The 51,036-nt window shown below is 38.5% G+C and overlaps 1 protein-coding gene across 5 annotated transcripts; it reads right to left on the bottom strand.

The window, feature by feature from the left end:
• Nucleotides 1–6,445: 6,445 nt before the first annotated feature.
• On the bottom strand, nt 6,446–50,774 carry PLEKHA1 (pleckstrin homology domain containing A1). Of its 5 annotated transcripts, none has more exons than XM_063132763.1 (13): nt 50,573–50,660; nt 40,770–40,930; nt 37,784–37,840; nt 34,026–34,071; nt 31,662–31,759; nt 27,832–27,963; nt 24,930–25,070; nt 23,297–23,365; nt 17,423–17,487; nt 16,268–16,331; nt 14,606–14,695; nt 13,414–13,484; nt 10,567–10,879 (listed from the first exon to the last, which is right to left on the bottom strand). In XM_063132763.1, exons 2-13 carry the CDS (start codon nt 40,908–40,910, stop codon nt 10,663–10,665), a joined length of 1,191 nt encoding a protein of 396 aa, XP_062988833.1. In that variant the 5' UTR covers nt 40,911–40,930; nt 50,573–50,660; the 3' UTR covers nt 10,567–10,662. The 5 variants fall into 5 exon arrangements, with proteins under 5 accessions (XP_062988832.1, XP_062988831.1, XP_062988834.1 ...); XM_063132765.1 differs by having other exon boundaries at nt 13,444–13,484; XM_063132762.1 differs by lacking the exons at nt 13,414–13,484; nt 50,573–50,660 and adding an exon at nt 50,749–50,774 and having other exon boundaries at nt 6,446–10,879.
• Between the last annotated feature and the right edge of the window lie 262 nt (nt 50,775–51,036).

The following is a 51,036-nucleotide window of genomic DNA, read 5'->3' as shown; positions in this document are numbered from 1 at the left end:
AATTAAGAGGGCAGCAGCTGAATTATTTTTGTTCATTTTAAAACTAATTCTATTTTTAAAAGTGTGTAACAATCTATTTGGCCCTATACCACTGCCTTCTGCCCATGAGATTTTTGGGCTGGGGCAACTGAAAGCAAGCAGCAAAGTAAATTCTGTGTGGAGAATGTGGAAGGACAATGACCTGGTTTACACAATCACTGCAGCTTAAACAAGCCACAGTGGCTTGTTTAAGCTGTGAAGTTTGCTGACATGTGCCGGTTGCCATTTATCAGGTGCTATGGCCTGTTGTTGGATTGTTTAAGAGTTCTTTCTCCTTCCCAATAAACCATGCTACCCAGGTTTGGATGACACAACAACCAGAACCCAGGCAGGTAATAAGGCAAACAGTGCCCATCACATGCCACAGCTTAAAACAAGCCACCGTGTTTTAAGGTGTGATGATCGTACAAACTGGGCCTTTGAGAGTCCCAAATGAATTGGGGTGAAGCACAGGGGGACAACCCCCTTCTGTTACCAGCTGAAGAACATGGAGACAGCAGGCCACTTAGATTCAAAACACAGATCATTACTTCTGGATACGAATAATACCACCCCCTACACACACACACACACACTATAACTCACATTTCTGAACAATATTATGGTAGAGATGTGAGTGTTTCCAAAATGTAGACTTGATGTGGCTGTTCGTGGATCCTTGTCATTTTTACAAGCAGATGATCCAGATGATTCTAAACCAGGGATGGGGAACATGTGGCCCTCCTGAGGTTGAGCTGCAACTCCCAGCATCCCTCAGCATTAGCTCTGGTGGCTAAGGCTGATGGGAATTACCCTGGCCATGTGTTCCCCCCCAGATCTAAACATATATTAAATCCGTGCCTACAGAATTCACCAAAAGTCTTGAAGCATGACACTGCTGTGGCATTAGAAAAAATGCAGATCCAAAGGATGGATTTCAGGAATCCTCATAAATTTTACAGCCAGATCACAAAAGTCCACAACACAGTTCACACCTGTTTATGACTAAAAAATAATAGACGGAACTGTTTCTGACACTGTGTCCCAGACACATTGATCTAAAGACCTACAGTGTTTCACATGTATCTGAAAAATGGTGCTCAACACTGCCGCTTGTATTTTGAAGGAAAGCAGTTTCTTGCCTCTCTTCACCCAACCAAATAGCCATCTCTCTTCCTTTCCCTGCCTCCTCACATCAGAGGCTACAGGCTAGGGAGGCCTCCAGGGCTCCATCCCCTCTGAGCATTGTCACTTCTGGGGACAGGCAGGGTCAGGAAGTATGTATGCAAAAGAAGGCAAAGGGTCCTCCTACTGCATCTCTTAATAGCCCACTCTGGGCATCGTAACAGGGAGGATTGGGCCCACAATGCTGTATATTGAGGGAGCACCCCTTGCCTGTCTGCTCATCTGCGTAGTACAACATAGTGGGTGGTCACTGAAAGAGAGGCAACATATACCACATACTTGCAGTGTCCTTCTGAGTGGCTTGGGATTGGGCCCAACAAGCCCAATCATTCAACACCACCCAGTAAGAGAGAGTGAGAAGCAGGCAGTGGCTGCTCTTCTTCAATTATTAGTTGACAAGCATGTACTTTTTCCAGCTAACAACAATTTCAGTTCTTCTGTGAGTGATATCACCTACAGGCTCAGGCCTTGCTTTAACCATCAGCCAATGAGTCATGTTGCTGAACTGTAAAATATCACTGAGAATGAAAGGTACATTGAATAAAAAGTTGTTTTAAGTCTCTTGATCGTTTGTCTCTTAATAGGCTATTCGGTGAAACCTATATTGTGCATGTGTATAACTATCTGGGTCCTTTTCTTATCAACTAAGATAGACAGTAGCCCAGTGTCCTTGAGCTATGTGCTCTCTGCCAAAACTATTTCAGAATGCATTTAAAGACACAGGCTTAAAACAGAGGCCTATCCCTAATGCTTATAATAAACCAGGCTTTTGGCCTTGCTTTCCCAAACTAAAACTTCTGGATAGTATAAAGTTGTATTTGAGACACTGTACTGGCAGTGAAGTCAGGATATTCTGTCCTAAGCACTGGCTTTTTGGCAAGTCTCACATTTCTGGGAGTAGGAAAAGCAATCTCTTTGTCCTAAAAAATACTTTCCTGTGCTACTCTTGATACATTTGCCATCAGTGTATTATTAACTGAACAAGAGATGGGTAGGAACAAGAGGAGTTTAGGAACTCATCCAGCTTGCTTTTAACAAACAGTAGGTTAGACAATTACTGACACCCAAGCCTGCCTTTTCAAATGGCAAGTAGAGACATATGTTTTCTTGCAAAGGGATTTGCTCCCAGAGAAATGGGCTTCCTAAACAAGCAAGCTTATCTGGGCAATTTCTCCATGTTATCTGTCCAAACAGAGTGGAAAATCACTGCTTTCTTAAAATGAGGCTCTGATACGTCCCTGGTATAAAACTGAGAAATTAAACCCGAATCAGGGACTCCTCCCAGAATGAGATGCAGACTGCATCAGCATTTCGTATATCCCAGGGATGGGGAACGTGCACTTGCAGATGTTGTGGGCCTGCAACTCCCACCATCCCTGACTGTAAGCAAGGGCTGATGGGAGCTGTAATCTCATCAGGAGTGTCACACACCTGGAGGGTCACACGTTTCTTACCATTGATATCAGCTGGATGTGGTCATACCTTTAGCATTCAAAGTGAGGACCCTCAATAAGAGTGTGTATTTCAACAAAATATGATAGTGTATCCCCAACAGGAAGACTCCTGTCCAGGACTCCAGCCAGCCTAGAATAAGGCCATAGCTAGACCTAAGGTTTATCCCTGGATCATCCAGGGGTCAAACCTGTTCATCTAGGTGACACACAGGGGATCCAGTGCTCAGGCAGGGGTGAACCCTGGATGATCCCAGGATAAACCTTAGGTCTAGCTGTGGCCTAAGAACATTATAGTGCTGTTTGGGGATCAAAGTAAAGGGGAAGGCAGCTTACTTCCCACATCAAACCTTTCCTTGCTGTATTATATAGCACTAAATGCCCCCGATTCAAGGAGGCTTTATTGCTGTATATATGCGGACAGGTGATTGGGAGAACAGGAAAAACATTTTTTTCATCTTCCCCTGCCCTCCAAAACCTCCCTATATAGTGCAGGGTGGATTTTAATCTCATGGTGCACATACTCTCACCTTGATACTATAAGAAGTACCAGTAAACAAATTGCTACAACCCCCCACCCCAATCCCCTTCAGTATGCTATGGCTCCTGGAGACCACTGAGCATGCTCAATCCGGGAACTATTGTTGACAGGGTCATGGTGGTGTCTTTTCATTTAATTTGACAAGTTAATGTATTTCTGAATACCCGGGGAGCTTCCCCACTCGTTTGCAGAAACTATTACCTTTTCTGTGGTGGTCCTGTTTTACTGTCAATCTGATAGACATGGGATCATCAGAAGAATTAAGTGGAACTTGAAACAAAATATTGCAGTATATCCTCTAAGAGGAGTGTTCTTTTTCATGACAGCCTAGAACAGGAGTGCTGCAATGCCATACAGGCATTTTGGATGGGTGTGTCCGCAGATTTCAGGATTGGGATGGCTATTCCACCCCCTGCACTATGCTATAGAGCCTGAGAGGGCTGTGTCTCAAACGCAAGTACATAGCAGCATGGGGAGGGAGGGTAGATAATGCAGTTCTGGAGATGAAAAATGCATTCCCCACCTCCCAATTCCCCTCCCTCAGGATATTTAGTATAAGCTGCTGGCCCTGAGCAGGTCAATTTCTTCTTCTTCTGTCCTCCATTTTCCTGTGTTTTTTTCAATTGCAATATGAACATTCAGTGTCTCAAATTGTTCTCAGCCACCAGTTTGAGTGGACTCCTGTCGTCTGCCCTATGTCCTTACTTTCTGTAAGCTTTCTGTCATTCTCAGGTAATTTTCTTTTTAATCTCATCCTTTTGCATAACTAGGGCCTCTCCCAAGACAGTAGAAACCACTACCTTATTTCGAGATGGCCCTGTTTCACTTCCAAAGTGATAAACACTTGACCATCTACATTCACTATTAGAGGGAATTATGACAACTGCTTAGAATATTCAATTACTTTGCTAAAACAATGTTTAGGTTGACCTATTATAGGCTTCTAATGCTGAATGTCTGAAACAAATATAACCATAGATATACACGTAATAGCACATTTTTAGAGAGACACTTAATAGTATTAACATGTATCATTAGATTCTGCTTTTCTGGGAATGGAAGCCTGTATCTGAAAAAGAGTCTTCCTGCTTTAGAAAGGCAAAAGGAGAAGACCATGCCATGACTGAATGATAGGTAAAGCATGTTGAAGGCTGAGACTATGTACGTGACACAAGGTTATCACCCATATACCATATCGATTGTCTCCAATTTAATCCCTGACTTCTTGTATTCCTCCCTTGATATCACATAGCTAAACTATTGTATTTATGTCCTGCTTGCGGGCTTCCCATTGGCTTATCTGGTTGGCCATTGTGGGAACAGAATATTGGACTAGATAGACCTTTATGTTCTTATGCTTGCGAAATTGTAAATCATGCCATAGTGGTAGAATCAGGTAAATCCTTTCAGCAATAGGTTAATTTTTACCTTCTTGCTTAAGCCAGAGGGTAAATATTACTGCTCTAAAATGAAAGATTACTGGCCTAACACATTTTAAACCTTTTAGCAGCCCAATCTTAAATTTCAATGAACCATCAGAGACAAGATTTGTCATTGTTTGAATATTAATGATTAAACTCGGGTCTGGGGCATAAAAAGTGGCTCCAGTAACTAGGCCTCTTTGATCTAAGAAAGACATTTCCCATAAGAGAAATCTTGGGGAAACCCCACCCCCCACCCCTTCTTTCTGTTGCTTAAAGGAGCTACATTATCTATGGTACTTCAAACAGAAGCTCCACGGACAAACATTGCAGATTCTATAAACTCATTTACTATCCTCTTCTTGGCAAGTCCATCAGGTCACAAGCCCCCCCCCCTTCTTTCATGCCCATTTCTACAGGAAACCCTTTCAGTTTTCCTGGCTAATTTTCTATTTTTTAAAACGATGTTTTGGCTTCCAGGGGGAAAAATGGCTTGCTGACCACCTCCCATTCATTACCTTTTAGGAGGTGCTTGCATTTGCAGAAATTAAGCAAGCTAGGTATTTTAGAGTGACCCCTCTTCTGCTTCTTCAAGAAAGATGTATGGAGCAATTCTTTGAGTTCTAACATCTTACATACCTTTCCTTTTTCGTTGGTTCTAACAACAACAACAACAACAACAATAAAATATATAAATGCACTTACCTAAAAGGGACATTTAACTGTTCAAAAATCTAAAGCTCTCCATTAAAAGCTCTAGCTAGATCCCTGCATCTTCAACTCCTTTATTCTGACCCACTGTACCACCTATCCTCCACAATACTCCTCTCCCCTTTCCCCAAAAGTTCTTCCCTTCCCATCCCAACCCTGAAATATTGCTCTGATTCTTGCTACCTATATTCTCTGCAGTGCTCACAAATTTTCTTAATTGGATCAAAACTTTGCCTTTTTCACTGATACACTCTCCTTTCCCACCACTAGACCATACAATTTCCCCTTCTCAATTCTGAAGCATTATCTCAGGGGTCTTCCCTCTCAACAGTTCCCGCATTCTGAGCACCCAAACCCCACATTTGCAAGAATCCTCCTCCCTTTTCTCTTACTTGGACAATACAGCTAACTGTCTTCTTCCTTCTCAGTCTCATGCCCCTCATCTTACCACCAATCTTTTTCAATTCAAAGCTGTTCTTCTTGCCCACGAATTCTTATTCCCACCATGATCTCTGATCACAGGGTACCCCCAAAATCTAGCTTCAGCATTCCCTGGACTCTTTAGCTTTCTGCATTTGCAAATGTTCCTCCTCCCCCTTTTGCAACTTTGGACCTCCTTCATGTCCATACCAGTCTCTCTCTCTCTCTCTCTCTCTCTCTCTCTCTTTGCCACCAGACCTTCACCCACAACACACAAGAACCAGTTAAACTACACCATTGGTACAATGTTTTAAACCCTAGTCATTAGCTACATTAATGAATTTTAACGTGTCTTTTATTAAAGCTTTTGAATATGTCTTAATTTGACCTTTTGAATGTATGTCTTAATTCTTAATCAATTAATCCTAAATTGTTTAATAAAATTGCTTAATATATTAAACATTATCCCTTAAAGGTTTCAATTTTCAGGAGCACTCAACTCAGTGCTCAAAGTTAGAAGACCTGAACACTTGTCAGGGTTGCATATATGCACGTAAACCTGCATATTTCATAACACTGTACTAGCAATTGCCCATTCCAAAAGAATCTTCAGCATAACATTTCATTTGTGGGACCATGGTCTATTTAAAGGTCTGATGATACCAATATTGTACTAGAGACAGCAAAATTTTACAGGTCTACTTTTGTTTGTTTATTTTAACTTCACTTAGGTTTCTGTGATTTCAACAGTAAAGAACAAGACTTAATATGCAAAAATAGTTTCATTCATTATTAACAATTTACTTTTTGAAGTGCACTAAATGCAGTAGTCTGATAGCTTTGTTATATTTTGTTACTGAAGTCAATTTATTAACAAATGTGACATTTACAGAAAACACCACAGGTTCTAAAATAATTTAACAATCGTCATCAATTTTATATAAAAAAGTACTGATAAATAAGAGATCCTAACAATTTATCAACCACAAATATTTTCCCACGTTACTGAACAATTTAAGCAGTTTGATTTTAAAAGAAGTCCATAAGAGCGCTGCTTCGCTTCCAATTCATTATTGAAAATTGGCAATACCAAAACAGAATAAAAATGAACATGCAGTGTTAAAACTGTACCAGAACCAGGAAATCTAACACTATATCAAAGTATGGCAACACAAACATTCCAATTCAGTTTCTCCCACAAAGTACATATTTGTGAAAAATAAGGTTTCAAATACCTATTGGTTAAATTTGTTACAAGTTAAAATGTATGCTACTAATCTAGATTTCTTATTATAACATTCAACTTATTAGTTCACATGTAAATGAGAAGGCAAATCAACATAATTTACAAACACTGCTTGTAAATGTTTAGCTTATGGTTAACAAATGTAAAGGTGCTGCTATATTGAATCAACTTGAAACAAGTCAACTGGAGTTTGGCATTGCTACAACTCGATCATTAAACTTTGTCCATACTAACATTCTTTTCAATTTTTAGTCTCAGCCGACCAAGGTAAGCATTACAAGTTTCTGTACGCAGGTGCTTTCCCCTCAAGACTGCAAGCTTGAGATTTTATTTTATTAACATGTTGAATTCACACATTTGCACCCATGTACCGTTCAATAAATATAACCAGTACGTTGATACGTGGAGAGGCTTCTAACCTTGAAAGAAAGTCTAAAGTGGCAGATTTCACAATCACAGTTGTCAGATGCTAAGTTTCATTTTTTTAACCTGCTGGCAGACAAAATTAGTAGGTGCAATGGTGGAAATCTACACAAAAAAGTCTAACAAACAAAAGAGAGAGAGGAGACAACGGGATCAGGAGAATACAAGATTGAGTCTGCACCAATGATTAAAATGCTTGTATCTCTTGATTGCACACAATCCAAAAATGGAGGACAAAGATGTTTGAGTGCAGAATAAGCCCCCTCATGTAAATTACAAAAGATCACAAGGAAGTGGTTTAGACATAGCCATAGACAAAGTGTTTTGTGGGGAACACTTATCTAGGATAAATTAATTTGGATAGAGATCATTTAGCTACAGGCAATTAGATAAACCATTTACCAGAAACCAGATATCAGGATGGACTAAGCGAGTTGCAAGTTTCATGCTTCAAGATGCAAACCAATACAGCTCATTACTGAGAGTCCCTTGGGCAAGCTGAAATTAGGGCTTACATGCGAATGCACATGTCGCTGGAATACACCTAGCGCTCTCTCTCTCTCTCTCTCTCTGGCACTCAGAAAGCAGGTAATTGCTGGTCATTATAGTATTGAGAAAAAATCTCCCTGGAACTTTTAAATGGCATGGAATAAAAGAGGTTACCTTGCCATGGTGATGACTCCTGGATATTTTTTATCTCTCAAGTTTTGATAGAGTTTAAGCAATTAAGAGGGCAGCAGCTGAATTATTTTTGTTCATTTTAAAACTAATTCTATTTTTAAAAGTGTGTAACAATCTATTTGGCCCTATACCACTGCCTTCGGCCCATGAGATTTTTGGGCTAGGGCAACTGAAAGCAAGCAGCAAAGTAAATTCTGTGTGGAGAATGTGGAAGGACAATGACCTGGTTTACACAATCACTGCAGCTTAAACAAGCCACAGTGGCTTGTTTAAGCTGTGAAGTTTGCTGACATGTGCCGGTTGCCATTTATCAGGTGCTATGGCCTGTTGTTGGATTGTTTAAGAGTTCTTTCCCCTTCCCAATAAACCATGCTACCCAGGTTTGGATGACACAACAACCAGAACCCAGGCAGGTAATAAGGCAAACAGTGCCCATCACATGTCACAGTTTAAAACAAGCCACCATGGCTTGTTTTAAGGTGTGATGACAGTATGAACTGGGCCTTTGAGAGTCCCAAATGAATTGGGGTGAAGCACAGGGGGACAACCCCCTTCTGTTACCAGCTGAAGAATGTGAAGGAGACAGCAGGCCACAGGTATGTAGGCTAAAGTAAGTTTTCTCACAACTTTACCTCTAAACGATTAATTTCATAAAGGTTGGAATCTGTACCACCAGGACATAACTTAATTGTATGACTACTTCACTGAAGTAGTGGACACTTCATTCAAATATATCTGCATTGTTACTTTTTTTGCATTCTTTGTCAAGCATTACACACAGTTTTAAATCGATAAGAGTACTGCAGACTGGAAAATCTGAATTGCATAAATCATGTGAAACTTTGGAGGGGAGTTGTTGATTAAAGCAAACATTTCCACAACTTAACAACAAAATAGTGCATGCTTATTCTGATCAAATACCCAGCAACAACTTCTTAAACCCTTTATTTTTTTACCACTGAAACTCCTGAACATATATCCAGTTTAAAAAACATAGTGCACAGCTGAAAGATACCAGTATGCTGGCTACCCCAGAATATCATCTCATACATGTGCTGAACTACACTACACAAAGTAATTTCACCTCAAGGTTCAATACCACAAAAGCAAAATCCAGTATCTATCTAATCCCAGAACGTTTAACATACCATGAAAGAAGAACCCACAGGCACTTTCAATTAATTTAGTGCACCAAAAGTTACAGGCCACAATTGCATGATTGAACAATTCAGTACCAGTTAACAGCATGAAACAAAGTTTTTAAAATCTTTTACTGATCCAAATATAAAATGGTAACCTTTTATAACACACTGGAAAAAGGATCACACGAGAGAGAAAAAAATCTTAGACAAGTTTTAAACATTTAATTTCTTTAAAGCCTAATATAAAATACTTTTAGTTAAACCTTTAAAAGATTTAGTAGTCCAGTTTCCCTTCTCCCTACTTAAAAAAATCCATATAACACTCTTATTTATTGGTGGTCCATTAATATCCAAATGTGCAAAAGTTACAGTTCACCTTTAGGAGTGCATCAAAAATAGGCTTAATATTCAAAATAGCTGTATTACTCTTATGTTAAGTTTCACAGCACCAAATACCTGGAATTCTAAGGGAATTGGATCCTATAGAAGGAGGGCAGTGATTTACAGAGCAATTCCAATTAAACAGATTTATGTCAGTCTAAGTGATCTAAGGTCCTCCCCTTTACGGATGCTTTTCTCAAACATAGAGACACACATTTCATGTAACTTAACACATGTAAAATGTAATATCTGAAATGCAGCACAAGTGATTTTCGTCCTATGAGTACACAGGTCATGCAATAGCTGCCAAATCTGTGCACTCATCGTAGGGAAAACACGCCTCTTTTCAGACACTGCAGCATGAGCAGTATGTGGGGTTGGGATGGGATTACTTTGCATAGGAAAAGTGCATTAGGTCACCACCAGACACAATAAAGTTCCGCAATCTTGATTCTGTAAGAACAGACTCTGTATACATATATTCAGATGTCTGAATGGCCATGCCAGTATTTTCAGAAAATAAATCAACTTGCTTGTCAATAATCTGAACTACAGTATAATTAAGTTACATGTTGACATTTCTTTTATTATACCACTAAGATGCTATTCAGTTTTGCCAAACTGATGATGAAGAGCAGTTGGTACCTTACTTATTGACAACAGTAATGTTTAAATCATGTATTTTGGCCCCTTCCTATTAAAAAGATTCATCATCAGGCTTCTGAAACAGCAAAAGGCCCACTCTGATAATCAGTACAAGGCAGCATATGACTAGTTAAGCATACATGAATTTGAATGTATGCACACACATACAGATCTATATAAGCAACATTCCATTCTTTGTTCTTTCATCCCATAGTCATCTTTGGCTAAAAGTCTGAGCAAGAAAATTCATGGACCAAAAACAAATGTATCATTCTGCAATTTCTTCCCCATTATTACACATCACTGACTGGAAGGCTTGCATCATCCAGGTCCACTGGGCCAGGATCCTGTTCCTGAGTGCCATTTTTATTTTGAGGTTCCAATAGGCCCTGTAGAGTCACTTTGGAAGTTGGGTCTCTTGAAGGGATAGCCTGGATCTTGAAGCTCCCTGGCTTGGCCTTGGTAAAAGATTCGTGAAATCTTCGCTTCTCCAAGACAAGGGACTTGCTGTTAAGGGTTTGGACCAAAGTGGGGTTGTGAGTGGTTGTGGAATGTGAGGTGGCTGCTGCTGTTTTTGCAGGACAGCTGGATTCTGAAGAACAGTTGGAATGCTCCTGCAAAAGAGGAGTGCTTTTCAGATTCAGTGGGTCATTAATTGAAAGTTAGTAACACATTTCATACTTGTATCACTGAAAAATAAAAACAAAACAAAAAATTAAAGGGAATAACAAAGCAAAGCATAAGAGCAGAAAGCAGATGCTTCTCCAAAGCAGCACAATGTTAAGACTGTGAGCTTACAGCAATATATGATAGCAAGCTGAAACAGCCAAGTCAGGCCCCTAAAGTATAGCATGGTATCATTTTACGTTTACTAGCACAAAATCACTTTTGACATTTTAACTACATTACTTTAAAGAAACAGAACTATTATTAAAGAGATACTTTGAGAATTTGAAAATGTATGAAGAAAAGTTTCCTGACGTCTAATCCCTAAAACAGTTCCAAGAAATTAGTCCCAGAAGTGCCTGGAAAGTGTATTCACATTCAAAAAAGAAGCATAGTGAAATATTTCAATACCTTACTGAAAATAATTTCTAGTCAGTGTACTTTACATTTTTGTTGACTAGTCACTTGTTCCTTACTCTTTTACTATTCTGTCCTAATAATTTATTCCTATTTTATGTATAATCTAATTCCACTGGACAATATTCCTAAAAGATGTAATTTAGGTTTTTCTACCTTTTAAAGGGATTTTGAGTTTAAATATGAATTACTTCCCATCCTTTAAATTAGTACAGCCAGCTATTCTAGAGATAAAATGCTGACACAATCTTTTCCAGAAAGGCAACTGTTACCTCAAATATTATTTATTTTTATTTATTTGAAGCATTTTTATAGCGCCGCCTCACCATTTCTGGCATCGAGGCGCTTTACAATAACATATAAAACAATTCCATTAAAACCTTCAACCCACATTAAACTATATATTGTATACAATATTACTCACAACTATTCAATATGGACATGTCACTGCTGAATCCAGTGTTTCAACAGCATGTTTTAAGTAAGAGATCCGCCAAAGAATATTTTGCATTTCTATTGTGAATTTGCAACCAGTTTAGGAGTGTATCCTCAAGACTTAAATTTGCTAGGCATCAACTAATTTTTATACAATTTAAGAGTTTTGAAAGGTCTTTTCTAGTGCTGGATATAGAAAAGAAGGATCAAGTTATCAGAATGCGCAGAAGGCTGGCAACAACTGTAACTGAACCTTCATCATGGGAGTCTAGCATTAATCCTAGACTGTCCGGTGTACATTCCATGACACTAGTGCATCACATTGTAGCAGCATGGAAGGGAGCTTTCTGATGAAAGAAGACATGTCACATTATCATATTCTCCTATTCTAGTTTGTTATTCCAGGAATGTTATTCTGTTTCTCCCAGTATACCGGAACAACTCATCCAGAATATTATCTCAACAATACAATCTGATATTGAAGGTGTTGGTGTCTTTTAAGCTACAATGCCTGCACAGGGACCAATGCGAAGCAACCGTTCAAGAAATCATTGCAGAATGTATCTTTCAAATGTCTGTGGGAATAACAATTTCATTACTTCCACTCCCACCTGCATTGTGGGGTTAAATAATGGCTATCGCAATACTATTAAACTAGTGATTGAAGGTCTATAAAAGGTGATGCTAAGGGATGGCCATTTCTACACAAATGATTACCTTGAAAGTGCTGTTCCAAGCATGTTATCAGAAATAGCTTTTTGCACAAGATCCTACAAAGATCAACAGCATATTTGGAGTAGTGGAACAAACTATGAACACCATTAACACAAGAATCATTCACATGAATGAGTTCCAAATGCAAAAGCTGAAACTACAATTAAGTTTCTTTTCTCAAGTGAATACTACGTAAACATTTCTATAACATTTTTAACTGAGCTGAAGCAGGACAAGCACTGGGATAGTAGTCTGAATACTGTAATCCACACTTATGTGACAAAATACACATTTTGCTATGCCTAGTGATCGTAAAGTAAAATACTTTATATATTCATTGCATTATTTTGATTAACATACAGTTTGCAAGCTATAACAGCCCCTACATCTTGACTAATGATCCCATGCATATCTATTGTAAAAGCCATGCAAATCAGTCCTGGACATTTTCTTTAATGTGCACACTTCATGTGCACACACATTTGGCTATTAGGTTCTGAGTGTCTTTTAGTTAGCTGTCTTTCAAAAATGATAAAACGGAAATAGGAACTCTCATGCAAATTAGGCCAAGTTTTGTTTCTATATATACGTGTGTGTGTGTGTGTGTGTGTCTACACATATTTACTACTGAAGCTTTTGTACTCAGGTAAAGCACACTGAAACTGTGAAGAGAGATTTCAGCACTTTGTGAATGTTTGCCAATCTTAATAATGTGTTTTATCTTATATATATATATATATATATATAGCAAACTCAATGGCCAATTGGAAGTATTTTAGAAGTTAGTAATTCCATGGTGATTATAATCAATAGAAGAAACCAAAGGATTGACCTCATCATTTTATAAAGTGTTAATAAATGTATTGGAATTTCAACCCTCTGTTAAGAAGGCATGTTTACATGAGAGCCCACATACATGCTGCATTCACCAGTTCTTGATGTATACCTCTGTATACAAGGATTCGACAGCCTTCTGGCCTGCCGCATCTGGAACACAGTGCAAAGCTAAGATTAGAGTAACCTAAACTTGAGAAGAGGAGGGGGAGAGAGGGGGAGCAAGAGGGGGAGGGAGGGAGGGGAGGGAGAGAGAGAGAGAGAGAGAGAGAGAGAGAGAGAGAAGTGCTGACAGTCACTAGCTGAGTTATCCCTCCATGAAGATTAAACACACAGAGGCACACAGAAAAATCCCTTGATAGCTTCTCTCTCACCCAGAATACATTCATTCCCAAACACAGTCTCCATAGTATGATGTCAACTTAAGGAGTCTGCTATAAAACTGGTCCTTGCACAAAAAAAGAAAAGGGAAAAAAGTGCGGTTGGAGCAACTGATACAGTCAGTGTTGTTAAGACTGTGCATTTAACAGAGAAGAATAAAAGCTAACTTCTAATATATTGAATGGGGAAAAAACTATATCTTTTAATACCTAAAAAATGGAATATTACAACACTATAAATTATAGAGTAGCTCTAAATTTGCTTTCTACTCTGTATTATCTCTGGAGATACTGACATTTGTCACTATAAAAAAGACTCAATTTGGTAATGTTAGAAATTTGATCTAAGCTGTCCACCAACAATGGAATCTAAAATTCAAATAAGTTATCAAAGCACCACACCAACACCTTCTTTAAATTAGGACTGCTATCTGCTAAGAGGATGGAATGCCATAATTTTTGTGAACCGCCCAGAGAGCTTCGGCTATTGAGCGGTATAGGAATGCAATAAATAAATAATAAATAAATAATAAAAAGTTGTATTTCAAAGGTACTTTAAATCAATTTGATGGGTATCTCAAATGCAAGATTTTGTAAACATTGTCATGTAATTTGATAATTTCACTGTAGTTCACACTAATAAAGGATTAAAATAATTTTCAAACCCTCCAGTTGCACTGTCTGAACATTAAGGCAGTGCAATGTAGACAGGCAGCACGTACTGCTAAGAATAGCCCTTAATTAGAAATGCAAGATACTAAGCAACCCGTAATACATGCAAAGATGCTACTCCAGATAGAGGAGTGAATAGAAGGGCAAATAAAGCAAAAGAGATCTAATGAACAAGATTCATTACTGTTGAAATAATGAAATTTAAGCTTCTTAAAAACATACAGAAGCTGCTGATCTTCCAGGTCCCCGCTGTGCTACTATTGCACCAGAAATTGCTTTAATCCAGCTGTGCATGTCCTCCGGACTATCTGCCTAGAAAGGGAGAAAGAATGAGAGAGAAAGACAGATATATCTATTTTAAACTGGTAAATATACAGGTAAATAACAAGTTTTCTAAAACTGGTAACATGAGAACATGTCAAGCGCCTTCTATGTTTCTCAAGTTCTATTTCACCACTTAAAGCAAAACAGTGATTTCAGCAGATGATAATTGCTATTCAGAGATAAGAGTGTTTTTAAAAAAAGAATTTTACATTCAACAAATTGGCACGCCAGTTCTGAAGTAATGTATTGACTTTTATCACAAGAAAGGTTTTTACCAGCCTCTTATTCTACATTAAAGTTATCCTCAATCCGTGCTACTGAAATTATATAGACGCTTTTAAATTTATTATCTGTACAAAAACGATGAACAAGGAAATTTTGGAACACTTATCTGAAAAACAGTAACTGGCATATGAAACGTCAGGTAATTGTATTGTGATAAATAAGAGTTGCGCTACTCATAACCATTTCACAATTCAAGTCTGCCTAGACACTGGCATAAGATCACATTTTGTGATACCGCATCACAAAATTGAATTTCCCAAAGGAGAAAGTTAGTCTGCAGAGTCCCACTGACTAGGTTTGTGCATCACAGTGGATTGTGAGTTGTGTTAGTGTCAATGTGGCTTACATGACATCTGAACCCAGTGTGGCTGATTGAACATGGGTTGTTTTTCACCAACAAACCACCCTGAGAATCCATGGGATGGAGTAGGGATGTTGAGGATAACTTGTTCTCAGGGTAGCTTGTCATGACCTCCAAACTTGCCATTATAGCTTGTGCCAAAAAAGGTTGTGCTGCTCTTTGCGACCTCACCAGTGCTGCCTCCAGACTCCCTTGCTAGTGACTGCTTCTCCATCGATGCCGAAACAGCACTTTGGAGGCACTGCCGCCTGTTCGCCACCTTTATTTGCTTTTCCGTACTTTGGGAGAACGCAAATGGGGTCTTTTTTAATTATTCTTTCTTGTTCAATAAATTTCCCCTCTATTTAAAGCCCAGCTCCTAAATTCATGCAAATATTTCTAACAGTTTTTTTTTTTTAAACACCTTAGAGGGTGGCTGAATGGGACAGAACAAATGGAGTGACTGCACCATCAGTAATTATGCACACACCCCAATAGGACCTCACATTCGTTCCATCCCATGCAGCTGCCTTCTAAGGTTTTTTTTAAATTATTATTTTAAAAAACCACCAGGGAAATTTGTGCAAATCCACTGAGGCACAGTAATCACAGGTATAGTAACTGCTCCAAAAAGGACATAGTAGGACTGCATATATCGGACAGCCGAATCTGTGCTCTTACAAAAGAATGGGAATTTTCTTATTTTTTAAAAAATGCCCCCATTTGGGCACTTCCAGGCATTGGGTTGGATCAGTTTAGGCGGCTGCAATACCTGGGGTAGAAGGATTGACCTTCCTGCTCTACGGCTGGCTTGCCTATTTGTAAATCCAGAACTTGTACTCTGTTTAAATGTAAGGTTGTATATTGCTATCATTCAAAAGGAAAAGAGTTCATGTTCTTATAGAAAAATAGTTTCTCACAAAGAGAAGAGTTACCTGTACATAAAAAGTTCGAGAAGTTGTTACAATTTCAAATAGATTGTCTCTCAACAGTATATCACTGAAAAACATACAAAAACATGTAACTATTTATGCTTTTTAAAAACCAACCTTTGATGTATGTGACACACATCTTTGCATTTTCAAGTAATCACACACATAAGTTGCTTTTGAAAACAAGTAAATTATATTGCCATATCTGTAGGAGTGTACAGGTACCATAATGAGTAATAAGATTGTGCCAAGATTCTTTCTCTACCCACCCATTTTTCTTGCCCTAGTAGTTTACAGTAATTATACCACATTCCTAAGATGCGCGGTGCAACCTTCCTCCCACACCATTTTATATAGATAAAGTATCACTGGGTTGCAAGCTTCAAGTATGAAGTCATGACTTGTCCATTCAGAGCTTAGGCCAGGCATGGACCATCAGCAGCCTCTTGGCACAACCAACTGGCTAGGAAGGATATGCGGGCAATGGCATAGCATATGACACACCAATGAAACGCCAAAATGCTGCCAGATTCTCCTGCTGCCTCCCCTCACTACACCACACCACAGGCACAAAGGTGGCCACTGTTGATCCAGAGACCCCAATTTACACTCACAAATTAAACATGACCAAAAAGGAATAAAAATATTAAGACATTCTGAAATCCTGTATCTTAAATGTCATGATGGAAGCCACCTTATGCCATCTAATTTTTCTACATGCTATAATCCCTATTTCATCATTCATATTTGTGCATAGTACACATACACAAAACCTTAATAAGAGTTTATTTAAACACCAAATGGACTTTTTCTATCTCCTTTTACAAAAGTTTATAATCACGTTAAGTGACAATTCCTTTCATAATGTCCCAATCAACTTTGACAGAACTGTTAATACATTTAATTATGTATTTTTCTATTATTACGCCTCTTTTTACTCAGAGGCCCATATTTCTGTTATATTACCATCTGAGTTTATTTCAAGATATCACCACTTTTGGTTAAATCACCCCATATTTCAAAGGGTTTAACTTCCATATCACAGGAGGGGAAAGAGTTTATTAAATCATAATTAGAGAAATTGTGTAGGCAGATTTTCTTGTTCCATCTAAAGGTGATATATTACCCTTACGGTTTTTTGAACCTTCAGTTTCTCACCTTTGTTTACATTCCTGGACCTTATGAACCTCTTTCAGTGGTATAATCCGAAGAGGCTCCTTATCCTGAAAAAATAGAGGCTTCACTAGGTTAATTTTTTTAGCAAGTAAGCAACTAGAACTTTCAGCATCCAAACGGATGTGCCCTAAGAAAGCTTTATGACCAGAAAGCCAAACAGTGAACTTATTCACAAATCGAAATAATAGAAGCAAACTGATGATGTGTAAACCCAGTCTTTCTTAGCTGAATTCATTAAGGAACATGATAATCCAGATAGTTTCATTCCATGTTGATTTCCAAGTTTCCCAGAAAGAACCCAGTCAGCTAATAAATTACAACAACAAGCAATATTAAAGAGTTCATTTCTCTCAACATTCCTTTACTGATGATGTGAGGAATAATGTACACACAGTAAACAAGGATATCCTTGTTATCTTGTGCTGTTAGAGTTCATTCAATCTATAGCCTGCTTGCCTTACATTCCCCCTTCCTCTTCAATTTGTTTATACAAAATTTAATTGAGTTTATACAAAATTTAATTGGGATTTGATTGTATTCATCAAAATTAGTGGTCAGCAACTGGTAGATCCAAGGACACATCTACCACTTGAAAGAATAATCTTGGCAATATTTGCAAAGACCAAATCCCTGCTATTTGTCTTAAAGCTACCTAGAGGTTAAAACCTGAGTAGGCCAGAATGCCTACTTTGGGGAATTTGGATGCACAAAGTAGGGGCATAGAGAAAAATGCCTACCACTCATCTCTGGTTCTCCCTACCACCATATGCTTTTTAAAAAAATTAGAATTCCAGCTGATTTTCCATCAATAGTGACAACAAGGTAAAGTAGCAGGAAGAGTCTGATTCACCATCTCCTCAATACCTAATTGTTAACCCCTGTCTTAGTCTCCCCAAAATTTCAAACTGTAAAATGGTAGAACTGTAGGAATGCACATAAAACAAGGCAGATAATTTTTAAACAACGGGTTTTAAAAAAAGTTTCAATTACATTATGTGACTCTTAAAAAAAAACCTGGCTGTAATATGTGTTATGCAAACTTATTAAACATGTACTCAAATGTCTTAAAACCAAACCCATAACCCTCTTTTTATACACTACGATGTAGTTCAGACATAACGCTAAACCAAGGTTTAGCATTACGTGTAGGAGTCTCAGGGCCCGAACACTACCTCCTTCACTGTACTTTTCCAGCACAGCTGCAAGGAGATCAGAACCTTTTGTTTCCATTTTCAATTAACCATGGTTTAGCATTATGTCCAAACACAAAACTCTGGTTAGTCTTAACTATGGCTTAGGAAAAGAAGACAGGAATATAAGCCATATTTTGAAGCTGGCTTGTTTCCCTAAACCAACCAACCAGCCTGTGCATTAAGATCAGCAAGGGAGGCCATGCTTATGATGATCCCACCGATGGGCGTGCCGTATGGTGTGGTTACGTCTTCTTAGTGGCACCACCCTAGTTATGGAATTGCGGTTGGCCCCCATGTTACTGAGTTTTAAGCAACAATTACAAACTTATTTGTTCACCCAATTGTTTGAGATTAACTCGGCTCTAGGACCCTAACTGCTTTAAGGTTGGTGTGTGCTGAGCTAGGTTCTTAGTTTACCTTTATGGTTTATGTTTTTATTTATGTATAAAAGATGTACTTTTATTATGTTATGTACTGCCCTGGGTTCACATGGAAGGAAGGGCAGTATACTATATACATTAAATAACTAAGACTATAAGACAAACAGGTTTGGATGCAAAATAAACAGTGGTTAAACATGGAACCACACATGGATCTCCTTGAAGATGCACTAGAGGAGAAAACTGGTGTTTACAAATCCAAGTTTTATTCACATAATGCTAAACCATACTTTAGTGTTACACCCAAACAAAGCCAAAGAATCATAGCCTACATTTTTATGTTGGGAACAAGGGCAACGGTGTGACTTTTAAGATAGTAAAGTATTATGACACAATATGGCATGCATTATATTTATTACTGCATAAATTAACATTTAGACCTTTGACCCAATACCATGAACTTTCCATGACTTGGAAAAACATTATTCTGCCCAGCAACTGTTCTGCCCTTGCTTCTAGAAAGTTCTGGATACATAATTTTCAAGTAAGTAACCTTACATGTAGAGTAATGTCATCTTTAAATAGCCGTCTTTAATTTCACATTTGCTTCCATAATATGCACTGCAAAAAGCATATTGCTGCATGACCAGAGACTTGCTTATGTTCCCAGATAGCAAAAAAACGTAATTTATTTTCAGCTATGTATGTTTTAATTGTTATAACTGTCAATTAATATGCACACGTGTTCTGGAAATATGTGAATTTAAAAATTAGAAAAGTGATTTAAATCAATAATGTAAAGTCAGCCCTTTTCTTCTTGGTGATTTAAATTATTTAAAATGACTCCATATAAACATCAAACCAGCAATATGAGAAAGGAGAACTGGAAAACAACACAATCCTCATTGCTCATACAAGAATTTCATACTATAATCCAAAAACTGATGTGAGATTTGTAGATAATAGGTAACAATTTGTTCAAAGTAGTATTATACATTATGTATAACTCAGGGGCTATATCAATTACAAGTTGATACTTTTTACATTTATAATCACATTGAGAACAGTGGGCAGGAATATGGCAATGCTGGCAAACAGTAATTGCTAGTATTAAAGAACAAGCCAAGTTGTATACATCCTAATGCATCATGACAAAGTTAGGTTTTTTATAACAGACAAGACAACACAGTATCATCATTGAGTAGATGCAGGTTCACATTTGACTAAAATACAGGTAGCAATGACTTTTGAGTAGGCTTTAAAGTTTAATAAGTTTCTGAAAAGCACTGAGTAAAATTTCATGAGTAGGATACTACATGTGAGTAAGTTCTAAGAAGCTTCGAAAAGTGTAAAATTAATAGTTAAAATGCTCTAACATATTCATTGTTTGCTTTAAATTTAAGCAATATGTTATATGAATTGCATATTGAAGTACTTCCTTTAATATAAGAAAAACATCTTTCAACTGCTTTTTTCATGCGCCATCATGTGGTTATTCAAAGGAAAGTAAAACGCATGTTTTCATGCAGCTATTCCTTCGAATACAGTAAATACACATTTCACACTCTCTCATGTTACAGTCCCAAACAATTTGCTCTTTGCTGTCAAATATTAATGACTTCTAGGAATGTTACAATTCAGATCAGTAACATATAAAGTAAGAGGACAACCAAGTTTTTATTTTCATTTTTATTACAATTTTTCATTCTCTTCAAGAGCATGTGATACTGTAGTTGGAAACTGATTTGAGCTATGTAAACAAAAGTTTTATTTCTCCCTTGTTCTTCTGTAATGAATGCTTCATAGTTTGTGTTTCACCTCTTAAGTATTAATAGAAGATTGTTTCCATCCTAAACCTAAAGCCATGAAGCATTCACAGTATCTTATTTTATTTGTTATCATACAACTTGAAAATCCTGAACATTTTCTTAGGCTGCAATCCTATACACGCACTCTTGAGAATAAGCTGCATTGAAATCTATGGGGCAACATTCATAGAACTGTGCTTTTAGAAAAACGAGTGGTTAATATTCTAATAATTACTATGATCTACAGTTATTCAGTAAGTAGCCTATAGATATGGAAGTGAATTCACTTCAGTATCACAGATAACCAGTGACAGAGCTTGGTGCTCTTGAGAAATTCCCTGATGTGGCAAGAGCCAATGATCTGTGAGGAAATACAGCTACTGAATTTAGCAGATAATTACACATATTGCATTATATTCAAGGGTGTCATTCAACCAGCAGAATGGAACTGCTAGTGGAATGGATTTTCTCTTCTCTCCTGCATCTCCCTCAAATCAACTCCAGGCAGTTGGGAGACCCTCTGGAGCAGATCTGGGCATGCACTGGGGGGGGGGAGGGGTTGCAGGGGAGAAGAGAATACGAGGAAGTTGCCTTGCATGAGCAGAAGACTTATTGCATGAGCAGACATCCACTAAGCACAAAGGTTGGATCAAACCCATTTGGGTTATTCAACTGAGAACTGCAACTTCAAAAGTACAGACAGACATCACTTAAGAGCGGATAATAATCCCCACCCCAGTATGTCTCTGATAGAAGCTAAGGTATCCAAAATATCACTTTAAGATGGTTATACTTGACCCCTATAGTGGATAAAAATCAATGATTTTTTAAAAATAAAAATAACAAAAATTGGATTTTATTTAAATCAGATTTTTAAAATATTGTACATACTAAGTTTTTCTTAGGGAATAACTTGGTTAAAGTTTAAAGATCTGAATATAAGCAAATTACATTGCTGTTCATTGACTAAAGGAGGTTTATCTATGTAAATGAAGGGGGCAAGGAGTGGAGAGGTTTGTGGGTACCGCTGGAGGTCCCTGTGTACTAGCACTTGCGGGTGCTGTGTTGGGAGCCCCTGCATATGGAGGCAGTCGGACTGCTGGATGATAGTGGAGTTAAAAAAGTACTAAAGGAGGATAAGGAGATTGAAGAGAAGCTAAATGAATTCTTTTCATGTGATACTTGCACTGGAGCTGATCTTTTCAAGAATGGAGTCTGAGAACTGAGGCAAATAGTGGTGACAAAAGATAAAGTTCTCAACCTTACTGACAAACTGAAAGTGAATAAATCACCGGGCCCAGATGGTATCATCCCAGAGTTCTTAAAGAACTTGGGGTTGTAGTGGACAACTCAATGAAAATGTTGACCCAGTGTGCGGCTTCTGTGAAAAAGGCAAAATCCATGTTAGACATAATTAGGAAAGGAATCAAAAATAAAACTGCCACGATCATACTGTCCTTATAAAAATCTATGGTGCAACCACACCTAGAAAAATTATATTGTAGAACTGGAAAGAGTGCAGAAAAGGGCAACTAAAATAATCAAGGGACTGGAGTAGCTCTCTTATGAGGAAAAGTTACATCTGGAACTATTTAACTTAGAGAAAAGGTGAGCAAGCAGAGACATGATACAGGTGTACAAAATTATGCATGGTGTGGAAAAAGTGAATAAGGACACATTTCTCTCTCATATAAACTGGACTCATCTTATGAAGATAAATTGGTGGGAGATTCAGGAAAGATAAAAGGTACTTCTTCACACAGCACATAGACAAACTATAGAATTCACTACCACAAGATGTAATGACAACCACAAATTTGGATGGCTTTAAAAGGGGATTGGACAAATTCATGGAGAATGAGGTTATCAATGGCTACTACTCCTGATAGCTCTATGCTACCTCCAGTATCAGAGGCAGTATACCTACATACACCAGTTGCTGTGGAACATGGGCAACTGGGTGTTGTTGCATTCATGTCCTTCTTGTAGGTTTCCCATGGGCATCTATCAAGCCACTGTGTGAACAGAATGCTGAATCCAGCATGGCATTTCTTGTGTTCTTAACAGGATTGTCTCTTAATCAAGACCTTCATTCTTAATTTCACATGGAGCAATTGTGTAGAGCGACAAGAGAAAATAAGTTATAAGTGACTAGGGGAAATTCAGAGCAACGGGGGTGTGGGTGGGTGTGGATAGTGATAAGTGTGGGAAAGGGACATCCCAAGTACTAATTTCATATTGAAATAGTAACTAGTATCATTATAGTGGAATCCAACCATTGCCCTGTGTATTATCAATTATAGATTCTATCAATTTAGCAAAAAAACCAAGAGTAGTTATGCTCTAAATCACATGACTAAGAGTTTGAGTTTTCCCATCAACAAATTGAAGCAAAACAGTTATGCATTAACATGTTATGGCAAAGCCTTTGTTCAAGAGCTTAATTTAAAGTAAAACAGACAATTGGATACCTACCAGTTCAGATTTAAAATAGCCTATCGTGTTTTCATCCAACTGAAAGTATCTTCTTTTCCAATTCTTCATCTATGTAAAGCAAAGAAAAAGTTAACGTAACGTAACCCCAATATATCTCTATCATATTCTAGTTTATCTTGGGGTTCTTAGGGTATATCTAAGAGACTGAGGGAGATTTTGGGGAGGGGGGAGGGTAGCATGGCTATCTACAATAACAAGTGGTATTCATTAGCTGAGAATGGTTCTGAATGTTGGGGTGGGAGAGACTGGTGTACAGAACTTGGCAACTAAAAAGATTGGAAGTCAGTCTTATATCCAGGTGTGGCTGGATGTGTTTTCCATTCTCCCTTTTCCTAAAAGAGGTAGTTACAAATATTTAGCTGTTGTATCAATGTCAACATTTTTTTTTAAAAAAAAAACAGAGCTGAAAGATTACCAACATCCTTCAGGTTGGGAAAGGACCCAATTTCCTGCCCCTGGTCTCTCCAAGCTGCTTGAAGAGTAAAGCTACAACTGCTTTTCTCCTCCAGCTGATGCTATTCCAAGCACCCCATTTACCAATAGGGCAATAGCAAATAATAGTCAAATTCAAGACCAGTTCAAACTATACTGTCGCTAAGTTGGGGCAACTTGACACTGTTTCCATACTATTGTTCAATCTCATATACACAGGTTCATAATGCACACTGCTGCTCAATACTTCATTTGCCTTTATGTTTCTGCAAGCCACTGATGGTGAGTGATGTCCACATGGTGAGACTGATACGTACTAAAAGCTTAACATATAGAGGCATTTTGAGGCAAATGAAGCCTAGCTTTATTCAATAATTAGTAACTGAAACATCTCTACCTGATAAAATTGAGATTTATAAACAAAAGCCTGCCCTTAACTGAGCATAAACAACAATTCAGACTAGGTTAAAGTTGGGCGGGGGAGCGTTTCCAAAACAATTTTTTTCCAGTGCATTATTTTTCCAGAGAAAATGTTCCATTTTCAGAAGTTTAGTAGTAATGGATACCACCTGCAAATACAATACTAGGCAAGCTAGGCATTTTCAAAGTTGTAGATAAATGGGTGTAACCACATTATGCAGTGTTCTTTGGGTTTCTAACACTTATTAGTGTCAACAGATTATCCTTTAGCACTGTTTACTAAATACAAGTAAAATAAACATGCTAAATTAGATCACTCTCTACAACTCCCATCAGCCCTCACCACTGGTATGCTTGCTAGGGCTGATGGGAGTTGTTGACCAAAACATCTGGAGGGCCACAAATTATCAACCACTGCTCTAGGGCATCGGAAAAAATTCCAATAAAAGCTGAAAATTTTCAGATGCAAATCACCTTATGTAAATTAGAAAAATTTCAATTCAATTTTTTTCTGGAAAACCCGTATGATTAAATAAGGTAACTCTATGTAACTTTAAGAACATTTACCAAGAGACATGTAACTGAGATACTCACAAATGTCAAGCTCTGAAAATTGCCAAACAGCCTTGTGCTTCCCTTCTACGCCCAACATTCTTTCTTTACTTTCCACAAGCATTTTTTAACAAAAACTATTCTGCCTGGCAAAAAGTTCTTGCTGCAACACAATTATTAACCTCAGAAATGCATCCCAGTTGCTTACCACTGCTCCTTGTTTAACGCAGTAGCCAGCTTTGATCACAGCATTATCTGGGGGATGTTTAGCAGAAAAGTAAGGAAGGTGGCTTTGGGACCGTTTCAAGTAGTTTTTATCACCGTCACTACATTCGTTTATCTCTTCTTTCTAGAAAAAAGTAAACAAGATGAGTCAAAGGCTAAGTCTAGAGTTCCTTATTAATTAGTAAATTAAGAAAAAACTACTTTTTCATAACATCATTCCAGATCAGAATACAATTTGCAGCTTGGGGCACTGCTTAAAACAGAATCTGGAAATAGGTTCCACAAAAGCAACCTTGAACTATTTACAACTAGCTGCAAAAATTGAGGTCCAAATATGGTATTTTTTTGAAAGCCAGAATTACATTTTGTTACTAATTGAGTTCAAAGCTGAAGTATTTCATATTCCTAAGAGCCAGTATCAAAGTTTTAAGAGCCCAGAAAAACAAGCTGGTAAGATTTTTTTACCTCTACTTACCACACAGTTACAAGCAAGGTAGGAACTTTGTATCTGTGTTCCCCAGATTCTATAATGAAGCAGCTCATGTGCAAACCCAGGCCTATACTACGTAAGTTTCATATTAACTAGGTTGTGGGAGCGAAAATTCTGATTTAATTAGCTTCCTCCTTTCGTTGGAGGCAACATAATATAAAACTTAAGCAGAAGTTGATAAGTATATGAACACTAAAGTGTTTTACTTAGAACTGCTTCTCATGATTTTTCTCCCAATACCAGTATTAATAGGTAACATGACTAGAAGCAACTGATTACCAGGTTTGCACGGCTGTTACTGTTTATCACTACTGAGACCAAATTTCTTCCAAATCCACCAACCGCAAAACTAACAACTCTGCCTTGGAACTAAATAGCCAACAATTGCAAAATTAGCCATTTGTTCTACAGTATGTTTACACACACACACACACACACACACACACACACACACACCTATGTTTGATCAGACTACCCATGGGTGGAATTTTATCCATTTCCACAAATACCCCCCACCCCTGTGCCTCCCTGAAATGCTGCTCAATGTAAGATATCTGTGGGGGAACTGGAGAACATTACCTTTCCCTTTCCACCTTCAGGAGCCTCTGGTGGATCTTGGTCCCTTCTTGTGAACGGAAGGGCAAATCTGAACTTAACACACACACACACCCTCTGCTCTCTCTCTCTTATGAAAATGTGTTTTGGAAATTATTTTAAGCAATAAAATGCAACAATTCAGTCAGTCCATTTATTGTGTTACAAGCAGTTAGCCATTATACACAAGTTACAAAAGAGAACAGTTTACAATAAAAATAACTGACCATCATAAAAGGGGTCACTACCCAAACCCTTCATTGACTTAGCTAAAAATTTTGACACTCTAAAAGAAACATTTTTTTTTGCATCTGATAATGACAAACTTTAGCATGTGATGAGGAGCCCTTCAGCGATTTCAGCAAAGGAGAAATGTATATATTTCTAAGATCATTATACATAGGACATTCAAGCAAAACATGAATTAAGTCTTCAATAGAGACTGCGTTACATCCACATACTCTACCTTTAATTGGTAATCTCTTATATCGTCCTAGCTGAACTGCTAAAGGGAGAACATTTAGTCTTGCCTGTGTAAAGATTATCCTCAATTTAATGTTGGGTAGATCCACCAGATAACTTGGTAGAGATAAATAAAATGGCGTGAAAGAATTATAGAAAGGGTTAGTTTTACAGGACTTAAGCTCTTCTGAGACTGCATCTCTATATGCTTTAATCTTTGCAATAGCAGGGTTTTAGCTTTATCATGGCCCTGGGATAAGAGAAAGGGTACTGAAAATCTCAGATTCATTACAACCCCTTGCATTCTATGCATCCATGAGTCTGAGCCCTCCTCAGCCAATGTCATCAGAAGAATCTCTGACAATTGTTGGAAGATGGATTTTAACCAAAAGTGCAGGGCTAATCTAAGAGCTTCCGCTCTAATTGGCATAACTCCTGCTTCTGCACGCAGGAGTGCCAACTTTGTAGAGCTGGGCGCTGCCAAGAGTCTGCGCAAAAAATTGTTTTGCGCTTTTTCAAGTTGATCTAAATTTGTAAGCGCCCACAAGGGGGCTCCATATAATAACATGGGCAAAACCCTAAGCTTATAAAGTTCCATCGTGGGCTGAATCAAATTTCCCCCTTTTGTCCGGTAAAATCTTATAAGCCCGTTCAAAGTTCTTTCCACAAGCAATGTACTTGCTTGAACCTGAAAGGACCAGTTGCTCGTCCAATGAAACACCACACCAAGATATTTATAAGAGGAGACTTGCTCTAGTTTGTTCCCATCAAGTTGCCAATTGCAGATTTTTTTGGATTTATCAAATGTCATAGTTTTTGCCTTTTCGTAATTAATGGAGAGAAGTTCGTTCTTGCAATAATTACTAAATTGATTCAGCAATCTGCGAAGGCCAATTTGGGTATAGGAAATCAACACAGCTTCATCTGCGTATAGAAGGATAGAAAACTTCTGACTACTGATTTTAACTGGGAAATATTGATCGCCTCTTAAAACAATTCAAAAAGATATGGTGATAGCAAGTTAAACAGTTCTAGATAATGTAGAGATATAAAGCTGATAAATTTTAAGTTATGCATCCCTATTTATAGTACTACATGCACTCTAATGCCTACATGGAACTACTGCACGTAAAGTCTAGCCTTCTTATACAAATAGCAGGAGCAAGTTCAGGTATCCCCAAAAATGCACACATACATCTGTTTAGTTTATTACAATAAAAGTGGCAAGTTTTGTGGGCACTTGACTTCCCCTACTTCAAGAAATCACTCAGCTAGAAGCACAACATGCGGATAACCCAGTACGTTTGATAATTAGGAAAGAGAAAAGCTGAAGTATTACCTGAGTAGGGGTAATTATGGGAACACCACCAACAATCTCTGTTCTGTAAGACATTTGCTTCTTTAAACCCAGATTTTCAGTGTGACATGCTCGATTATCAGTGTGAGACAGTGGATCTGCTTGCTTTGGTACCTGAAGAAATGTACATTATAAATTGATTGTATAATGCCTTTGTAAACACAGGAGCAAACAAAGCCAATCTGAAGCAGGTAAATACTTGTAGAAATTATATGGATTGAATTACATGGATAGAAAATGGATTCAATTATATGGATTGAATTCTCCTATTCAGAGACTCCCAAAAGAGATCAGACAAAAACACTTTATATATCTACTGGGATGAAGGAAACAGATTGATAACCTGGTGTTCCATTAGCTGTTGTACTTCAAATTCCCCCTGGGACATTCCAGAGAGCATTGCACAGTACTGGGAACCCCTGCAGCCACTGGATCACCTCTACCTATACGTTTGACAAAAAACATTTTTAACAGACTAGTGAGGCAAGACCTTCTTTCACAAACGCCATATTCCTTTTCTTTCAAGTCTTTCTAATATCTTTAACAATTCCAGCCTAATCGTTTTCAACAATTTGAAAGTGATATAAGTTAAGTGAATATACCTGCAATTTCCTACACCCCCTTTGGGATTCAGGTTGCATTAGCTACCTCTCTGTCCTGTACATAAACTATGTACTTTAGCTAAACCAGCAGTTTCCAATATGCTGCCAGGCTCAGGCACCCACCAAACCATTTTTCCTCTATGTAAGAGAATGGAGCAATTCCTCAATTCACTTACATAAGCCCCCTGTCAAATAATAGTCCACCCCACCTCACCAAGAACCCTGTGGGCAACAAAAATCCTTGATGGAGGGGGTTAGACTTCCCCTGATCCCTCTGGCTGATTTTCAGCAGGTGAGCTCTTCATTACGCAAATAAATTAATGGAGAAATTGCTCCATTCAGTTGCATGGGGAGAGAGAAATAGAAGCCAGAGAGAGAGGGAAAGCCAGAGAGACAGAATGAAAAAAGAAGAAAGAGGAAAGGAAGTGAGGGAGAGGAGCCAGTAAGAGATGGGGGGAAACCAGAAAGAGAGAACAGTCAGACAGACAGAAGGAGGGAAGGAAAAAGAAAGATGAGCCGGAGAGAAAGATGAGCCAGAGTGGGACAGAGAGAGAGAAAGAAAAAGAGCCAGAGGGAGAAAGAGAGAGTGAAGAGCCAGAGACTGGCTTTGGATGACACAATAACCAACGGTGGGTTAAATAGTCAACAACTGGTTATTGCATCATCTGTCGGGACTTTTTCACACCACAGCTGGTTATTCAGCCAAAATAACCAGTGCAAATAACCAATACTGCGCAGAGTTGACTATTTCAGCAACCATTGGTAATTGTGTCATGTGCCGGGCACTGTTGATTATTTTGTGGCACACAGTTGGTTATTTTCGGTAACTACAGAGTTGCCTGGCAAGAGCAACCAAAGCAGTGGCTGCAGGTCTGGTCCAGCCAGCAGAACTCGCAATGATTGATGGTATACCAGTGGGAGGACTGATGGGGGGAGGAGGGCTGGGTCTGTATCAATCAAATACACCATTGACTAATAGTTAACTCGACGCTGGCCTTGATCCACACCACAAACGAACACAGATAAGGCACTCCTAACATGTTTGTGATTGCTGTAGGGAGGGGCAGTCAATCTGTCGTGGTACCAGGGTACTTTTACAATGTGCCCATGGGCCCAAAATGCAGGAGACGTTGAGCTAAATGTTTTAGTAATTTCCCAAATGAGACTTTTTAAAGAACTCAGTTGCGTATCATCCAACCCTGTATAACTGTTAGGTTTTAATCTGCCAATTATTTATAAAAAATCATACTTTTTATCAGTATGGAAGGGTTTTTTCAAAAGAACTAGAAAAAGAATAGTTGTGCAGTAGCAAATTTTTTTCATCATCTACAGAAGCCAATACTGACGCAAATAATTCATTCACTTTCTCTACAAGCGTTATTTATGAAGCATCTAGTACTCTTTTCCTTGCCTGCCTTTGATGCTAATTTGACATTTGTGTCATTCAAAGTTTCCACTGGCCCTCTGGCAGATTTCCTGCTTCTCATCTACTTAAGGAGAGCATCACTTACAACGCCTCACAGTTCTTGCTAGGCTTATTGTAGCTTTATATTTGATTTGTGTCTACTTTCATAATTTTTAAATGTCACTCTCTAGATTTTTATAGCCCCCTGGATTCATTAAATACGATGACACCTCTTCAGACTAGGGTGTTTTTATATATAGCTGCAAAGTTTCCTGAAGGAACCTGACTCTCCCAACCATATTTTAGTATTTTTAAAAAAGCTGATGTTCTTATTTTAAAGAACTTCAAATAATATTTTACAAATTTGAATTACAACTTTAATATCATTCTGTGCTCACTTTAATAGTTTCTACTTCTTTTTAAAAACCTGTTAATATCTTACAGTATAGCTGTGGTTTAAGTGTGAGGTGCATTAGGGAAGTACAATGTTATGAAGAAGAATTCAAATTATTTAGAGGCTAGAAAAGCAGTAAGTATACTCTCCTTAGCTGAGCCTTCCACTTTCAAAACCACTTACTTGAAACTGCATGACAAACCTAAAATTATCTAGTATCATGTTGCAGAGGTTATGTATGGGTGTTGTGCCATGTGGTATCAAGATGCTTTTAAGTGAAATAGAAGATTATATTAGTAAAAGCGATGCTTCGTTCTTTGTACAAAGGATAATGTTAAGCAAGTTACTAATGAGCAACCAAAGTAAAATTGTTAATCATTAGTATTTAAGTAAAGTGTTCAGCAACTTTCTAGAGTTATCTGGATATTTTTCAACTTCCAAAAAAAGCAACTTTCTAACAATTAAGAATCAATATATGACCATTCTCTCCCCATCAAAAAACCCCTCAATATTTAAAATAATATAGCATGTCTATAATTATTCTCTATGGCTCCGTTCAGACAACACGCTAAACCATGCTGCTTAACCACAAAATGGTTAACGGAATGCATTAACCATTTTGTGGTTAAGCAGCATGGTTTAGCATGTTGTCTAAACGGGACCTATATATGTATGCTTGGCTGTGACTACATGAAAGCAAGGTCCTATTAAAACTGTTTCCAATCGACTGATGAAATTAGAACAATTTTCTAGAGTGTCTGACCAAAGCTGGTCAAGCATGATTTGCTTAGCAGAGTTCACATACTGGTTTGCTTTGCCATGATCAAACAGCAAACTCTGGAACATGAGGTGGGGCTCTCATGTTCCAGTAAGCAGGGGTTTTCATTCATAAGAAGTGGATTTGTGAAAACGTACAATCAGTCATCACATAAAAGCTGAACTGATTTTAAGTGGTGAGTGATAAAAGAAGAGGCCTTAATATATATATATATATATATATATATATATATATCACCTCCTTACCATACACACACACACACGGAATACAAAAAGTGATTTGTTATATTTCTCCTAACAAAAGTCTATGATCGGATTCAGACGGGAAACCACGGCTCATGATGTGTTATTTAATCCACCATGAGCCACGGCATCAACTGGCATCAGATTGAATATGCAACCTCCACTGATTGTAATGTTGTGCAAATCCAGCAAGTGTTGGTTATGCCAGAGTTAAATAACCGTTTTTCGCCAGGTTCACATGACATGACAGCCCCCAAGCAGTGGTTGCATAGGCAAAAGGGTGACCACATATGCCACGGCCTCCCCATAGGTTGAATAACCTATGGTGGGCTGCCATCCCATGTAACAGCCGCTAAGTGAAATTACTCTAGCATCCAAAAGACTTACTTACTGTGATTTTGGTAGCTTTGTTCAGGACATTTACCCATTCAACTAAGTCTTGCTGATCATTGGCTTGTAGAAAATATTTCCTCATCCCTGCATTCATGACTATTAGAAACAACAGAGAAGGAATGTGCAGCATTAAGTGAAAAAACGGTTAAATCCTTTGTCTAAGCATTGTAACAAAAAGCAAAGACGGGGGGGGGGGGCAAGGATACCACAATTCAATATTATTTATCTCAAAGCTTGCAAATCCATTTTCAGTGCTTTACTAGCATACATACATCCTAAATAACGCTTCTTTTATACATCTAATACTTGTATACATTACCAAACTCCCTTGTGAAAACCTTTTTTTTAAAAAAAAAAAGATAGTGACAATTTTGTCAACTTTCTTAGCAAGCACTAGTTTGGGAACACTGGAAGAAGTTTATCTTTTTATATAGATTTTAACTATTTATAAAATTCATAACACCCAACACTACAGTAGCTGCTTCAAACCTAAAATTAGTGTTTGAATGCTGTTGAGGACAATGAGAAAGCCACTATGATTTTTCAAGTGTAAAAATGTGTATAACAGTCTGAGATGAACAGAATCCATATGAATGATTTCAAGCAATGTTAGTAAAGCTGGTTTCTTTTGCGTTACATACAGATTCACTTAGCCTGCACAAAATGTTTTTAAATCCTATGTAAGTAATGCAATACAGGGAAAGTATTAGAACTCAAATAATCTATTCACAAAGGTTTTTATAAACATATATTTCTCACTTTTCTAAGTTAGAAATATCTTCCTATAGGATGGCTTCAGACTTTGCCAGTCACCACTGAGAACCTCAGCAGGCCACCTCTATACATGGCTTTATATGCAGTGCCACAAAGACGCAACTGGACAATTTCACAAATTAATGCTGTTGCAACAGTGGACCATAGAATCTGATTGTTATGAAGAAATCCCATTTTTAAAAATGAAATTTGAACAAATACCTGTATATCCAACAGTGACAAGATATAATGCTTTGTATGAAACCATCTATAGATATTTACTACATATGTTTGCTTCATGAACTCTTGCATAGCTACTACAAACCTGTTTTCTCAATGAATGAAAAAGTAGAGCTTGAGGATATGTTCAGAAAAACTCTCAACTACTACTGTGTAATAAAAGTATTTAAAAGATGACTGCTAGGTTTTCAAGGTATTACGTACTCTGATAACTGCTAAAAAGATTCCATCAATACTAATTTCTAAAATCATCATGCTTTCATATAATATTAAAAGAAATGTTCTGGACCCTGGCATTTAGTACATATTTTTTAATATTCCAGGTATATGACAGGCCCAGTACATTCACTGGATCCTTTTTATTATGTCTATGTACATATTACACCATCCATGGCTAGCAGTGGCTTAATGTTGGTGTTTAAAGTGCAGAAGAATCCAGCAATATTTCCATGTACTAACATGGTCTAATGTTTTCTTAGAACAATTTGGCATACATTTTAATACACAATTACAACACTTCTGCAAATCACAGTAAGCCAGAATTTCTAAAGAAATTCTGGTGCATGCTGCCAGATTTCTCCCACTGCAAATTGTGGACCTTCCATCTGTGTTTTATTTATTCTGAGATGTGAACTGGGAACTCTGGCTTGTCTCTCTCCAAGCAAGCCACAATCATAAAGCCAAGAACAAAACATAGCTTTTGTCTCTGGGTTGTTTCGGGAGAAACAAGCCAGAGTTCCAGGTTCACACACGTCATGATAAACAAAGCATGGATGGAAGGTCCATGGGTTGTTTAGCCATTCCCACATGCTGGAGCCAAACAGGAGCAATTACGTAGTATGTACCATTCACAATATGCCATTCAGAATACACTTTAGAGTTCTGGCTTATTGTGACATGCAAGCACGGCCAATGGCTGGTGTGTATTAAAAATGTTTGCTGACTTTTTCTTTGCTTCATATGATGGTCTGTAACATGAAAGAAGAGCTGTGCTTTTTCCCCAAAGATTCAAATGTCTGTTAACTCTTACTGAAAGTCAAGAAATGTTTTGCAATTTAAGAGTTAATTTATAGCTAGTTATAAATTAAAATACAGAAAGGTTTTCATTAACTCAATCTGAAATATCCCATTGGTAGCTTGCTATTTGTAGCTACATGATCAGCAGTGTTGCTATTTTAAATACTGCCAATACTTCATCTATAAAAGGAGTTAATTTCCCCCTTCTTTATCTTAGGAAGGAAACATGGAATATAAATAAACTTGTATTCTAAATAGATACTTCCGTTTGTGTCTTATAAGGGAAAAGCAAAACACATCCTGTTTCAGTTTTTTAACGTAATATGGTAACCATGCAGTCTACTAAACTTACCAAAACAGAATTCTGCCTTTGGCCTTAGCTTAGTTGCATCACTAACCTAAGAAAAATAACAAAATTTGCATTATAGATCTCATAAATTTCATAAGCTTTGGATATGGAATTGCACAAAATAAAATCCCTTTCAGTATTACATTGATCTGCATAAACTAACTATAAACATAGTCCCAGTACATCCATCCATGTGAACAGCAGTGAGCTGTTGTTAGGAGAGCAAAATTGCAGCATCAATTTATATGCTCCTCAGCAACTTGGCACCCAAGTATCCAATTTGCCGGAAAAGGTAATCTAAGCAGAGATCCTGCTATACAGGACAAATTAGGTTGCAAGAGCACTCTAAGTCCCCTGCAGAAAAGCTTCTATTAACATGGACAAGGCTGTGATCACTACCTGCTCTCCAGGTAGCATGGTACCTCCAGAGGTCATAAACACTTTACCTGTTTCCATATGCCTAATGTAATCAAGCCACACCATATCCCTATTCAGAGCCCTGAGAACCTATAATTAAATACAATAAAACTGACTAACTTACTATTCTTTTTAAATCAAAACATAATTTTCTAGATAAACTCCCTGAATACCTTGCAAGGGTACCCAGACTAAACTCACTTAATGTTACCCACACTTGACTCTTGTAAATTTCAGTTAGTATGCTAACTTGGAGAAATCTCTACCCGACTGACATCAGCCTGTCCTCTGGCAGCACAGATCCAGGGTGATATTGGGAAGCAGAGTCCCTTACCACACCTTTGAGCTAAATTTCCCCAATCATCTGTGTACCAGACAGGCTTATTCCCTGAAAACAAGATGTAACGTTCTGATGCATGTTGCAATATATATCCTGAACAAGTATTGTAACAGAGCTGCAGAGGACTAGAGATGTAACATTTCCAGGGAGAAACATAGTAAGTGGATAAGAATTGAAATATCTCTACTACGTACTATTAAACCTAAGAACTTACTTTATTGGTCTAATTGACACAAAATGCAGAAGTATGATTTAGCATTATGTACAGGAGTTTCTGCAAGTCCAAGCAAAACCTGAGGCTTGAGCACTCTTCCCTCCACTGTCGATGATTCAATCTCATTTTCCTCAATTCCCGGCCTGTCGTTATGTACAAATATAAACCATGGTTCAAAAATAAACTCTAGTCAATTGGTAAACAGGCCAACTTCAAACTATGGGTTTTGAATCTAGTTTGTTTAACAAAGTAGACTTTATTTTAAGCCCTGTAACAAGCCAGGAATTGGGGAAAGCAAAATTGAATTATGGTCCGTTCCTCATCCTGGCCTCCCTTGCTCAGGCACCTGGAGCTTTTTGCACCTAATGCTAAATCATGTTTTAGAGTTACATGCAAACTGGCTCACTACTTTAAGAACATAAAACAGATTATGTATACCTTGGCACATACATTTTACTATGTGGTATATTTATTCAATTGAGAAGAATTAAAATAATTACTAATGTACTCAATGATATGGAGCTGCAAGCCCAGGATTATCTAAATATTTTAGCCTTATCTAGTTGGGGCAATTTGAATGAAATAATGAAGAAGTAGAAAATAGAAGCCATCAGCATTGCAGTATGCAAAGGGAAAGTTTTATTACTTAACTGTTAAACGTATGCCTAAATTTTCATGGAGAAACAGTGATTTGTTGTTTTTCTAAATGCTCAGAAAGGACTATAATAATTACAGTCACCATAATTTTGTATATTTGATTAACATCAGAGAGATTAATGTTATTTCATTATCATAAACAACGAATGTCATAGTAATTGTAAATAAACCCTTATTTTTTAATATCCCATTCCATTTCAGTTAGTCCACTATCCAATGCTGCACTACCGTTAACGTCAATGACGTTGCCCCAGCATAAACTATCTCTAGTGCAGCACCAATATTGGTTGCAGAGATGATGTGTTCCCTGGAAAACTCTGTGCGCCAACAAGCATTACTGCCATTGTGCAATAGTTTACATTAGCTCAGTGTCATTCACAATAGTGGTAGTCCAAGGTTGGATACTACCCAATATATCATTCAAAATAATGGGATATGCTTATTTCAGAATCTGAATGTCTCAAAGAGCTAGTTTCTGGTTCTGAACTCTCGCTAACTTCCAACAATGTATCGTTTGCACAAACTGAAATGCTTTTCCAACTCTTTCACATATTAGTTTGTTCCTTGATTGTGTAAATTTCCAAACATTCATCAGTTCCATTGACACCAAAGGTAGAGAAATTCAAGACAAATGAGAAGTAAGAGGAGTTAGAGGTCATGTTAAATGAGTTACGGGAGCAATGTGCTTAGCGTTTATGCACCAAATATCTCAAGATACCAGATGTTTTACAACATGTGGAAGCGATTTCCCCAATATCCAGTTCTGAGAGTGTTTCTTTTTTTAGTAATGCAAAGCAACACAGCAAAAATTCAACCGCTGAATGTTGGATCCAAGATTTACAGTACTGTGAATTAGCTTTGTAACAATTTTATTTATATTCTATTTTCTTAATAGAAAAGTGTCTTCAAAGAAAATTATACATAACTTTGACTATGTAACAATACTCCACACACAATTAAATTAATGCTTTCTACGTACTTTGTATGTTTTTTCCTATCATACTAATTCCACTCAACCTCACAAGGGAATTTAGATTTTTTTTGTTATCTAAAGTCTTTTCTTTCAAAGAAGCAGAGTATAGCTGTATTCAAACATAATACATTAACATTATTGGGCATGTGCACTCCTTTGTCTTCTGGTATGGCCAGAAGGAGACCAGAAACATTTGCTTTGTTTTCAACTAAGTGTGGTTATCCAATCCAATCCTGGTTTCATCAGACAGGGTATGCATGGGTTTCACACACCTGTACTTCCCTTTGTGCAAGCAGGGTAGCATGCCAGGAAGTAAACCATATGAACCAGTAATGGTTTCCAAATAAGGCAGGATATGAGCCATGGTTTAAAATTAATTTTCAAATACTGGCTTGCTTGGAAGCCCTTAACCATTGTTTTACAATTATTTATTTAATAAATTTATTTATTAAATTTATATACCACCCCATAGCCAAAGCTCTCTGGGCGGTTTAAAAAATGATTTAACACGAAGCTATGATTAACTAGTGCTTTCTGGCTTGTTTGTTCACTTACTCACACAAAGGAATGAGCAATTCTGTAGCAAAGACCTCCATGCTGATGCATGAAGCTTGTGCATATCATCTGACCACAGCCACTGAGGCAGTTCACATGATCGAAAGGCCCACCATGATTTATTTAAGCCACAATGAGCTGCAGCATGTGAGAGTTTGTTTGTGCAGCCATTATGACTATTCAACACCCAGCTGCAGCTTGTTGTGTCATACAAACCCAGGCAGTGGGCACTGTGTGAGGGTTAAACAACCCTTGCGTAACCAACAGCAGACCATGGGTTATGTGAAGGTTGTTTATACTTCAAAGAACCCCTGCCATCTGGGTTTGCATCACACAACAAGTTTGAATATGCAAACCCCACCAAGCACACACCACTAGCTAAATGAGATAAACTACAGTTAAAAACAACTGCAGTTCCTTTGCAGCTTTACAAACTCTCTCAACCTCATCTTAAAAAGCAATTTCTACAAAGAAACATTCCTTCAAGTAGAGTGTTAAGACATCACACCATATTTACAAGCTTTGATGACAAATTACTCAAAACACAATTGCTGTCAAAATGTCATTAATGTGGAAATGCACTGTTCTGAGGAATATTCACATACCTTTGAAATGTAGGTAAGTTTAATGGATCCAACCGGTGGAGATCCAGAGGGAAGATTCTGCAATCAAGAACAAAGCATTGCAGTGTAACATGAACGCTATCAATTAAGATAATACATGTACATTGATGGTGCTATATAAATAAATAATAATAATAATAAATATATCCCCTTCAAATTTTCAATCCAAATACTTCAAAAGTACAATTCATGAAAATATATAATATTGCTCTAACATGCTAGAATATTCCAAAGAATATGTTTTGGACTTGGTGGTCAAAAGGACCACCACTGAAATGACCTGTTGCTGAGTCCAGTTATCAAATCTACCACTAATCCCACCATTTGTTTGTCTCTTGAATGTCAACTGGAGTCTGGATGGCACTCTTGGGAGCACATTCAGCCAAAGAGACCCAATTTGCTGACCTTCAACATACAATCAGTTAATTGTCTTGCACCCTGATACTCAATTTTATTTCAATCACTTATTTCAGTAGAACATATTTTCAAATGAATGTGTCTAGGACAACAGCCTAAGAGAGCCTTACCAAACATCATGCTTTCCAGATGTGTTGAACTAGATGCCCATGCTGGCTGGGATGATGGGGGTTATTGTCCAATACGTATGGGCAGCACCAAGTTGGGGAAGGCTGGCCTAAGGTATCAAACTTTCAAATGATAATCACTTGAACCTAGGGATGGTGTGAGTGGCAAATTGGGTACACAAGGGCAGCAGACCCCCTGCATCCACCCCTTGCGGACCCAGTCACACGTATCCAGGTGTGAGTGCTGACCTGCACCCAAGCACTCGCAAGCCCCCTGCAAGTGCTCAGGAGTGGATTTGTTCTAGCTTCCAGGATCACACCTTTTCTCCACACTAGCTGGGGGAAATGCACAATTTCCGGATCCTCTGGAAAGCATGCCTTCCCTCTCTGCTCTTACCCTTGCATTAAGAGGACTTTTAAGGCCCTCACTGGAGCAGGGGGAATAACAGCACGCTTTCCGGAGGCGTGCATTGCCCCACCATCACTTTTTTTTTACCAGTCTTTGCTCCTGCACCTTTAATAGCTGCTACATTTGTAATATTTGTTGCTGTGCTATGACTACTTCCACCTGTTGTTTCTGCTGCTAAAGGCACGGGAGTATGGCAGGCAACTTCTTCCTGAGTAGTGGGAAGCCCAATTACAGGAGGAGGAGCGGGAGGGGGTGGGGATAGTGGTTTGCAATTAGCCACTTCATGGGAGTAGGGATATTTAAACTAGAAACATGGCTTGTACTCTTAGCCACTAGGTTCATTGCGGACACCAAATAGCGAAATTAAAAAGGAATATTAATTTATTTAATTTGTTTTTAACTGTGTATATTTATTGTTTTATACTGTATGCTTTTATCTGTATGCTACCCTGAGATCTTAATGATATAGGGCGGGATACAAGTGTTTTAAATACAAATAAATAAATAAATATCATCCTTGCTCTTTTTACAGGATGTAACAGTATCATTGATTAATTTGTAATACATGTGTGAACCTCTGAATCTGAGGCCTCTGTGTTACAGTATAAATAACTGAGTAAAAAAAATGGCGGATTAGATCATACAGGGTTTACTGATCTGAAGCAATGGCCCTTACCAAAGATACACGTTAAACAAACAAACAAACAAACAAAGCATGAAAGTATGAATAAGAAAGAATAAATGCAAAGTAAAATACTCAAGATAAGTCAAAAGCCAGCTACGTTAAAAGAAAGGAGTTACAAAGCTGAGAGCTGACCCCTGTTCCCTGTGGAGGAATTTAAAGTACCTTAAAAGGACTGGAGCAGCTCCCCTATGAGGAAAGGACTGGTTAACTTAGAGAACAGGTCAAGAGAGGTCTACCTAATTCCTAATTATGCATGGTGTGGAGAAAGTGGATAGGGAGACATTTTTCTCTCTCTCTCATAATACTAGAACCCAGGGTCATCCCATAAAGGTGATTAGTGGGAGATTCAGGACAGATAAAAGGAAGTCCTTCTTTACACAGCACATAGTTAAACTATGGAATTTACTACCACCAATTTGGATGGCTTTAAAAGAGGGTTCAATAAATTCCTGGAGGAGAAAGCTATCAATAGCTACTAGTCCTGATGGCTTTATGCTACCTCCAGTATCAGAGACAGTGTGCCTATATACACTAGTTGCTGGGGAGCATGGGCAAGAGAGTGGTGCTGCACTCATGTCCTGCTTGTTGGTTTCCTGTGGGTAGATGGATCCTTAGTCTGATCCAGCAGTGCTCTTCTTATGTTGTTCTTATGTTCTAATGGCTGCCACCATTAACACACCGTGACAGTGAGGGTGGGTGCCAAGTGCTCGGTGGAAGCTCACAAGGCCCGCAGGGCAAGTACTCGGCGACTTCGCCCACCTCTAATCACATGGCAAAGTGAGAATTAACATTTAACATAATAAAAATTAAATGCAAGTATTAGAAATTAATATTTGCAGAAATTTCCCTCAAAATCCTCTAGTAACCTATGGCTGCGAGAGCTGGACCATAAGGAAAGCTGAGCGAAGGAAGATAGATGCTTTTGAACTGTGGTGTTGGAGGAAAATTCTGAGAGTGCCTTGGACTGCAAGAAGATCAAACCAGTCCATACTCCAGGAAATAAAGCCAGACTGCTCACTTGAGGGAATGGTATTAAAGGCAAAACTGAAATACTTTGGCCACATAATGAGAAGACAGGATACCCTGGAGAAGAGGCTGACGCTAGGGAAAGTGGAAGGCAAAAGGAAGAGGGGCCGACCAAGGGCAAGATGGATGGATGATATTCTGGAGGGGACAGACTTGACCCTGGGGGGGCTAGGGGTGGCGACAGCCGACAGAAAGCTCTGGCGTGGGCTGGTCCATGAAGTCACGAAGAGTCGGAAGCAACTGAACGAATAAACAACAATATTCAGCACAAGAGTCATGTTTTTAAATAGCAAGAACATAAAAAGTTATTCCAAAGTGGCTTACCTGTGGATTATCCATGTACCATACCAAATTATCTTCTCTTGTGTCCAATATAAAATATCTCCGCAGAAACTTTCCACTATTTTCATTTTCTTCAATGTCTAGAAAACCACAAATACGATTTTGACGATCCACGTAAGGCATTTCTGAATTTGAACATTACACTGCAAAACAAAAAAGAAGCAAAATTTGCTTTACTAAAAGTATATTAATTAAAACTGTTCCATAGCTACTTTCATTTAATGAACATCTCTCAGCAGCTTTTTCACAAAAAGGTGATACCCACATTATACTCACACAAACCAGCACAAACTTCATCCTCAAAAGTTTAATAAGAATTTGCGTTCAACGTATTTTTTATGATTTTATGAATTTAATAAAAAAAACCATTAATGCAGTATATTAATGCCAGCCAAAACCTACCTTTTCATAAGAGCATCAGAAGACACTGCAGTATATTATATTACACTAAAATATCAACAGTCCTCAGGTGGTCAGAATTGCATCCTTTAAGTGCTACTGAAAATGTTCAACTAAGGTACATGAAACAAAGGCAGTGGGTGCATTCAGTTTCTGAAATAATTCTTTGCTATGAAATAATCTGCTAAACCAGCCTTTCAAAACCTTCCTGGTCTACATCTTCTTTTCATAAGAGCAATTATGGACGAGATGAATCCACATGTGAGAGCTGAGTGAAGTTCCTAAATTATTTTTTATGTTTATTATTGTTTTGACTTTTAAAGCTAGGGCAAAAGCTTAGGTTTGCAAAGTTGCATTTGAACAAACCACAAGACTTTTGGAACAATGTCCTTTGGACAGACGAGACCAAACTGGAGATGTTTGGCCATAATGCACAGCACCACGTTTGGCGAAAACCAAACACAGCATATCAGCACAAACATGATGATTTGGGCTTGTTTTGCAGCCACAGGACCTGGGAACCTTGCAGTCATTGAGTCAACCATGAACTCCTCTGTATACCAAAGTATTCTAGAGTCAAATGTAAGGCCATCTGTCCGACAGCTAAAGCTTGGACAAAATTGGGTCATGCAACAGGACAATGATACCAAGCACACCAGCAAATCTACAACAGAAACAAAAAGAAATAATCAAGGTGTTGCAATGGCCCAGTCAAAGTCCAGACCTCAACCAGATTGAAATGCTGTGGCGGGACCTTAAGAGAGCTGTGCATAAACAAATGCCCTCAAACCTCAATGAACTAAAGCAACGTTGTAAAGAAGAGTGGGCCAAAATTCCTCCACAAAGATGTGAGAGACTGATAAAGTCATACAGGAAACGATTACTTCAAGTTATTGCTGCTAAAGGTGGTTCTACAAGCTATTGAATCATAAGGTGTACTTTTTTTCACACATGGCTTCTCCATTTTGGCTTTATTTCTGTTAAATAAATCATGACACGTTGTAATATGTCATGTGTTGTTGTTCATCTGAGGTTGTATTTACCTAATTTTTAGACCTGCTAAGGAACAGATGATTGTTATTATGTCCTGATATGTAAAATTATACAATTCCAAGAGGGTGTACTTTCTTTTTCATATGACTGTATATGAAGTTCTTTGAAAGATCCTGGCGAAAGGAAGACATGCCCTGGAACTTTGTGCCTCTGATGACTTATGTTCCTGGGTTCCAGAATAATAAATATATAGCTTATGCTGCAATCCTATACCCACTTACCAGGGAGTAAGCTCTATTGAACTTAAAACTTATTTCTGAATAGGCATGCTGGAAATTGCAGTGTCACTCAAAATGCTTAACCTGAGAAGTCAGGTTCATCACTCCCGTGGTTATTTTTTCATATGAAGAACTCAACTGATATGACTCAGATGTCAGATTTTGATCCTTCAAATCATGTCTTAGAGTATTACGAACAAATCCAGTGCTCTTGCGCTCCCTCCTCCTCCCTCCATGGAACAGCTTAACAGATAATACCCTAATTAGACCGAATCATAATTTGCTGTTTATAGCCCAACCAGGATTGCAAATGATCTTGGGGATCAGAAATATGACATCGAAGTACAGCCAGAATGTTTAAACTGAATCATGAATATTTGTCTAAGAAATAAGTGTGGGCTTAAGTATGTTTGTATTAAATTCATATTTCATTTTAAAACAAGCTTTTTAAAGAGACAGCACAGGTACCTGTATTTAATGTTTTTACTCATAAATGAATCTGACTTTGCTTTTTCTTTAAATTAAGATAATATTTTAGCCAACCTGCTACTATACTGGCTACATTCACACATAACACCAAACCATAGTTGTGCATGTGCAGAAAGGAGCCTGCATGAAGTGGCCGGTTTGGGCATGCACTCCTCCCTCTCCTCTTCTTCTCCAGTGTGGCCAGACAAAGAATAAACCAACATCAGTTTCAGTTTGCCTGATTCTTGGCATTTAATGTGCAAGCCAGGAATTGTGATTTAAAATAAGCTCTAGTTGGCTGAACCAATCATGTAAATATCGCAGGGTTTGTAGGTGACTTGTTAACAATTCACTAGAGTTTATTTTGAACCACAATGGCTCTGTTCAGAAGACACCTTAAACCATGGCTTTAACCACAAGCCATGGTTTAAAGTGTCTTCTGAACGAGGCCAATGTCTGCTTTGCATATGAGCCAGGAATCAAGAATGAAGAAATCCAAACTGCCTGGGAGACAGGGATGGGAGTGTACTAGCCTGAGACTTTCCTCCAGCTCATTTCTGCTTGTGGATGTGCAAACCTTCCAATGGTGTCCCTCTGCCACTATTCAAGTGATTAATTGTCTCTTATCAACTGCTTCCTACTTGGCATTTCTAAGGAAGTTGTAGAGAAATATGCAAAGTATCCTTCCAACTGTTAAGAGCTAGCAGAGCAATGGCACAACATAGATCACATAAGGAGCTTCAGCCTGTAACTATTACTAATCTTTTGAACTCTTACTTGGCACTTATGTTTTGAGGAATAGAACAGGTGTTCGCACCTTAACCCTGCTTCTAGATTCAAACTCAAATACTGGAAGAACAGAATCAAGAGTTTTCAGTTCAAAAAACAAACCAAAATACACAGTGTGATCATAACTGTGTTCACTGGCTCTCTTGGCCATTGCTTTGACTTCATAAGCAGAAAGATGGAAGGTGAAGAGATTTTCAAAGTTCATCTCTATGCCATCCTCACCTATCCCAAAATAGGCTGTTTCTGCATTCTTCTAACTCTTTGCTCTCCACACACACAATACTTCCCAAATCTTTCTAAATTATTGACAAACTGAATTCTGTAAACTAAAATTAATACAGTGAACAAACATATACAAATTAAATTAGCACAATTCATTCTGGATCAGGCTTGCTTGATGCAAAACTCAGTCCTTCTTACGTAAGATATCAAACTAAATGTGGCTCAGCAATACAATACTGTGCCACATAAACTCAATATTATTCTAAGGTGCTGACATACCATAAACAAAGCTCTTAAGTAATACTAGGATTGGCCATCTGATTGGTCAAATATAGGGCAACACTGTCTAATGACGGTAAAGAAAATATTATTTTAATAGAACTGTAATAGGCTAAATATTACTGTAATATGCTAAAGTTAGTTAACACTTATGGGGAAAAAAACCTTAATTCTCTAATTATTACTTCTTGCTACCAAAGTCATGCCAGAGTCAACAATACTGGAGAGATCAAGAGTTCTGTATTTGAAGCCAGAAGGTTAGTCCAAACACACACTTTGTTTTCTGTTAAATGAATGAACACAAAGAGCAACTATTAAAAACAGGTGTTAATTTTAAATGAGCTTATTGTTATAGTGCAGGCCTGGGGGCTGCCTGCTTGTAAATGCTATTCAATAATACAATGCTATTTTTAAAAGTCCATCACATAAATACTTGACCACATGAATAGACTGACCAAGTAAACTGATAAGCTTCCCAACTTAAAATGGCCCAACTTCTGTATCTAATGCAGAATTAAGTACCCAGCCCACAGAAATAAATGGACTTAAGTGTGTTTAACTATGCAGATTGTGGTCTGCATTTTGAACGTATTATTTAATTTCTTTGTACTATATTTCAACAAAGATTTTAAACTTTAAAGGCTAAAGAAATAGGAAAATGAAAACTGTCTAGATTAACATAATGCAAGGAAAAGCTAAAGAACTGTGCACATTCCTTTATCTCACTCTGGATATGGTATACATATTGCCAGTTTTCATATACTTAAGCTAATATTTTAGTTTTAAAAATATTCATGCCCATTATTAGGAAAGAGGTCTATAACAAAAATTCAGGAACAGAACAGGCAGCTAATACAGATCTGAGATTATTAACAAAAAGCATCCAAGGCCAAATAAATGGTAAATAAAACCAAACCTACTCCCAACAGAGATCATGGCATCTCCATCCTCAGAGGCATACTTCAAAGAAAGGCTAATGGCACACCTGCCAGGAGTGTTTTAACAGCAAGGTATGCTGACTAAATAACTCCAAGTGTACCTTTTCCCTATATAATTGCTCCTGTTTAAATAACCAAGTTCCGGCAATTTACTGACATGCAGCTTCACTAAAATCAATTAGTAAACGTGTTATTCAGAGCCTACCTTATAGTACTCCCATCAAGGGGTACTATTACTTATGATACCTTAAGAAATTATGATGCTAGTACTATTAACTTCATTAACATGATAGGTCTCCTACAATTTTAATGACCATATGGTGACATAGGAAATAGGGGAGGATGATATTTCTTTCCAGAAAAAAATGGCAGTAGTGTCCCCACCACCACCACACCTTCTCTATGATGCAAGATATTTATCACAGAAACTATCACTGTTTTTAGCTTAAAAATGGGTTTAATGCCCAGGAGGCTCAAAAGGAAGAGCACCAAGATTTTAGGACACTATGCTCAGATTTTCTGTTACAAACTTTCATTTTTCCTTAACTAGTTTGAATAGCAGTAACCAGTGCATAGCAAATGCATTGTAACTTGCCAGGAAAAAAACACTCCCAATTCCTAAACACCCACATCACAAATTTTTAGGATTCTAGGCATCCAAATGCTTGGATATTTTCTACCCTGATTCATGTCACATCATGATCATTATATTATAATTATTATATTTACATTCCACCTTTCTGTCAAAGGATTCTTAAGATGGCAAACAACGTAAAATGAAAAATAACCCCCCAATTAACACACAAAGTTAAAATGAAAGAGCAGACAAAGCAGAATATAGCATATTAAAAGCGGCAAGTTCTAGAGACCTTCAAACTTAAATGCTCTTGTTACATTTAAGGTCTGGGGGAAATGCACCAAATTGACAATTTTCTGTATGGATGTTAAACTATCAGAACCAGTGTAAATTATTATTCTTTCATGAAAAGCCTTAATTATATCGTTCTCCCCAAAATTAGACACCTACGCATTCCTCATGTTTCTTCATCTTCATCAAGGAAGTATACCTGCTTTTAAAGCAACATGACCAGCTTCCTTTCTTTAAAAAATAAATAAATCCTGGTTTACCTTGCATTAGCAGGACACACATGGTAAAATACAGGTTTGCAAAATCCAACTACCTTAGTAAATCAATTCATATTTAGATCATTACTGAATAATTCTTTATTCATTAGCAGCTCCTTAAGAGAACATACCTCTTATGTTGAATGCAGTTATATAAAAAAGAATAGCACAGCAAGTTTGGAAACTAATGGCTGTGTTTTTTTCAGTTAGTCATCTATACTTCAGGTCACTTTAGTGCCACCATCTGAATCAGTGGTGGCCTTCAGCTCGCATCACCCTGCATCTTTGTCTATGATGACTAGGGCTAGTGATAGTTATAGGCCAAAACATCTGGAGGGCCACAAGTTGCCCACCATATGATTGTTCTCATTTATGTTTATATTGTACAACATGTAAAATTCAGAAACAGATACTTTTGAGATTAGACTGTATGTATCAGTTAGAGCTCTTATCTTTTAACCATGTACAATCCTTGCAATACAAGTATTCTTATAATTACTTTTTTTAGTTTTTGGGGGGGGGATTATTGGATGTGCTTTTAGCAATCTATCCAAAGTCATAGCTGCAGCTGCTACAGCATGCCACAAGCTTCTATACAAGCAGGGCCTACCTAAAACTCCCATATTAACTGGCCAGGTGAAGTTATGGGAAGGAGACACACTTTGGGCATAAAGCACAAATACAGTTCATACAATAGCATGAACACATTCATGAAGCATGAATAAATTTCATGCTGAAATGGTAATAAATGGCCCTTCTTATTCTGCCCAAGCTCCTGAATTCCATATTAGATATCACAAACCTACAGCACGATCGCAGCCATATAGACTACTAAGATCCACCATGAGTAAACATTCAGTCCCCATTCTAAACCCAGTTTCTGTAACTGAAGCACAACAAATGCAGACTTTATTATTATTATTTATTTATATAGCACCATCAATGTACATGGTGCTGTACAGATTACACAGTAAATACTTCTATGCAAACACATCCTCTGAAGGCAAAAGGATACTGCTCTGAAATTAGGGATACTACTTCTGCATCTTCAGCCAGCTGCTTGCCATTGCATGAAGGGGAACTGGGCCTCATCTTAACCTGTGAATTATTTTTGATGGTCAAAATACTCTCTCTGAACAGTATTTAATGCTGTTGGTGTGCTCCCACTCAATTTGTTGTGCAAGTGGGAGCCACTGTTTGCTCAGCAAAGAACTAGAACCCCAGAAACAGGGGTTCTGGATCAGGACAGGTCAATGGAGATTCCTCCTGCAAGCTCTGCTGATCTGCCCCATTCCAGAAATAAGCATTTCCACTTATTTCAGGTTACTTTTAGAACTGCAGTTCCCTGTGGTGCTACCAGTGGATCCCACAGGCTTGGATACTGCTCATTGGAAATAAATAGCTTAAAAGAAAAGCAATTCATATAAGAAAAAGTTGAATTCAGTTTAGAAGCCCTCTCAACATCAGCTTAAAATCTGATTTAATAACTGAGCAATTTTGCCATGTTACTGTACTTAGCACAGTACATACATAAAAGCGATCTATACTTAATAGTTGACAGAGTACAGGTGTATAGAATACTACTGATTGCACAAATATTTTATTACATGTCTCCAGAATTAGGTAATCACAATGCCAAATATCTGAAGGAATATTTGAAGGTTATCTGAAGGAACGCCTCCTCCCATATGTACCTACCCGGACCTTAAGATCATCTACAGGGGCCCTTCTCCGTGAGCCCCTGCCAAAGGAAGTGAGGCAGGTGGCTACTAGGAGGAGGGCTTTCTCCGCTGTGGCACCCCGGTTGTGGAACGAGCTCCCCAGAGAGGTCCGCCTGGCGCCTACACTGTACTGCTTTCGTCGCCAGCTGAAGACCTTTTTATTCACTCAGTATTTTAACACTTAATTTTAACTTAAATTTAAATTTTACTGTTTTAACTCTGTATTTTAATCTTATATCAACTTTGCTGTGTGGTTTTATCCTGGTTGCACTTTTTATATTGTATTTCATAATTGTGTTTTAACCTGTTGGGTGTTTTACTGTGGTTTTAATTTTTGTGAACCGCCCAGAGAGCTTCGGCTATTGGGCGGTATAAAAATGTAATAAATAAATAAATAAATAAATAATGCATTAATTAGTACTTTTTCTTTACAAAAAATGCCTATGGATTCCAGAAGTCTTGTAAAACAGTAGTTATAAATATTTTATTATCGGGATTATTTGAACTCTTTAAGCTGTGTTATTTCAGAATGTGCTATGAATTTCAATTCCTAGGCACCAAAACAGAAATGCTTTCTAGAATCAGGATACAATGGGGCAAGAGGGGATTGGCCACTGACATAATCCTACATTGCAAGATGTGCATAAAATTAATCAACGTGCTCTGTTTCTCCCAGAATATCAAGGTGTGACTGGGGCCTTATCCCGGGGTTGTCCCTGCCTGCTCCCGGGATATCCTGTGTGTCATTTACATGAACAGGGATGACCCCGGGATGATCCTAGCATAAACCTTAGGTCTAGCTAAGGCCTGGGACTATTTCAGTATTTTTCTCAAAAAGGTGTCAGTATGTGTGAATGTTTCCATATAAAATACCAATATTGCAATTTTCAACAGCTCAGGAAAAAAATGTAATTCCTAGTTTCTTATGCAACAAATTGAAAGAAACTATTAGTATCCTATAATAAAGTCAAAATAAAGTTTAGAAATTAAAACATAATATAGATAAAGTGGTTCTGGGGCTTTTACAAATATTAATGAAAAAGCCCAATATTAGTAGGCTTTTGAAGCCAGCATAAAGGGTACATTGCACTCAAATATCTCTTTTCGTTCTCCTTTAGCAACTGCTTCAAGATCTCAATTTTGTGTTAAAACATACACAAATACACAACTTGTAAAAACCCACTGAAAAGATGTGCCAGCAGTCATGCCCCCACCCATCGTTTACACAAACTCAGCATGCAACCACAACCCAAATCACACTATGATTCAAAGCAGATAAGATCTGAGTCTCCGCAGCGTCACACTCAGAACACTGAAGTAACAAAACTTACTCCGTAACAAGATCAGCACCTAACTGCTGGGGAAGTTGCACAGCCTCAACTACTTACCAAGTTAATTATACCATGCACTTCAAAGTTTCCCCAAGGTAAAGTCACTGTGAGAGCTGCAGTCAAAAAGTAGGTGTGCACTTGAGAGAAAATGGTGCGTGCTACATGCTGCAGGGCTATGCAAAAGCAAAGGAAGGCCTTTCCTGAAAATGCTTATTAAACAGGTAATCCCCAACACCCTTATTACACCCATCCTTTACCTCTGCCTATCCCAGCTTGCTTTCCTCAGCCTCAACCCCAGCACATCCAATGCCACATAGCCATGCCCTGCATCTCATCCTACTCCTGAATTCGCTCTCACAGCCACTCCTGGGGTACCTCAACTAACCCAACCCATTTCCCCTTTCCCAAAAGGAGCATTGCTGGGTCAGACCAAAGGCCCACCCAGCCCTGCATCCTGTTCCCCACAGCAGCCAATCGAACACTTCGAGGGATGAAAGCCATAACCTTTCCCGCGCTGATGCTCCGCAGCAATAAGCCTTCAGCAGCACACGGCCTCCGAACAAGAAGGTTCCACCACGGCTAAACGGCCTTAGTAGACGTGACTGGAGGCCGCCGCCGCCGCCACCACTACTATATCTCTGATCAGACCAGAGGTCCACCTAGCCAAGCAGATAACTACAGGGAGCTAACAAGCAGAGCATGGAGGTGGCAATGGGCCGCAGCCCAGCCCCGCCGCTTGTCCCTCAGCACTTCACAGTGACATCCAAAGATCATGCTGCCTCCCGACCAACCCTCCCACCCCTTATCAAGCTTCCAAGAGTTCCCTCCTCGCCGTCGTCCTCCTCCTCCTGTCCCTCCGCCATCCTTCCTTTACTTTCTCAACCCCGCCTTCCGCGCCCTTCCTTGCCTCAGCCGCCCGCTCAGACCCCGCTCCTGCTCCTTCCACCCTTCAGCCTTTCAGCCCTCCTCACCTTTCTTCTGCCCCCGCTCGGTCCTCGTCGCCTGGCTGCTCAAGCCTACCGCCGCCCGCCCACGCCCCGCCTCGGCTCTCCCACGTCCTGGTCCGAAGGCACCTCAGACCCGACGGCCGCATACTCTTCCCCCGCTATTCACACAAGAGCCCTCCCGCCTCGGACTCGCGCTTCCCTCCCCAGGCAGTACAACCCTCCTGCCGGCGCGGTGAGGCGGGCGGGCGGGCAGGTCTTCTCCGGCCCTGCTTTTCCTCAGGCGGCCGGTACTCACTCAAGTCCAAGGAAATTCCTGCGGAGCCCCCTGAGAGAGCAGCGCGCACAGCGAAGCCGGACCAGCCGCCGCCGCTCCCCAACGCAGTCCCGCCCTCTTTTCCTCTCAGCGCTCAAGCTGCTCCTGCTCCTGCTCCTCCTCCTTCCTTTCCCTCCTCAAAGGAGAAACTTTATTACCTCGCTATGCTACAGGAACTGCCCCCTTGCGAGCCAGACGCATGCGCCAAGTCCTCCGCCGCCGCGGCCGCGAATAAAGCTGCGAATTAAGGCGAAAGGACTACAGGTCCCATAGAGGCGGTAACAGAAGGAGCCAGGCCGGATGACTAGTTTTGTCTTCCGAGAAGCATCTTGGGAGATGTAGTCTCTTAGTGCCTCCTCTTTGTCGCGCGATTACTTTGATGGCTTTGCATGCTGGGATTTGTATTCCCATTCCACAGCCCTTCGCAACTAAAGCGACGTGCTTGG

This window comes from Elgaria multicarinata, chromosome 8 (genome assembly GCF_023053635.1).
Source record: "Elgaria multicarinata webbii isolate HBS135686 ecotype San Diego chromosome 8, rElgMul1.1.pri, whole genome shotgun sequence".
Classification (NCBI taxonomy): domain Eukaryota; kingdom Metazoa; phylum Chordata; class Lepidosauria; order Squamata; family Anguidae; genus Elgaria; species Elgaria multicarinata.
This window is presented reverse-complemented; position numbering and strand designations above follow the sequence as displayed.

Coding starts and splice junctions, on each gene's coding strand:
- PLEKHA1 (XM_063132762.1), bottom strand. CDS start 40,910: ATGCCTTACGTGGATCGTCAAAATCGTATTTGTGGTTTTCTAGACATT. Junction 25,071..27,831: donor CCATAATTACCCCTACTCAG/GTAATACTTCAG, acceptor ACTTTTTTCTAG/AAAGAAGAGATAAACGAATG. Junction 14,696..16,267: donor CTCGAACTTTTTATGTACAG/GTAACTCTTCTC, acceptor CTCCCTTTCTAG/GCAGATAGTCCGGAGGACAT.